Consider the following 72,089-nt stretch of genomic DNA (forward strand, 5'->3'; position numbering starts at 1 on the left):
AGAGAGAGTGGGGGAGGGGCACTGAGAGAGGGAGACACAGAATCCGAAGTAGGCTCCAGGCTCTGAGCTGTCAGCACAGAGCCCGACGCGGGGCTCTAACTTACAAACCATGAGATCAGGACCTGAGCTGATGTTGGATACCTAACCGACTGCGCCACCAGGTGCCCCAGTAATGTTCAATTTTTTAAGCTCTGTGGAGAAAGGTAGTCTTTATTTTACCATATTGGTGGCACCATATATTTATCTCTTATATTTTATAAGTGGATTTCAATATATATAAAAGAAGGAAAAATAGTTCTTATTTTCAAGAATTCAAACATTGACTAAAAAATTTCCAAGCAAGGGCAAAGATTGTGAAGAGTTAAAAGACCATGAACTTTTAACAATACCAATATCTTCTAAGTGTGGCTTTTTCTTTCGCTTTTCTCATGGAGGAGTCAGCATGACAAGTATAAGAATGGGCAAGACATCCCTCTGCATAGAGTTGGAGTTTTGCAGGCAAGTGAGGCTAGGGACATAGGGTGGAAGATGGGAAATGAATGATAAGATGAGAGTCCTTGAATATGAAATGACAAATCTAGGGAAATTAAGAGCAGAACATCAGAATGAGTCAGGTAGAAAGTAAGAGATAAATAAAGGTATGAGAAGACGTATAGTGGAAGGAATTAAACGAAAGGATTAAATAGACATTTGGTCAAAAGGTGATTTCATTAATATTTTAGAGGTTGAATAATATGTGAGATACTACTTCAAGAATTTATGTAGAGATGTGGGTGGCTTAAGTTGAATGAAAGAAAAGGTAATTAAAACGAAGGAATCAAATTCCTATGATGAAAGAATGGTCTTGTGCATATTTAATTTACATAGAATAATGGACACATTTGAACTAGAAAAGGTTATGACCAGCACTTGGTGCCTAAATCACCAGCATGTTAAAAAAAAAAAAAAAAAAAAAAAAGATTTGAGATTGCTAAATGAAAATGATGAAAGCAGTAAAACATGACCATGCTTGAAGACCTGAATAGTTATTGATTATATATTAGAGATTACAAATATGTTTAGAATAATGATAAACTTTTATAAAATATATCATTATGGCATAGCAGGCATTATTAATACATTTAGAAGTATCATAGTTGAGATTTAAAAACCTGTTTCAAAAGTGTTGTTTTTAATAATGCTCATAATAAAAATAGTTCTGATTATATATAAATTTTGCAAGTGTGTACAGGTACAGTTTTGCTTATTGCTAAAATCTTGTGGATTTACTATTAAAATATTTAAATATTTTCCCATCTATTAGTGAGGACTTGCTTTGTCCTCCACCCTCAAGGTCACTTCAATCCAACAACTAAAGTATAGATGCCTGCACTGCAGGTGGCCTTCAAGATCCTGTTCTGCCCTAGTGTAGCACCAGCTGTTAAATATTTTGACCATCACCCCTGTGTATATGGGCATTTACATATAAAAAGTCATATGCACATATCTTAACATCAAAGGCATATCCCTTTGACTACAGCCTCCTAACTTTCCTACAGCTACTTTCACCAGGGCCATTCTTCTTCAATCTAATTAGGAACTTGAAAGAACTTCCACTGTTTTATCTTTCTAACTTTGTGTATTCATGACCCCCTCTGGTCTTAGCTCCCACTTTACCCTGAGTGGAGTATATAGCCAAATTTTTAATACCTCCGTTGTCAGTACTTTTAATCTCTTGGTACCACCTCTGCCTGGCTTTTACATATTGGACATAAGACTCAGAGCTAGGACCTGATTGTGCTCCAACTTTCACTTAGATGATTTCATAATGCCCACACTTTATAGTTTTATGCATACATTTATGAACCCTAAATATATCTTACTGATTCTGCTCCAATGAACCTCATGCAGCTAAAGACAACTGCCTACTCAAAATCTTCATCCAGGACTATGATTAGCTGTTTATACTCAAAATTTCCAAAACTGAATCTATGACCCTCCTACCCTTGTAATATTTTGTCCTTGTTGAGTTTCCTTTTTTAATTTCTTTTTTTTTTTTTTGTAAGTGAAAGTTGACATGTGCTGAAATACAGTTTAGGAACAAGAATCTTTAGAGTCTTCTTTGAAGACTTCTTGTCTTCGTTCACCATTGCCAAAGAGGATATGTAATTCTCCTATCTACCATGATTAGCTCAGAAGTTACAGGTTTCCTAAGCCAGTTCAATAAAAATGAATCTTATTGTTATTGCCAGAACAACCACATGTGAAACAAATAAGGTTGCAGAACACAGAGAAAGTACACAAAAAGAAACTAGTTTGCTTAGCAGTGAATTTTTTATTATATAACTCTTTTGGGTAAATTTTGTCAATGGATTCTTCTTTATTTGATAAAATAAGTTATAAATTCTGACATAAAATCTGCCTCTAAAGTAGGTCAAGTCCTCCTCTTATACTCCTAGAGCATCCTGTACTTTTTTCAGGGGTGTTATGACAATTTGTAATTATATATCGGTTTAACCCTTGGGTAAATATCTGCCTCTTTCATTAGAATGTAGATTTCAGGTGGAAAAGAAAAATGTGGGTTTTTTGGTTTTTGTTTACCATTCAATCTCCAATGCTGTCACAATTCAAAAGCTCAAAACTGTTTCAAAATCATTATAGAGACTTAAACAAGATATACATGAGTAAAATACAAGTTCAGTGGATCAATGGATGGATGGACAGATGGATAGTTTTTTTAAAAAGAGCCTTGTTAAAAAAGATTTCTGTGGTCTCTAGAGACAAAGTTATCATGTTATCCTCCGAGCAGAATTATCTTCTTCATTATTAATTAAAATGGAAAGGTTGCTGAGAAATGTTTGTTTTACTAGAGATGATTTATGACTGTCTCTTCTCAGTGCACAAGGACATTATAATTTGACTAAGCGTTTCTCTAACAGGATGAATTTAGTTAAGCAAAGTATTTTTAAAGGCCATCATCAGTATAGCAATGTCAAAGCATCAGTGATAAATTGCATTCAGAGATTTAACATTTGGAGCATGTGGCATTTAGACAGAAAATACACAGGGAACCTCTTTCTCTGTTTTTGGTTATTTATTATTTTCTTTTTGCAACATTGATAAAGTTCAAAAAGTATTTTCTCAAGTTACAACTTTTGCCCTACATTTTCAGCAACATTTAGAGTACTGATTCTTTCAACTTTCTCAAATTAAGGGCTATTTGGAGAATGTAATAAACACAAATCACAACTGAAGACAAATACACATACGCACACATGATTTTGTGTATAATTTTAAAGTGTTCATGAACCAATGAAACCAAATGCCATTTTAAATGACCAATTTATTGGATAAAATATGAGAGTTGAAAAATGTGTGTGTATGTAGACAAATTAATTAAGACAATGTTTCAGCCAAAATTTACTATTACTTTGAATTTTGAATTATTAATTTGACTGTAAAATTTTCTCATATGTTAAAAAGCTATATAGCTTTGAAGATAATTAAAAACTGTCATCACACTAGACAAAATGTGCTAAAAAAAAAAAAAGACCCCTATCCTATGCAGGCGGTATTATGTGCTTCAATCTCTAACACCTCTTTTTCACAAAGAATTCTGAAGGACCAAAGTTTATAAGTCTCCAGAGCCTATACATAATATATAGCATCACAAATAAATTTTACAAAGCTTCTGCTATTATTATAAGTTGTTATTTTATAATTTACTAGGTAAAACATTAACCAAGTTAGTGTTAATTTTTTATTGAATATGAAGAGAAAAAGACAAATTCTGGTAATAATCTGACTAATGATAGGATCTCATGAGGAATTTTTATGTTACAGAGTGCTTGTTTATTTTCATCTTCTATTACCCTTGGGAGTTTCTTTGACATTGCACAGATTCCGTAAATTATCATTCAAAGCTCATATTTTCCATTTTTTAAATAATATTTTGTTATTATATATCAACATTTTTCTGCTTCTCTCTGATGTCTTGATACACAAAGGAAGTCTTTGCAAAGATTCATAAGCAGGCTATACATACTACTTTTGTGATTCTTGTCTAAGAACTGTATTCCCTTAGAGACTTTGAAGATAGGTTTGCCTTTGCCCTTGTCTAAAATGTTGAAGAATTAAGTGCCAAAACACTCAAAAAGTAGATCTTTGATGAAGATCAAAATCAAGGCCAAAGCTTTACTTTAATGTCTTGTTACATGTCACTACTCTTGACAAATACACAGAAAACAAAACTTGTCATTGAATATTGAAATGACATGTTCTTTTTTTTTAAGTTTATTTAGTGTGTGTGTGTGTGTGTGTGTGTGTGTGTGTGAGAGAGAGAGAGAGAGAGAGAGAGAGAGAGAGAAGGGAGGGAGGGAGGGAGGGAGGGAGAGAGAGAGAATCCCAAGCAGGCTCTGTGCTGTCAGTGCAAAGTCCAACAATGGGTTCAATCTCATGAACTGTGAAATCATGACCTGAACCAAAATCAAGAGTGGGATGCTTAACCGACTGAGCCACCCAGATACCCTGAAATAACATATTCTTAATTCAAAACATTTATCTCTATCCCTTATCAAATTCTAAGGATATGAGTCTGCCTTTTTTTCTAGACAAATTTCACTTCACTGACAACGTATATTTTCAAAACCTAAACTGTCGATATATATCATCTCTGTTTTCAGTTATAGCAACAATACTTTAAATTGCTGGAGCTCTCATATTTAGAAGTTATTAAGAACCAGATTTTTTACTAGCACTGCACCTATTACTGTGTGCAGTATGAGGTTCAATACCTGTCTGTAGTTCTAGGTTAGTATATCTTGATGAAATGGTACTTTCTTGCTTTGTTTTCTCCTCATAAACTTGGGAGTATTGCAGAAAAGACTTCTCTAATGAATTATACAATGGTTCTTCATTTTATATACCCTATGGGTTACATCTTGAACCTGAGTTTACCTTTTACTTTCTGTAATTTCTCTAAGTCCTCTAATACCTATATAGTTTATACATTCTGCTTTTGGTAACTAAGTCCTCCAGGGTCTCTCATCTTTACAGGTATGGGTACATCAACCTCCATGGGTTAAAATACCTTTATCGCCACATTATATCAGAGACTGTTTACTTTCCCTTCTAGACCATGAACTAACCAGCCTACAGCATCTCCATGGTCAGGTCTTCATTATGCTTTTACATATAAACTAGGTTTTGCTATCAATTTTGATTTACTTCTAGAGTTCTTTTGTTGGTAAGAACTGGCACTTCCCAAAGTATGTCAAATTTAATGAAATGTGTGGGCCCTTTCAGACCTGAAACAGTGTGAGTTGAAGTTGGAAGTAGGAAGTCCCCAGTAACTTAAGCAATGATTTATTTATTCTTTCCCTCTCTGCCATTCTCTTCCCCGCCCCAACCCTCAGCTTGTCATCTCTACTTAGCTTTGCATTACTACTTGTACTTGTGCTTCTTTTTAGCAAACAGTTTTCTTTGCGATAACCAGCTGATCTTGTCTTTAAGATGGCTTTTCTAGCTCCAGTTCAACATGAACTTCCTATTTAAGTACCTGGAACTTATTGGAAATTTTGTGCCTCTCAGTTAAAATTAAAAAAAAAAATCTATTTGTGTGTCCATTCTCTATAGATTAGGTCAGGGACTGATTCCTAACCAATGGCTCCTCGGGGCACAGTCATCAAGTAAAAATACCTCTGTGGCACTTCTTCAGCATGAGTTTTGGCTGGAGAGGTGTTTTCAGAAATTACACATGGAAGGACAGAAACTGCAAAATATGTCTATTCCAGACATATTTGTCTGGAATATATGTCTGTTCCAGACATTTTGAATCTAATCCCACTGATCCAATATTCAGTGTTAAACCCTGTCAGATTTTGACATTAATTTTGCCAATGCTCATGTTTTTGAAAACAAGATTACTAAGATATAATTCACTTGATTGAAAAGTGCATATCAGTCCTTTTTAGTATCTTCATACAGTTGTGAAGCCATCACCACGATCCTATTTGGATAGTTTTGCTCCCACCAAATGAAACTTAATACCAAAGTTTGGCAGTTTCTTAACAATTTAAATATAGAATTAATAGGTTTTCAGCTGCATCCATGTTGAATAATGTTTTATTCCTTCTTTTCATAACTGAATAATATTTCATTGTATGGATATACCACATTTTATTTACATCTTATTAATTTATCAGCTGATGAACATTTAAATTGTTTCCATTTTTGGCTAATATGAATGCTACTGCTCTGATCCATTTGTGTACGAGTTTTTGGATGGATGTGTCTTTTCACTTTGGAAGGTATATAGTTAGAAGTTGAGTTGCTGGGTCACATGGTAACTCTGGTCCCTGATCCTGCTCAGGGATTGTTGTTTTTCTTGTTTGCTTTGTCATTTGTTTGGTAAGTGACTTGATCAAATTAATTCTGTGAAGCCAACTCTGATTACAGTGTTGCAGTCTCTGAGGTTCCCTCTCCAGTTCCCCCACATCCTTTTTTATTAACTTTTATGCTATCATCATAATCCAGGCACTTTATTTAAATATTTCTTTTTGTTCCCATCTTTAGCCAAGGACTTTTAGCTTGGAAACTCTCTCTTAGGATCCAAAGAATACATCCTAGGTCATTGGAACAATCTTTCTGACTGCCAGGGCTCTGTATGATTTTATTCTTAAGCCTGCCTTCCAAGGAGTTTGCCCTGGGTCAGAGCGACTTAATATTCAGGCACTGTTTGCTCAAAAGTTATTTTAAGCCCTTGGTTCCAATGAGGCTTCTTGTCTGTCTTGTTGGCTTTCTTTGTGTGTTTTCAAGTCTCCCCTCCATCTTTTCCTGACTGCTCTTGAGTGAGTGCAACGTAGAACATTTGCAGAGCCTTCCAGATCCCTGGGGTTGACTGTGATCCCAAGAAGGTCTCTTGGCTATTCCTTTTCCTGGATATTTCTATTAAACTTCTATTTATTCTGCCATGTTTTTTATATCATGGAGCTATCAGCCTTCTCTCAACTGTTCTCACCAAGATCTCCGTTGTTTTAGATAATACAGTAAGGAAGAATTCCCCATTCTCTGTTTCAAAGTAGGCAGTTCCTACAGGCAGAGCTGAATAATTTGCATCTTTATGGCCTGCTTTCTTCCTGTGTGATATCCTGTGCCACTGCACTAAAGCTGCTTTCTTGGAGTGCCACTCTTGCTCAATGAGTGGCACCAAGTGGGGCTGATGCTGTGGTCTTCTTGGCTTCAAACCTCTGCTGTATGAATAAGTAGGTCCACAGGCAATCTGGTTACCACTACTCATGATTCTATTAAAAAGATTTGTTTTAGGTAAAGGGAAATCTGACCAACTTTACTTTGAAGAATAGCTATGCCTTTTGAAATTCTATAATTTTTCTATCTGATGATAGGACCTTTACAAATGATTTATAATTGTTTAATATCTTATGGTTTACAGCAAATTATCATAAAATAACTATCTCTTTGAATTCTCATAGACTATGAAGTAGATTAATACCCTCATCTGAAAAGTCAGAAGAATGAAAGAGATATATGAAGTAGTTTGCCTAAAATCATTTGACCAGAAACTGCCATGAATTAAAGTAGGAAATTTTCCATATTCATGGCCTGTCTTTTTTTTTCATATACTACAATTTTACTCATATTGAGAAATTATGGATATTATATTAGACAATAATGTACAATAAAAATAGGTGCTCAATAAATGTTATGACACATTGTCATCTTCTGATCAATAATGATTGCATAGGTCTCTTACTTTCTAATATGTCTGACTTTAACAAAGTAGGGCAGTCATATTTGATATGGCTGTGTGCCCATCTATTTAATATCAAATTCAAATAAAATGAGGAACTTACAGCATGAAATCAGTTGCTAGTTTTGAGGAAGACCTCTTTCACCTTTGAAAATGTTATCATATTTAAAAAGAGAGAGAGACCAGATTTAATACTTTGAAGTTGCATTTATTTCTTGACTCTGTGAATAATGTCATTGGAGAGATGTCTGAATGCTGATAGATTAAACACAGCAGCAGCTGAAGTATGACTTTATTCTTTCACAGATCATTTTAGATGCAAAGACTAAAAATGAGAAAGGAAGAACAGTGGAAAATGGAGAGTTTTAGAGCTCTGATTTTATAAACATTTAATTTTATAGTGTAAGGTTAGGAGGATAAGTCGAGAAAGGAATATAAGCCCTACCGGCATATACTGATGCAGAAGTTTCATTCTGAGGTCTATTGCTTCTGATGGTAGACATTTTTCATGACTGTATTCCTGGTTTTATGTATTTTTTCCAATATTGTTCCTTGTCATGTGTCTTGGCCAAGACAAAGAAAAATGTACCATTATACATTACAAAATGCTAGGCCTTCCACAAATTTTTGAAAATCAACATCATGTTTAAAATGAAATTCATATTTGTATTTCATTTGAAAGTAACATTTTCAAAGTGCTTTGATACATATCCTCAATTAAGTGAAATATTTCTTACTTTTCTTTATAATTTTGCTGTGCTATTTATGTCCATGAAAGAAGATATATCATTATATTTAGAAATATAAAGCAGCCCCTACCCACAGACTCACATGTCTATTTATTTTATTTTATTTTATTTTATTTTATTTTATTTTATTTATTTTACTAACTTTATTAAAAAGAGAGATAATCATCTATTGGCCACTGTAAGCATTAGTTCCACCTCAATGTTGACAACAAGGGCTTATACACTGTTTGTAAGTCTATCCTAGCTCTGTTTTCAAATGTAATTGTGATTTAGTAACATAAAAAAGTAAAACACATCATATTTGTCCCATTCTTATATCTGAGTTAGCGTTTGTGTTTTATTGTGCCAGTAGAGTGAGTATATTTTGTTCATTCTGTACTAATAGGAAGAGATGAGCAAAATAACTTTAATGTAAGAAGAAAGAAAATCACAAAAGCAAGTGATGTTATCTTATAATGTTGACCAGTAAAAAGAGGGGTGAATAAATTAATCAGCTACCCTTAGATCCTGAATAGTGACATGGCTCGTATGCCAGTTGCAAATTAGCTCCTTGGAATGGACCTGGCTTTGAAGATAGCATTTTTATTTACTTATTTTTGTTGTTGTTTGCTCACTTTATACAAGGTACTTTATAAAAGGTATGGTACAAATTAAAATGTTTGCTATAGGCTCTTTGTTGAGTAGATATATTTTGATTGGATGAGAATCAGCTAAATAGATCCAGTTGGTTTACAAGATGGGGCATGGGACATGTGATGCTTGCTTGCTTGCTTGCTTATTTATTTATTTATTTATTTATTTATTTATTTATTTAGATTTTGCATCCTGTGGTATCCAAATAATCTCAAAATGTCAAAAGTAATTCTGGAATCTCATACTGAAAGAATTTGATGATCAAAACATATTGATATAAAGCAATACAGCTGAATCCTTTGAATATCTAGTAAAGACATTGAGAGGCATTTGGCTTTGGAAGCTCTTTTCTCAGACTCTTCCAGAATATTAGACACTCATGAAAGGGTGGGCCAGTGAAACCACTCAGAACTTAAATCGTACAAGCTTCAGTGCTCATCAGTTTCTCATCATATCCTATCCTCATGTGTAATTCCAGACTACACTTTTGTATTACATTTGATATTCTCCCTGAACTTTGCTGTCACTCATATATGCTGTTCCTCTCGTTCTCTTCTTTATTCATCATAAAACCTAATTTCTCAATCCTGCTGGCAATATCTCAAGCCTTTTTTTTTTCTTCTTGAACTATCAACAATAGAACATAGTCCTGTTTTACCTGACATTCCCACGTAGTTATCCTACTTTGCTTCTACCAGGCCCCATCACATTGGACAATAGAATTAGAAATTTCAAGAGCAGGAGCGCCTGGGTGGCTCTGTTGGTTAAGTGTTCTACTCTTGATTTTGGCTCAGATCATGATCTCACAGTTGTGAGATTGAGTCCCATGTCTGGCTCTGCACTGAGCATGGAGCCTGCTTGGGATTCTCTCTCTCCCTCTCTCTTGTCTCTCCCCTACTCACACTGGCTCTCTCTCTCTCTCTAAATATTAATAAATAACATTTTAAAAAGAGATAAAATCATAAAGAAAAGAAATTTCAAGAGCAATAAAAATGCAAATATATTACTTTTGATTTGATCATTACATATGACTGTAGTTACTACCATCATTAATGATCTGGTGTAGATAACTGATAACACCAAAATAATGAATTAAGTTAGCTGTATATTTTCTCCTTCTGTTAAATTATGGATTATCTAGTTATAACTTTGTCATTTTAATTATTTGCTAATTTAGAATTCCTTAGCATCTGTGCAATTCAGAATACAATTCATCATGTAATTGTGAAAGAAAGAAAAACCTGGATTTGTTAAATGGATAAATAAGTACTCAAGATTAAAGAAAAATAATGCTTCATAGTTAGGATAGAAAATGTAATTACATTCTGACATATCTGATGGAACAGAAGGAAGGAGGATGGAAGTAGTGAAATGCTTCTAGTAAGTTTTTATTTTGTTCTGTTTTATATTTCAGAAATTATTGTACATAGCATGTATGCAGAGTAAAATACTTGAAAAACAAAACAACAAAAAAAGAATAATCAAATAGAATAAAATATATACTTTTTGGCAGAAGTAAAAGAAAATTCCAAAAATTCTTCTGCAGTAGTTAAGAAAACAGAGTTCATTTGCTCTTACCTGCTACAATTAGAAAAAAATATATCATATGCACGTCTATTTCTTTTTGAAAATACAGCTGGGTAAGCTTTAACTGTGTGTAAATGCTAGGGTAGTTTCCATGGACTAGTCATATAAGAAATGTGGATGACAGACTTCAAGACTTCCTGTAAATATATCAGCTATTTTGATCAGGTTACAATGAAAATAGCTGGATCACAATTCTGACTTACCACATGACAAATTGATGTCTAGGGAAATCTTTTATATATGTTAATAGCATTAGGTAATATTTTATTTTGATTATTTTTGTCCCTACTGCTTGGTTCATTAATTGTCTTCATCAAAAATCTGATGCTTTCAAAAAAGGACATTGGTTGATTGGAAACTCGAGGGAAGTACAAATTACTTTTTCATAACTTTTTTGGGCAATGTCTGAGAAACTCTAAGATCAATAGTTGAAGAAATAACCACCAAAAATAACTTATTAGGATTTTACTAAAACATATAATACATATGCATTGAGAGGTTTTACAATGGACCCTTTCAAAAACAGAATTCATGAGTTCATAGAGATCATGATGAAAAAAATCAAGTAATTTTAGTAGAAAAATGTCTCTTGGAAAAATGTACACAAATAGACCAACTTTGACCAAAAAAACATACAAGTATGGTCAAAAACTATCAAAGAAAACAGATACTGAACTTCCTAGCAAGACTAATAGCAACTAGAAAATATATAGACGAGCACAATGACACAAAAAAGAATTTATTAAGATTCAAAAATATGAACAATACAATGTAATAAGGTCACTTGCTTATAAAAGTTATACAATTCTGTATATTTAAAACACAAGCATTATTCTCATAGATATTTTATGTGATCTGTCAGTTTTATAATGTTTAATATTTTATTTTATTATTTCATGGGACATCACCTGTTTTCTCCAAGACAGAATTATTTACATTATGTTATAGTATCCTATTTGACATTATTCTAATTTTTTATGTCCTATAGATCACTACCAAGTAAAATTATACATTTTACCCTACTCAAGGTTTCTAATGAGGTATCATTTGATATGTAAAATAGAGACTGTATATTTATGAAGTTTTGCTTAAGGTTTTAAAAATGAGAAAAACATTATGATGTTAGGCCATACCTTAATTTATAATAATAAAGCTAAATTAAGGCGAATCAGTTATTGAAAACTAAATTTTCTCTCTATTTTTGCATACCAAAATGTTATGTTCGATTATGTACATAAAAACATTTTGTAACAGGTCTAGCCTATATTCTTTTTCCTTTCCTTATAAAGATAAATTTAAAAATTCCAAATGCAATCTATTGAATTTTTGTAATTTTTAAAATTTGGTTATAAAAGTTATAAGAATAAGAACTTGATATGTACACATTTATAAAGTATATCTTATAAACTTCTAAGGTAAATGAACTCATATTTGATGCTAGCTACAAAATATTGTAAATTAATTAAAGTTACCAACTATCTATGGAAATTTAATACTTGAAAAACTAAGGTATAAATAATATAAATAATATAAATATAAATTCTTATTTCCAATAAGGGCAGTTTTTCATATTCTGTTCTGGAATTTATAGCACTAATATATCAAGGTATGATTTAATTAATAATACATAATATAACATAATAATTTTGCCAATACAGTTGGCCCTTAAAAAATCTTGAGGAGTAGAGGCACAACCCCTACTGTTGTAAAAAAATCCATGTATAACTTTGACTCCCCCAAAACTTAACTACTGAAAGCCTACTGTTGATAAGAAAAGTTGTACCTATTACATAAACAGATTAACACATATTTTGCATGTTTATGTGTATTATATACTGTATTCTTACAATAAAATAAGCTAGAGAAAATGTTTTCAGTAAATCATAAGGAAGAGAAAGACATGTACAGTACTGTCTGTATCCAAAAAGAAAAAAAAAAATCCGTATATAAGTGGACCTACCCAGTTGATACTCATGTGTTCAAAGGTCAACTGTACTCATCAGGAAGTATAAATATTGAGGCACTATGATTTAGATTCAGGAATATATATTCAATGGGAAGCCATTTATCTCTTAATGCTGGATGATGGAGATACACTAACATGCCTAAAAGAACATTTAAAAAAAAACCCCAGAGTATTATGATCTGGTTACTCTTTGCCAAAATCTTCCCAAAACAGTAATAATTTTGTTTCAGAATTAAGTCTGAGATAATAACTTGGAAGATTTCCTGAGCGTGGGCATAATTTTGAAGACAAAAATAACTATATTTTAAGAAGCTACAAATAATTTCTAATGAGACAAAAATATATTAGCAGATAAAAGTCTCACTTGTGTAATATTCAGATATCATTGAACAAGTACCTCAAATAATCTGTCCATATTTTCCCTTAATCCAATAATTACAGAGCAGCTTGATGACTTTAGTTGTCACTCTGTATTCATTTATGAAGTTGTCTTCAATAACAGTTCACTTATGAAAGGAGATTTGTAAATCTTAATAGGCTGTCAAGAGTAACTTGAACTAAGGATGAGAAAGGAGTTGGAGGTGCAAGAAATTAGTAAAGATAATTATACATTCCTTTGCAACTCAAATCCTAGTTTAGCAATGAAAGTAAACATGTAGGAATAGTTAAAAGGTGAAATGTGTAGGTATAATTCACCAGTTTCCTGGTGCTAGGAGTACATTTTGCCCCTTACACAGATTTACATAAAGAAGATTTGATTTATTGACTATTTTCTAATTTTGAAAAATTCTTTAATAAGTTTTTTATTCTAACTTCAATATAGTTAACAGACAGTGTTATATTGGTTTCAGGTGTATGATACAGCGATTCAACAATTCTATACATGACTCAGTGCTCATCATACTAAGTGTACCCTTAATTCCAATCCCCTATTTCACTGTAGACTATTTTATAACTGAAACTGTTTAATGCTTGCTTGTATGCATCACCTCACTAGCCACCCCCCGCCGAAAGCCACTCAAGAACTCTATATCAGTAAAATAACAGAATTCTTTTTCATAAAAACAGAATTCTATTTTTCTGTTTCATAAAAACAGAAGCGCATAGCAACATATGTATTCATCTACATAAACATGTGGTAACTAATGAGGATTAAATGTAGCAGTCTTATCAGAATACTTCACTCTTTCAAAATTTGTCCGGTTGGACAGCAGATCTTCTAAACCTCTTTCAGATAGGGAAGTGCACTCACAACTTGTACATTTTGGTATATATTGTTTTCAGTTTTCTGTATACACACATATCACTTTAATAGGATCTGCATTTCCTACCGTAGCCTTTCCCACACACAAATTGTCATGTTTACAGCCGTTTAATATTCTAGTGCTGACTCTGTTTTAATTAACTGAAACATGAATTACAGAAATTTAAGATATTTAAGATGTCTCTTTATAATTTTGTTTAAGTAGTAGTTGCTCTGGGTATTAAAACGTGTATGGAATATACCACAATTTAAAAAATACTGACATTTTACTACTTCAGGTAGAATCTAAAAACCTGACCAACACCTAGATCCTTTATACTCATCCTTTCAATAATATCATTCTCAAAAAAAAGAAAAACACAGAACAAAAAATACACTGTCATACTTTCTCTACATATTATGAGATCTAGATGATATAATATTATAATTTTTACTTTTAATCATCAGATATAATATTAAAAACTCAAGAAGAGAAGTATAGTCTATTATTTTACCCAAGGATGTATCTTTTCTGCCCTCTTTCTCTATTGGTATTTTAAGTCTGTTTTGTTTTACTTTGTTTGAAGAGTGTCCTTTAGCAATTCCATTTTCCAGGTAACAAATACCTCAGTTTTCATTAATCTAGAAATGTCTTATTTCATCTTTTTTCCTTAAAATATAGTTTTTTAAATGTTTATTTATTTTTGAAAGAGAGAGAGAGAGACAGAGTGCAAGTGGGGGAGGGGTAGAGAGAGAGAGGGAGACACAGAATCTGAAGCAGGTTCCAGGCTCCGAGCTGTCAGCACAGAGCCTGATGCAGGAGCTCAAACTCATGAACCAGATGATGATCTGAACCAAAGTCGGACACAACCAACTAAGCCACCCAGGCACACCTCCTTAAGAATATTTTTAATAGAGGGGTACCTGGGTGGCTCAGTTGGTTAAGCATCTGACTCTTGGGATTTTCTCTCTCCCTGTCTTTCTTCCCCTCCCCTGCTCATGCGTTCTTTCTTTCTCTCTCTCTCTCAAAATAATAAATAAATTAAAAAAATAATTTTTAAAATAGGTATGCTATTTTTATATGGCAGGTTTTTTTTTTTTTTTTTTCTTTCATCACTTCAAAGATATTGTGCCATTTCTAACTGGCCTATTGGTATGTATGGATTAGTGGGAAATCCATTGTTATTTAAATCATTTTCTCCTAAGTGTAATGTTTCTGGCAGCTTTCAGGAATTTTTTCCCTTTATCTTTAATTTCAGATATCTAGTTATAATGTCTTAAACTGTTTTTTTTTTTTTTTTTTTGGATTTATCTTGTGTGGTTATAACCACTTCTTGAATCTACAGGTTTAAGTCTTTCACTGAAGTAAGAAAGATTTGACCATTATCATTTCCTTCATTTTCAGTACCATACTCTTACCTTTTCTCCTTCTTTGACCCCAATGGCATGAGTACTAGAACTTTATTCATTGCCTACAGATTCCACAGATTGATTGATACAATTTTTTTTTTTTTTATTAAGGGGAACTTGGGTGGCCCAGTAGGTTAAGTGTCTGACTCTTAATTTGGGTTCAGGTTATGATCTCACAGTAGTGGGAGCCCCTTGTCCAGCTCTGCGTTAAGCATGGAGTCTACTTTGGATTCTCTTTCCCTCTCTCTTTCTGCCCTCCCCTTCTCACACTCTCTCTCTCAAAATAAACAAATAAACATTTAAAAATATTTTTAAATTACAAACAGTTTACAGACTTCATTTTATTAAAAGTTTTAAATTTATAGCAAATTTGAGATATAGTGATGTCCCATATTCTTATTGTCCCTCCACATGCATAGCCTCCCCCATTCTCAATAGTCCCCTCATGCAAGTTTATTTTTTTTAAATCTATTTTCACTCTGTTGTTCAAACAGGATAATTGCTCTTGATCTGTCTCTAGTGTCACTGATTCTTGGCTTCATCATCTCCATTCTACTATTAAGTCCCTACAATTTGTATTTTATATTAGTTATTATATTTTTCAATTCTAAAATGTTCATCCTTCTTTACATTTTCTATTTGTTTTTTTTTTATTATTTTTTTTAACGTTTATTTATTTTTGAGACAGAGAGAGACAGAGCACGAACGGGGGAGGGTCAGAGAGAGAGGGAGACACAGAATCTGAAACAGGCTCCAGGCTCTGAGCAGTCAGCACAGAGCCCGACGCGGGGCTCAAACTCACATACCGCGAGATGGTGACCTGAGCCAAAGTCGGATGCTTAACCGACTGAGCCACCCAGGCGCCCCTACATTTTCTATTTGTTGAGTAAGACTTTATTTTTTCATTTGTTTCACAAATAGCCATAATTGCTTGTTGGATAATTTTTATCGTAACTTTTTTAAAAATTCTTGTCCGATTATCCCAACCTATGTATTACTTCAGGTGAGATTTTTCTGATACTTGATTAGAGAGAAAAATAAAAAAAAAGAATGACTCTGTACTAGTGTATAAACCAACGTGATAGCTGTGGTTGCTTCAGGAAACTGGGGAACCTAAAACAGTAATTATTTTATTCATCACTGTACCTTTCGAATGAATTAACTATTCAGAAAATAATTAAGATTTTTTAAAGTTAAAATGTTAGGTATTTTATCTTGTACTTTTTACTACAGTAAAATGTTATAACCTTTAATGAACTGATAAGTATTAAACCTTTAATAGGATTTAAAGGAGAATGAAATAGATAATATTTCTCAAACTTAATTGACATAGAACATTTATGTGCCATAATTTACAGAATTAGTGTGCATAAGAACATATTTTTTAAATGGTTAACATAATTAAAGTTGTATCTGGCCTAAAGTGTTCTGTTGAACACTTAACAAAAATTAATCTGTTTCCAGAGTTTCAAATTATTACGTGTACACCATAATTAGCATACCAATAAATTCTATCTTATTTCACCTTACATGAACTTCCCAGTTTAGTAATGTCAATATATAATGTCTTTGTATGTATATAGTTATATTTACTAATCCTTGGTGTGGCTTATCTTTTTTTGCAACAGTTTTTTTTTAACTTTTTAAAATATTTTATTTATTATTTTCTTAGAGAGAGAGGGAGAACATAAACAGGGAAGGGGTAAAGGGGGAGACACAGAGAGAAAGAGGGGGAGAGAGAGAGAATGAATTTTAAGCAGGCTTCATGTTCAGCACAGAGTCTGACTTGTGGCTTGATCCCAGGATCCTGGGATCATGAATTGACCTGAATTCAAGAGTCAGATGCTTAACTGACTGAGCCACCCAGGCACTCCCCCATAACTATTGATAGGCACTATTTTTTTTTTTTTGAAATCCATACTACCCAACAAAATTACAAACGTTATAAAGTTGATGAGTATTTTTAATGTTAATAATAATTTATTGCCACTATCAAGATTGCGTATCTACTTAAGCATTGCTTATTATGATGATTAAGAAATTTAGCAAAATAGGAGCACCTGGGTGGCTCAGTCCACTGAGCATCTGACTTCAGCTCAGATCATGATCTTGCGGTTTGTGAGTTCAAGCCCTACATCGGGCTCGCTGCTGCTGGCACAGAGCCCACTTAAGATCCTCGGTCGCCCTCTCTCTCTCTTTCTCTGCCCCTCCCCTGCTTGCACTTTCTTCCTCAAAAATAGATAAACATTATAAAAAAACAAAATTTAGCAAAATAAACCATTAAAATGGCTTCAGTATAATTCTAAAACTCTACATACTTCTTAGTCTAAGGAAGGTTGACTTTAAAATAATAAGTGATTCTTTAGGCCAATAAGCAAAGCAAAGATATTTCTCTTTACACTCTCTCTGTTCTGATCTACTTCTTTATCCGAATAAGTTATTTAAAGTTGTGTTGCATTTGTTATTTTTGTTATATACTTGGATTTTATGATTATATTTGGTTTCAGTGTTACCATTCCACCATATTTTTTTCTTCTTCCAATTCTATTGTATTCTCTTTCTTTTCAAAGAGAAGGCGTTTTAGCTACAAATAACAGATATTCCGTATTGGTCCAAGAGATCAACAGCGCTATCAGGAACCAAAATCTTTCTTGTCTCTGTTCTGTCATCTACAGTGTTGGCTCCAGCCTTTCACTAATTCCTTATGTGGTTATAGAAAGGCAACTAAAAAAGCAGGAGGGATATTAATACTCATCACTCACTTTAAGTACAAGAGAGGAAAGAGAGTTCGTTTTGTTTCTTGTTGCTTTCTCTTTAAATAGTACATGTTTCCTTATCGTGAGAAACTGGCTTGTTTCAGTCAGCCTCTGAATCAGTTAGCGTGGAGGAAAATGGAAACAGGATTGACTTTTACTCTTTTTCTCTACCCTGGGTGTCTGGAACGGTGGTCAATTTTCCAATTCAAGTTCTTGCAGGGAAGGGGGGGATGCCTGGAACTCCTATTGAGAACCCAATTGCAAGTGTCTATTTTACTTTCTTTCCTTTATCAAAACACACATTTTTTGTTTGCTTACTATGTTCCAATATTTTGGGAGGCACCAAAATTAATGTAATTAGTTCTGTAATTTTGTACTAGCATCTTGAGCTGCAAATTAAACCTTTTTCACTATCCTATGTGGCATTTAACTATAGAAAATGACTTCAAAGAAAAAAAAAAAAAAAAGAAAATGACTTCAAAGAAAATCTCCTCAAAATCCGAGATAAAGAAGTGTGTGTGTGTGTGTGTGTGTGTGTGTGTATACATATATATATACACACACACACATATATATAATTAATTATACTTTTTATTAACTTTATACTTAAATATATAAATAAGATAATTTGCTTAAAAGCTTACCTAAATCAAACTGGAAAATTAATTTTCATAATTATACAAATTTATTAGTACTGCCTATTCCTAGTTTCTAGAAAGAAAATACTTATTATAAATTATTGTTTTTATAAGAAATATTGCATTGAGGTATCTTTAATGGGAGGAAAAACATGAAGTTTTCAGATTAATACTAGAAAGAAATTGCTGGCTGAGGAGAGGGAGTTAGCAGAATGGTCTCATTAGAGATGAAGTAAATTTAATTAGTAGGTCTTATAGTGGAGCAAATATTAGAGAAAAGAAATAAAGTTTCTTCCTAGTTGAACTCTTGTTCTGCTCAAACTCTCCAAGGTTACATTAACCTAGAACTGTCAAAAAGTGCTGCTATTATAGCTTAAACAAGCTTAAAGAAGTTAGTTTTCAGGATTGGGCATTTTATAGAAAACCAAAGTATTCAGGAGACAGCTATTCCACTTGTTCTCTAAAGGGAGATAACAGAGAGTAAAATAAAATACCTTGAAATGACAAAAATAAAGTCATGTGAATAAGCAAATTTAATATCATTTTACCTGAATTAAAGAAGCTGGCTGGTATAATAATGGAATATCAATGAAGAAAAAAAATGGCAGTTAATATACAGGAAGAGTGCAATATAATGAAGAGGTAACTTAAGATATTAAACCAAGTTGGAGCACCTGGATGGCTCAGTCATTTAAGCTTTTGACATTGGTACAGGTCATGATCTCATAGTTCGTGAGTTCAGGTCCTGCATTGGGCACACTGCTGTCAGCTCAGAGTCCACTTAGGATCCTCTGTCCGCCTCTCTCTACCCACACCCCCCTCCTTTTTCTCTCAAAAATGAATAAACTTAAAAAAATATATATTGTCAAGTAAATGTTAATTAAAAAAGCAACAACTTTAATTTTAGAGTTTACATAGGAAATCTGGCTATATTTTTCCAGATTAAAATAAATAAAACTTAATATTGTGAAAGATATACACACACACACACACACACACACACACACTAACAAGAGTATAAATAACACTGGGCATTTACAAATGACAGTTAATTTTTAAATACAGCAAATTTATGCATAATTGTTTGCTGTATATTTGTTATTACCCTAGGAAACTCATAAAACTGGTCAACAAATGTTTTATACCACTATGGTTTTTTAGCTTATTGCAACTTTTCTGCAAAATGTATAGTTTATAATCATGTGAATATAATTTTATTTAATTTCCTAGAATTATGCTCTAAACATATTTAAATGACATAAAGATTTTCATTGTCTACAAACATACGTTAGACATAAACTTGGCACAGCTTATATTTACATTTTAATTATATAGGCTATTTTTCATATTTACATTGTACAATGTTTTTCTTGCCTTTCCTATTTTTGTTATTGTTTAATTAACGTGTGTTTTTTTAAATAAGCATGCATGATTACATAATAAGTTAAAATAAGATGTTTTTGGAACCAATATCAACATAGAACCTATTATCATATTAATTTTTCCTGAATACTTGGGAGGAAAAAAAATCCTAATGTCTCTTTTTAACTTTTTATATATTATTCAAAATTAGATAATCAAACAAAACTTTTAAAAAAATCTGTATGTTTCTAATTTGGGGGATAGTTAGACTCCCTCACATAATATTCTAGGTAACCATTACCATTATGTTTAATTCCCCAGTTAGTTAAAAGCTAGTTATAATTCTTGATGAATATTATTCATCTGGAAGTAGTCCGGCCTTAGCTTATAAATGTTTGTATTTTAAATGTGTTCTACCTAGACAAAGAAATTGAAGGTAATTACTTTGTTATATACTAGCATACTGTTTTGCCTCAGATGAGATCATAAGCCCGAATAACACTTAGATTTCAGCCTGATGGAATGCTGAACAGAGGACCTAACTAGCCTATGTTTGGACTTCTCTTCTATGGAAACAAGAGATAATACATTATACATAGCAATAGAAAACTAACACAGTTGACCATAACAAAAAGAACACCTGGGTTACAATGCTTTCTTTCTTTCCAGAAGGCATGCTAGAGTCTGGTTCATTAAGTGTGGCATACCTAGACTTGGAGAATTCAGTATATACTTTTGTCCTTTTCCCAAAGAGTATATTTTAAGTTGAACTTTTACCAGTCTACTGATTTTGTTGATATGACTCTGGATCCATTCTAACTTAAAAATTTGCTTATATTTGATATTCTACAGCTTATTTATATACATTGGGAAAAGAAATCATAAATTGAGCAGTAAAATTGCATATATATGTGTATATACACATGCATATATTTATAAATCTATGTATACACATATAATAACCAGATATACACCCATACGCATACATACACTAACCAATATATAAATATGTGTATACTTTGTATCTATATATGTATGTATATATTTAATTGTTGAATTTGAATGAATATTATTTTCTGGAGTGCTATGTCGTTTCATTCTCTTTAAAGGTGCCATATCATTAGTAGTTTTTCAGTCTCCTACCTGATATAAAGGCTGAAATTCTAAAAAATTATCATGGTTATGAAAGTTTATGCATAATTTGACCATGTTGATTATTATTTTTTGGCAAAAGAATAATAGAAATTAAAAAAATGATTATACACAGCCTTAGTCCTGGAGAGAAATATTCTTTTGTTTTCTAAATACAGATTAAAATAAGGGTGTAAAAATAAGTTTTGGTGTATGTTTCAGTTGGCATTTTTTATTTTTTATTTTTTTATTTTTTAATTTTTTTTTATTTTTTATTTTTTATTTTTTAATATATGAAATTTACTGTCAAATTGGTATCCATACAACACCCAGTGCTCATCCCAAAAGGTGCCCTCCTCAATACCCATCACCCACCCTGCCCTCCCTCCCACCCCCCATCAACCCTCAGTTTGTTCTCAGTTTTTAACAGTCTCTTATGCTTTGGCTCTCTCCCACTCTAACCTCTTTTTTTTTTTTTTTCCTTCCCCTCCCCCATGGGTTTCTGTTAAGTTTCTCAGGATCCACATAAGAGTGAAACCATATGGTATCTGTCTTTCTCTGTATGGCTTATTTCACTTAGCATAACACTCTCCAGTTCCATCCACGTTGCTACAAAAGGCCATAGTTCATTTTTTCTCATTGCCACGTAGTATTCCATTGTGTATATAAACCACAATTTCTTTATCCATTCATCAGTTGATGGACATTTAGGCTCTTTCCATAATTTGGCTATTGTTGAGAGTGCTGCTATAAACATTGGGGTACAAGTGCCCCTATGCATCAGTACTCCTGTATCCCTTGGATAAATTCCTAGCAGTGCTATTGCTGGGTCATAGGGTAGATCTATTTTTAATTTTCTGAGGAACCTCCACACTGCTTTCCAAAGCGGCTGCACCAATTTGCATTCCCACCATCAGTTGGCATTTTTTAAAAAAATATTCAAGTCTGGTTGGCATACAATGTTATATTAGTTTCAGATACACAACATAGTGATTTGACAGTTCTATACATCACCTAACATTAGTCATGATAAATGTAGTTATAATCTGTCATCATACAATGTTATTACAATATTATTGACTATATTCCCTTTTCTGTGCTTTTTATTTCCATGACTTGCTTATTTCATAAATGTAATCTCCCTCATGTAACCCCCTTTTAATCTCCCTCACCTATTTTGCCATCCTCTTACCCTCTAGCAACCACCATTTTTTTCTCTGTATTTATGAGTCTGTTTCTGTTTTGTTTGCTTTGTTTTTTGATTCCACGTATAAGTGAATTCATGTTATTTGTTTTTCTCTGATTGATGTATTTCACTTTACATAATCCCGTCTAGGTCCATCTCTGTTGTCACAAATGGTGATCTCATTCTTTTTTGTGGCTGAGTAATATTCCCAATCCGTTGTGTACGTGTGTGTGTGTGTGTGTGTGTGTGTGTGTGTGTGTGTGTATGTATGTGTGTGTGTGTACATGTGTGTGACATTTTCTTTATCCATTTATTTATGGATGGGCATTTGGGCTGCTTCCGTAACTTGTCTATTGCAAATAATCCTGCAATAAACATAGGGGTGTGTATGTATATCTTTTCTGATTAGCTTTTGTTTTCTTTGGGTAATACACAGTAGTGAAGATACTGGATCATATGGTAATTCTTTTTTTAATTTTTTGAGGATTCTTCATACTGTTTTCCACAGTTGTTGCACCAATTTACATTCCCACTATCAATGTACAAGGGTTCTCTTTTTTCCACCTCCTCACCACCACTTTTTATTTCATGTCTTTTTGATACTAGCCGTTTTGACAGGTGTGAAGTGATACCTCATTTTTTTCCATTGGATTTTGATTTGCATTTCTCTGATGGTTAGTGATGTTAAACATCTTTTGATATATTTGTTAATCATCTGTATGTAGTCTTTAAAAAAACTATTCAAGTCCTCTGCCCATTTACGATGGGATTAATTTTTTGTGGGTGTTGACATGTATGAATTATTGATGTATTTTGCATATTAACCCCTTCCCACTTAGTACCTTGCCCTTTTGTTTGTTGATGGTTTCCTTTGATGTATAAAAGCTTTTCATTTTGGTGTAGTCCAGAAACTTTACTTTTGCTTTTGTTTTCCTTGCCCAAGAGACATATCCATAAATACGTTGCTAGGGCTGATGCCTCTGTTTTTTCTAGAAGTTTTATGGTTTCATTTCTCATTCATGTATTTAATCTATTTGAGTTTATTTTTGTGTATAGTATAAGAAAGTGCTCTAGTTTCATTCTTTTGCATTTAGTTGTCCAGTTTTCCAAACACCATTATCCCAAAGATAGTGTCTTTTCTCCATTGTATATTCTTGCCTTTTTTGTCATAGATTGATTCACCATCAGTTTACTCTTACTAGATTCCAAAGGTATCTAATCACATCCAGGGCCTCATTATATAGGTAGGCCAGTATCAGCATAACATTCTTACTAACAATGAATAATGATTCTTAAGTCAAAATGTAATTTGTTTTATTCATGTAGTTATTTAAAAAGTTAAGGAGAAAATAAATCTTTTTTTCAAATTACAAATTTTATTTTTTTACTTTAATTTTAATTTTTTTATTTTTTTAATATATGAAATTTATTGTCAAACTGGTTTCCATGCAACACCCAGTGCTTATCCCAAAAGATACCCTCTTCAATGCCCATCACCTACCCTTCCCTCGCTCCCAACCCCCATCAAGCCTCAGTTTGTTCTCAGTTTTTAAGAGTCTCTTATGCTTTGGCTCTCTCCCACTCTAACCTCATTTTTTTTCCTTCCCCTCCCCCATGGATTCCTGTTAAGTTTCTCAGGATACACATAAGAGTCAAAATATATGGTATCTGTCTTTCTCTGTATGGCTTATTTCACTTAGCATCACTCTCCAGTTCCATCCACGTTGCTAAAAGAGACCATATTTCATTCTTTCTCATTGCCATGTAGTACTCCATTGTCTATATAAACCACAATTTCTCTATCCATTCATCAGTTGATGGACACCTAGGCTTTTCCACAATTTGGCTATTGTTCAGTGTGCTACTATAAACATTGGGGTACAAGTGCCCCTATGCATCAGTACTCCTGTGTCCCTTGGGTAAATTCCTAGCAGTGCTACTGCTGGGTCATAGGGTAGGTCTATTTTTAATTTTTTGAGGAACCTCCACACTGTTTTCCAGAGTGGCTGCACCAGTTTGCATTCCCACCAACAGTGCAAGAGTGTTCCCGTTTCTCCACATCATCTCCAGCATCTATAGTCTCCTGATTTGTTCATTTTGGCCACTCTGACTGGCGTGAGGTGATATCTGAGTGTGGTTTTGATTTGTTTTTCCCTGATGAGGAGCGACGTTGAGCATCTTTTCATGTGCCTCTTGGCCATCTGGATGTCTTCTTTAGAAAAGTGTCTATTCATGTTTTCTGCCCATTTCTTCACTGGATTATTTGTTTTTTGGGTGTGGAGTTTGGTGAGCTCTTTATAGATTTTGGATACTAGCCCTTTGTCCGATGTGTCATTTGCAAATATCTTTTCCCATTCCGTTGGTTGCCTTTTAGTTGTGTTGATCGTTTCCTTTGCTGTGCAGAAGCTTTTTATCTTCATAAGGTCCCAGTAATTCATTTTTGCTTTTAATTCCCTTGCCTTTGGGGATGTGTCAAGTAGGAAATTGCTGCAGCTGAGGTCAGAGAGGTCTTTTCCTGCTTTCTCCTCTAGGGTTTGGATGGTTTCCTGTCTCACATTCAGGTCCTTTATCCATTTTGAGTTTATTTTTGTGAATGGTGTAGGAAAGTGGTCTAGTTTCATTCTTCTGCATGTTGCTGTCCAGTTCTCCCAGCACCATTTGTTAAAGAGACTGTCTTTTTTCCATTGGATGTTCTTTCCTGCTTTGTCAAAGATTAGTTGGCCATACGTTTGTGGGTCTAGTTCTGGGGTTTCTATTCTATTCCATTGGTCTATGTGTCTGTTTTTATGCCAATACCATGCTGTCTTGATGATTATAGCTTTGTAGTACAGGCTAAAGTCTGGGATTGTGAAGCCTCCTGCTTTTGTCTTCTCCTTCGAAATTACTTTGGCTATTCGGGGCCTTTCGTGGTTCCATATGAATTTTAGGATTGCTTGTTCTAGTTTCGAGAAGAATGCTGGTGCAATTTTGATTGGGATTGCATTGAATGTGTAGATTGCTTAGGGTAGTATTGACATTTTAACAATATTTATTCTTCCAATCCATGAGCAGGGAATGTCTTTCCATTTCTTTATATCTTCTTCAGTTTCCTTCATAAGCTTTCTATAGTTTTCAGCATACATATCTGTTACATCTTTGGTTAGGTTTATTCCTAGTTATTTTATTCTTCTTGGTGCAATTGTGAATGGGATCAGTTTCTTTATTTGTCTTTCTGTTGCTTCATTATTAGTGTATAAGAATGCAACTGACTTCTGTACATTGATTTTGTATTCTGCAACTTTGCTGAATTTATGTATCAGTTCTAGCAGACTTTTGGTGTAGTCTATCAGATTTTCCATGTATAGTATCATGTCATCTGCCAAAAGCGAAAGCTTGACTTCATCTTTGCCAATTTTGATGCCTTTGATTTCCTTTTGTTGTCTGATTGCTGATGCTAGCACTTCCAACACTATGTTAAACAACAGCGGTGAGAATGGACATCCCTGTCGTGTTCCTGATCTCAGGGAAAAAGCTCTCAGATTTTCCTCATTGAGGATGATGTTAGCTGTGGGCTTTTCATAAATGACTTTTATGATGTTTAAGTATGTTCCTTCTATCCTGACTTTCTCAAGGGTTTTTATTAAGAAAGGGTGATGAATTTTGTCAAATCCTTTTTCTGCATCAATTGACAGGATCCTATGGTTCTTATCTTTTCTTTTATTAATATGATGTATCATGTTGATTGACTTGCGAATGTTGAACCAGCCCTGCATCCCAGGAATGAATCCCACTTGATCATGGTGAATAATTCTTTTTATATGCTGTTGAATTCGATTTGCTAGTATCTTACTGAGGATTTTTGCATCCATATTCATGAGGGATATTGGCCTGTAGTTCTCTTTTTTTAATGGGTCTCTGTCTGGTTTAGGGTTAGGGGAGATGACTAACATAGATAAAATCATGAATGAAAATGGAATTATCACAACCAATGCCTCAGAGATAGAAACAATTATCAGGGAATATTATGAAAAATTATATGCCAACAAATTGGACAACCTGGAAGAAATGGACAAATTTGTAAACACCCACACTCTTCCAAAACTCAATCAGGAGGAAATAGAAAGCTTGAACAGACCCGTAACCAGCGAAGAAATTGAATCGGTTATCAAAAATCTCCCAACAAGTAAGAGTCCAGGACCAGATGGCTTCCCAGAGGAGTTCTACCAGACGTTTAAAGCAGAGATAATACGTATCCTTCTCAAGCTATTCCAAGAAATAGAAAGGGAAGGAAAACTTCCAGACTCATTCTATGAAGCCAGTATTACTTTGATTCCTAATGGATGATGTTCTTTAACATCCATGCTTTTGGAGGTTTTCCAGACTTTTTCCTGTGGTTGATTTCAAGCTTCATTGCATTGTGGTCCAAAAGTATGCGTGGTATGATCTCAATTCTTGTATATTTATGAAGGGCTGTTTTGTGACCCAGTATATGATCTATCTTGGAGAATGTTCCATGTGCCCTCGAGAAGAAAGTATATTCTGTTGCTTTGGGATGCAGAGTTCTAAATATATCTGTCAAGTCCATCTGGTCCAATGTATCATTCAGGGCCCTTGTTTCTTTATTGACCATGTGTCTAGATGATTATCCATTTCTGTAAGTGGGGTATTAAAGTCCCCTGCAATTACCACATCGTTGTCAATAAGGTTGCTTATGTTTGTGAGTAATCGTTTTGTATATTCGGGGGCTCCCGTATTCGGTGCATAGACATTTATAATTGTTAGTTCTTCTTGATGGATAGACCCTGTAAATATTATATAATGCCCTTCTTTATCTCTTGTTACAGTCTTTAATTTAAAGTCTAGTTTGTCTGATATAAGTGTGGCTACTCCAGCTCTCTTTTGACTTCCAGTAACATAATAAATAGTTCTCCATCACCTCACTTTCAATCTGCAGGTGTCCTCAGTTCTAAAATGAGTCTCTTGTAGACAGCAAATAGATGGGTCTTGTTTCTTTATCCATTCTTATACCCTGTGTCTTTTGGTTGGCACATTTCATCCATTTACACTCAGTGTTATTATAGAAAGATATGGGTTTAGAGTCATTGTGATGTCCGTAGGTTTCATGCTTGTAGAGATGTCTCTGGTACTTTGTCTCACAGGATCCCCCTTAGGATCTCTTGGAGGGCTGGTTTAGTGGTGACAAGTTCCTTCAGTTTTTGTTTGTTTGGGAAGACCTTTATCTCTCCTTCTATTCTACATGACAGACTTGCTGGATAAAGGATTTTCGGCTGCATATTTTTCTGTTCATTACATTGAAGATCTCCTGCAATTCCTTTCTGGCCTGCCACGTTTCAGTAGAGAGATCAGTCACATAGTCTTATAGGTCTCCCTTTATATGTTAGAGCACATTTATCTCTAGCTGCTTTCAGAATTTTCTCTTTATCCTTGTATTTTCCATTTTCACTATGATATGTCGTGCAGAAGATTGATTCAAGTTACCTCTGAAGGGAGTTCTCTGTGCTTCTTGGATTTCAATGCCTTTTTCCTTCCCCAGATTAGGGAAGTTCTCAGCTATTATTTTTCAAGTACCCCTTCAGCACCTTTCCCTCTCTCTTCCTACTCTAGAATACCAATTTTACATAGATTATTTCTCTTTAGTGCATCACTTAGTTCTCTAATTTTCCCCTCATACTCCTGGATTTTTTTATCTCTCTTTTTCTCAGCTTCTTCTTGTTCCATAATTTTATCTTCTAGTTCACCTATTCTCTCTTCTGCCTCTTCAATCCGAGCTGTGGTCATCTCTATTTTATTTTGCAGCTCATTAATAGCATTTTTTAGCTCCTCCTGGCTGTTCCTTAGTCCCTTGATTTCTGTAGCAAGAGATTCTCTGCTGTCCTTTATACTGTTTTCAAGCCCAGCGATTAATTTTATGACTATTATTCTAAATTCACTTTCTGTTATATTGTTTAAATCGTTTTTGATCAGTTCATTAGCCGTCGTTATTTCCTGGAGGTTTTTTTGAGGGGAATTCTTCCGTTTCGTCATTTTGGATGAGGAACCACCATTTGGATTTCCGCACCACCTGGAGTGGTGCAGAACTGCAGGGCACTTCCCCTGTGCTGTCTTGAATAACTTGTGTTGGTGGGCGGGGTCTCAGTCAGACCTGATGTCTGCCCCCAGCCCACAGCTGGGGCCACAGTCAGACTGGTGTGTACCTTCTCTTCCCCTCTCCTAGGGGCAGGATTCACTGTGGGGTGGTGTGGCCCGTCTGGGCTACTTGCACACTGCCAGGCTTGTGGTGCGGGGATCTGACGTATTAGCTGGGGTGAATCGGCAAGGTGCACAGGGGTGGGAGGGGCAGGCTCAGCTTGCTTTTCCTTCAGAGATCCGCTTCGGGAGGGGCCCTGTGGCACTGGGAGGGAGTCAGACCCGCTGGAGGGGTGGATCAACAGAAGCACAGCTTTGGGTGTTTGCGTAGTGCAAGCAAGTTCCCTGGCAGGAACTGGTTCCCTTTGGGATTTTGGCTGGGGGATGGGTGAGGAAGATGGCGCTGGCGAGTGCCTTTGTTCCCTGCCAAGCTGAGCTCTGTTGTCCGGGGCTCAACAACTCTCCCTCCCGTTGTCCTCCAGCCTTCCCGCTCTCCCAGCAGAGGTGTTAACTTATAACCTTCCAGATGTTAAGTCCTGCTTCTTGTCAGAACACACTCCGTCCAGCCCCTCAGCTTTTGCAAGCCAGACTTGGGGCTCTGCTTTGCCAGAGGGCTGCCCCTCTGTCCCAGCTCCCTCCCGCCAGTCTGTGCAGTGCGCACCGCCTCTCTGCCCTTCCTACCCTCTTCCATGGGCCTCTCGTCTGTGCTTGGCTCCGGCGACTCCTTTCTGCTAGTCTTCTGGCGGTTTTCTGGGTTATTTAGGCAGGTGTAGGTGGAATCTAAGTGATCAGCAGGACTTGCAGTGAGCCCAGTGTCCTCCTATGCCACCATCTTCCCAGAAGCTCTAAATTACAAATTTTAAAGAAGAGTGATTTATAATCATTTGTAATAAGAGGATATGATTAATCAAATACTTTGTAATAAGAAATATCTGTTGAATTTGTGACTTCACAATCTGTACAGTTAAAACTTAAGATAGAACAGAAAAATATAATATTTCACCTTTTAAAATTGGACTTTTGTTAACATATAAAAACACAAATGAACACTAGCATGCTTGATACACTTCCTTCACCGTTTTGCCATATGAATCAAACTTTATTTTTTAGTTTAACTTACTATTTGTAGGTATAACAGACTTGTGAAAATTAACTGGAATAATTCAAGCATTCATTCACTCCAAGGTTTAGGTTTATATTTTTTTGCTGTCTGGTATGTTCTAGCTGAATTGCTTACACTCACCTACTTAGAGAAATATTTTCTGAACATTCTACCTGAATGGGTCCCTCATCATTTCATCACCTTCTCCACTTTTCCTTTTTTACATGTATCCCTACCTGCCTTTATAGCCTTTCCTTTTATGTTTCTATGTTTTTGTCTCTTTCCTCCAATACAAAACCATGGGTATTATAAAACCTAGGCCAAAATACTCCAACTGAATGTTTAGTTATTCCACAGTATAAACATATCACATAGTTTTTTAACATAGTTATTCATTGAGTAAGCTTATATCTTCAAAGTACTGAAAAGGAAAAAAAATGTATTAATTTGCAGAAAGTATCAGACAGTAAATTAGGATTCTATACCAAGAGAAAATGTCTTTTACATAAGACAAAATATAGACTTAGTTTTTTTGGCATTAAAAGTAGAGAGAATTGGGGCGCCTGGTTGGCTTGGTCGGTTAAGCGTCTGACTTCGGCTCAGGTCATGATCTCATGGTCCGTGAGTTTGAGCCCCGCGTCGGGCTCTGTGCTGACAGCTCAGAGCCTGGAGCCTGTTTCAGATTCTGTGTCTCCCTCTCTCTCTGCTCCTCCCCTGTTCATGCTCTGTCTCTCTCTGTCTCAAAAATAAATAAACGTTAAAAAAATTAAAAAAAAAAGTGGAGAGAATCTATTGTTAGCAGATTAGCACTACAAAAATGTTGAAGTCCGTCAGGGAGAAGGAAATGATGCTAATGAGATATTTGGGTCTATAAAAGTGAATAGTCAACACTGGAAATAGTAAATGCTTGATTAAATAGAATTAAATAAATTTGATTAAATAAATGTGTTTTCTTATTGATTGACACTTCAAACTAGGACCGGTGGACAAATAGCAATAATGCATTTTAGGGTTTATGACATACATAGAAGTAAAATGTATGAGAACAGTGGCACAAAGACTGGAAAAGGGGAGATGTAAGACATACCGCTATCAGCTTCTCATAATGCACAGATATAGGAATAATATGTGAAGTAATGTGACCAGTTTAGGTTAATAACGTGAATCTTTGAATACTGGAGCAACCTCCAGATAGATAGATAGATAGATAGATAGATAGATAGATAGATAGAGTGAGCTACTAAGTCAATAAAGTGAGACAAAATAGAATCACCCAAAATACTGAACAATACCAAAAGTGGCAGGAAAAAAAATGAGATAGAATACACCTCATAACATTGATAAAACTTTTTTCTAAAACAAGATGTAAAAAATAGGGAACTAATTCAAGTTCCTGTTGGCATTTCCACCAATCAAATATGTTGCACTGTAATACATTTTTGAGGTAATAGTTCAATTTATATGTTCTCTTTTTTAATGTTTAACTTAAAAGCAAAAACTGATATATTTGAAAATCAGGTAGTTATTTTACATCCATATTATTTTTTTTTTATTTCTTCTTCCGTGAATATAGTGCTAGGTTGTTAAACAATTGGACATTATAAAGATGTACATAATATGTTTTTCTTTTACATAAGAGCCAGACAATGTTGGATAATATGCCTATAAGCATAAATTAAAATGTAGTAAAGTATTTCAGGAGTGCCTGGATGGCTCAGCAGGTTACGTGTCCAACTCTTAACTTCAACTCAGCTCATGATCTCCTGTTTGTGAGTTCGAGCCCTGCATCCACTCTGTGTTGATGGCCCAGAGCCTGCTTGGCATTCTCCCTCCCTCTCTGTCCCTCCCCCACTTGCTCTATCTCTCTGTCAAAATAAATGAAAATAAAAGAAGTTAAAAATGCAGTAGGGGTGCCTGGGTGTCTCAGTCTGTTAAGCATCCAACTTCAGCTCAGGTCGTGATCTCATGGTTTGTGAGTTCAGGCCCAGCATTGGGCTCTGTGCTGGCAGCTCAGAGCTTGGAACCTGTTTTGAAGAGAGAGCCTGTGTCCCCCTCTCTTTTTGTCCCTCCCCCACTCGCACTGTCTCTGTCTCTGTCTCTCTCTCGAAAATAAACATTAAAAATAAATTTTAATGTAGTAAAGTACTTCAAAAAATAGAACTTAACACTTGTAAATATTTTTATGAAAACAGTTATACAAATTATAAAAAGCCATTTATCGCTTCTCGGCCTTTTGGCTAAGATCAAGTATAAAAAGCCATTTATGTGTGTGGCTCATTTAGAGAAACAAACGAAAAAAGGATTGATTAACCAGCACCTTGTGTTATAAAATGTAACCCTTCCTTTTTCTCCAAAGCAACGCTGCTGCTCTGAGGGCACATATCTGACATGATGTCTTTGGCAGCTGGAAGAAGTAGGAGGAATACAGGAAACATCAAAATATCCAAGTAATGCTTAGAAGTATTGTCTGCTTGATTTTGAAATAAACAAAAATGGAATTTTACTATTCTTACTGTTTTATTTCCACAATAAATAATACTTCTCCCAACAGCAGAGAGAGAAAAAAAGGTTGTCAAATGCAGAATTGATTTTTTTTTCTAGTGAAGAAATTTTTTAACCGTAAAAAACGTTGTCTACTCAAAGAGTGATCAAATGCATTTAAAAAATTGTAGTCTGAGTAAGAGTTTTAAGAGATGAATTATTTTAAGCAATGAGTTAGCATTTTAATTAAATTCCTATTTGTGTGAATTTCATGTAATTTCAAAAAAAAAAGACAAATAATACAAATGTTTAGAGCAAATCTTTTAAGATTTGTTGATTCCTTGGATATAAAAATTTTAAAAATAAATATTTTTAAGTGAACTTTGGTCTTAAGTTAGATTTTGACAAATGGGCAAACATTGAAACATATTCAACATTGTTATTAAGTTAAAAAATTAAAGCATGAATAACATGCGTTTTATTTATATTGTCAAAGATTAAACAACTTCAGTGTTCACATTTTCAAAGCTATAAAGAATTGAGAATTCTTCTATGTTGTCGTTAAGATTGAAAATTTTTATTATACATATTTTTCAATTTGATTAAATACATGAGACTCCTTAAATATGTATAATTTTGGCACATAAATCTCACTGATAAGACTTTATGCTAAGTTTTCACAAATCCATGTTTAGCTTCATCTAGGTAACTGAGTTATTTTAAGCATCATATAGGATAGTAAGTTGGAAACAATATAAAATAGCAAGAAATTGGACTTATTTAAATAAGACAGGCATATTATTACAGCCTTAGGAAGTAGTTTTGTAGAATAATATGTAATGATGTGATAAAATGTCCATTTTATGATATAATATGAAAAAATAATTTCTAAAGAAAATTATGCTTGTAAGTTTTGTTTTTTTTTTTTCTGTTAGAGAGTTAAGCCTATTTGCCCTAATCATGTGCTAGATATGCTTGATTTTATTCCTGTGATATTTTATGGTATATTAACCATTTGTGTGTATATATCTTAAAATACTTTTTCTTTTTTTATGCTGGTTTTTATGCTTAAGGAAACATTCTTCTATTTCTTCTAATAGCCATCTTTATATGTATGCCATTTTGTAATACCTTTATCCTAACCCTTCTATCATTGCCATCAATATTATCATTTCTAATCTTTACCTCTGTGTTTTTAAAATAATTTCAACTAATTGATTTGTCAGCGCTTAATTCCCAGCTATTACACATGAGAACATTAAGGAGCTCAATCCACTTCTACTTTTTCTTATCCTTTCCCCATTTTTGTGATTTTTTCCTTATTTTTACCAATTACATTCTATGATTATGAAACACTTACCCTTCCTTTGTTTTACTCTTAATGTTACAGTTAAATGTTCTCAGCGTTCACCTCAGACATTTTACGCATTTTCCCAATCATCAATTGTTTGAATGAAATTTGTTCCCTAGAGTATTTGTGAGTAATCTATCTAGACTTCTCAACTCAAGTTCTAATGTTCTAAACTCAAAGATTTGTCTTTGTTCTTTTACTCAAAGGAAAACTTGGCTAGATAAAATATTCTTGCCTCCCATGACCTTTCCTTAAGTATCTTGTCAATGTAGCAACTGCTAATAAGGAATACTGCCCTCCAGAAGTATGATGTCAACCTGATTTAGTATACCTATCTTCTATCTATCTATCTATCTATCTATCTAATGTAGAGAGAGAGAGCACACTCAAGCAGGGGAGAGGGGCAGAGGAAGAGGGAGAATGAGAGAGAGAATAACAAGCAGGCTCCCTGTTCAGTGTGGAGCCCAATGTGGGGTTTGATCCCATGATCCTGGGATCATCACCTGAGTCACAATCAAGAGTTGGATGCTCAACTGACTGAGCCACCCTGATGCCCCATGATGTAGTATTATTTTTAATAGATACCCAGACTATCATTTATCTTTACTGGAGTTATTTACACTTAAAAATTATTTCATAATTTTATCATTTCCTTTGCAAATTATTTGATTTTCTGCCATCTTTTATTATTTGTCTTTTTCTAATGGTGTGTGTATGTGTGTGTATTTAAAAAAATTAATGTTTATTTTTGAGAGAGAGAGAGAGACAGTGTGCAAAAGGGGGAGAGGTAGAGAGAGAGAGAGAGAGGGAGGGAGGGAGACACAGAATCCAAAGGTGTGTTCATTCTTTATGTTGTTCTTTCAAGGCTACACTTTGCTTCACTAGCTTTTTATTAGTTTATCTAGAAATATCAGGTAATTTTTAAAATATAAAAAGGCCTTGTAAAAAATTCTTTGTGTTTTATTGTTGCTTTAACAAAGGACTTAAAAATAAGACCTTCGTGTTTTCTTGAGCTTTGGCCGGTCCTGACTTCTATTCATTTTTATGACTTGTATCTCATTGGTGATCTATGAGATCTCCAGCCTTTGATATCCCAAATTATTTCAAAGCAACTTTCCCTGCCTCTACCAGCAATTCTGCTTTGGTCAATTATTCTTGCTTACAGCAGTTGCCTCTCAACAAATAACGTGGAAGATTTATGAGATGGCCTGCAATGGTCACCTCAAAATTTCTAATTTTCCCTGTAACACTTTCATGGCTTCCTATGTGGCTTGTCTTAGAAAGCTCTCACATCAACTTCATGGTCCTAAAAGGAAAGTATGGCACACTCAAATTAAGAAATTTCATTGTGTAATTTTTACAATAAGAATATGTACAAGGTGTAAGGATGGCTAAAACCACAAAGAATAGTGCAGGAATCCACAATAAGTAGCAGCAGAGGTGCTTTTATTCACCCGAAAACAGAGCAACTCTCAGTATCTCAGGAATGAAGAGACCTGGGGATCAAGTGGCCCACAGAACCTGGAAAGTGAGAGGTAAGTAAAGAAAGTTGCCTTAAATGAAGTAGTGACTTTCATCCAAGGGATACAGACAGACCGAATAGCCCCCAGGGACAAATATACTGGAGTAAATAGATTTATATCAATATAATTCCTCCCTATGATTTCTGGCAAGGACTCTGCATTGGCTGTATGGAATTAGAAGCCAATGAGCTGACTTCCCAGGGCAGAGGGCAGGTGAAGGAGGAGAAAGAGCGGATTTAGAACCACAAATGGAAGATCTGGCAAAGTCCATCACTTTGTCCCCTAAGTTTTTCACTCTTATCCTTCATTTGGGTAAAAGTTTGTGTCTCTGTCTCAGGCATACACAAAGCATAATCATCTGCTAGTAAATGTATCATCATGGGTGCTATCAATTTGTATCCACTGACATTCTTCATATAAAGTGGTGGGAATGTGGAGGAAAAAATACATAATATAAAATATATAGCTGCTATTGTCCTGGACTTGCTAGCTAGCCCATGAAGTATAAGTTAGTAAAAATAGACACCTTTATGTGTCTAAATAATGATAGGCACTAATCATTCCATATATATTTTACCCTCTTCTACATCACAGATAAATTGAATTCTTGACCTGGGGAAATAACTCAAAGTGTTATTCCTGTACAATATAAGCTACCGCTGCCTATTTTTTTTTTTTTTTGTTAGAAATCAGCTTTCCACTGACCAAAGTTTTAAGGAAAGATAGTTCTAAGAAGAATTATGCTGAATTCATTCTGATTTCCAGTCAGTCCTCCTGTTCTGTGCTAGGTATCAACAACATAATTTTCACGAGTAATCAGGAGAAAAATGAACATTGCAGGTTCCATATTGATTTGTTATTTAATCTGAATGAGAAATGCCAAATGATGGGGGGCAATTTTAATTTCCAATTCATTGGAATCATTGGTAGGTTCTCTGAAGGAAGCAGACTTCCCTTGGATACTGTGGGAACAAGTTATAGGAACAGAAACAAACATCCTTCAGATTATTAGGTGTAGTAAAAAGAGAAACCACTCCTATCTCTACTCTTGGTTTCAGGATTTATATTTCTGGCTATGGGGGAGACTGCCTCATATGTTGGTTGCTGATTTTAGAAAAATGCCTCATCTTATAAGCCAACTTCCCAATGCAACATGTTCATATTGGCCATCTATTCCCTTAACTGAGCCCTCTGAAAGTCACTATGGAGCTCTCCCAAGTAGGATAGTTCTGGTTGATGGAATGTGTGAGAAGACCAGAAAATTCCACACAGATGAGTATACTGCCACATTTACCTTGCCATAACTTTCCTGGTAGGAAGTGTTTTATGGAATACCTTGGTAAGCATCACAATAGTCTATAAACCTGTGAGTGACAGTACTGGCAGAAGTGTTATAGACAGAGAAGGCAAATCTACTCCCCAAATATAAGTCTATCACTGTCAGGGTAATTGCTGCCATAATAGACAAGGTCTAAGATCATCAATCTGGTGCTATGACACCAGATTATACCCTATGGGGCATAGTGCCATTCTGAGAATTTATTTGTAATTTTTACAGAGATAACATGCACTCATTTAGAAATCAAGAAACCTGTGATTGAATGCATCTTAAGTCCTGCATCCTTTTTCCGAATGTTTTTCTGTTTTCATTCCATAGATTAATCAATGGTGTTTCAATCTACTTATTTACTTGGACTAGAAATCTTAGAAACGTTCTCCACTCATTTCTGTATTTTACTCTCCATGTTCTTTTTAAACAATTTTTTTTCAATATATGAAATTTATTGTCAAGTTGGTTTCCATACAACACCCAGTGCTCATCCCAAAAGGTGCCCTCCTCAATACCCATCACCCACCCTCCCCTCTCCATGTTCTATCAGTAACCAGGTTGTAAAAATTATATTCAAAACACTACAAAATCTGTTCCCTCTCCTTCATTCTCTATTATATTGTCTCTCCCAGAGACATATAATAATAATATTAGGAAATATTCTTTGTACCTAATATTCTTTGTACCACAGCAATAGTCTTCCTCAGTACTTCCTCTTTCCAGTCCCTTTCATTGTATACACTGCACACAAACATATTTATAAAACAAAATACAAGTAGAGCATTTAATTTTCTTCTTACTTAATTAAATCGTCCTTAGGGGCCATCATGGCATACAAGACTCACTAAAATCTGCTCTCACTGTATCTTCCCTTCACTACTTGTCATCTGTTTTCCCTCTCCGCAAAGGTTTTATGCTCTAACCAATGCACAGCAATATTTAGTATGTTCGACTGTAAAGATAATGTAGAATAAGTGTCATGATCTTCAATTTGAAAGAAGTAGTGTTATCTCAGCCATTTTCCTACCTGAATATATACTTTCTCATTTAGTCAATTGCTATTTATACTTTAAATGTTTGAATATATATGTCCTCACAAAGAAAAAAAAGGAAATATTATAAGCAGAAGAGTTAAATTTCACCTAACATTTATGGACATTTGTTTTTTTAAAAAACCATTTGATGCAGCAACAGTTTTTATAGTCTCTGTACCAGTTGGTCTTTTAGGAAGCACATAACAATGGCAATTAACAAGGTATATATGTCCACTATTTATTTTCACACCTAGCACACACACTACATGACATTTAGTATCCAGTCACCTTGTATAAAGGGTTTTGTTTTGTCTGGTCTTGCTTTACTTTCCATTGATTAGATGGGTATGGAAGCAGAACTTCTTTGTCACTTCACTGGAAACTGTCTGGATAGCAACGGAGTGTATCATAAATCAATTCTACCAGGAGAACAGCTCACAACCAAAGTCAATATCATGGTATAAAGCATCTATAACAAGAATCAAAATGAAATAAGCCTCAACACTTTGCTTCTTCAGAGAACTTCAAAGTTTTAAAAATGTATACAACAATATAATAAGACCATGTGTTTATTATTTTTTAATATATATTTAACAGAAAATATAAATCTAAACATTTATGGAAGAGGGAAATACTGAATAATTGATTGCAGTATTAAAAGTTTTGTTATAGTATAAGATGTATAAGCATGCCCAAACAGAAATTCTACTAGATCAATCTGAATTATTCAGGACTCCATGCTCCACTAATAGGTCCTACTTACTTTTTTTAAATTTCATAACCTACTCTGAATTCTGTTTCATAGATATTGAACAAATTTATGTGTTTTACACATAAATGTGTGTATATATGACTTTGCATATATATTAATTTTCCCACATATGCCTCATTTTATTTGCATCACTGAAATATTTGATTTCTCTACAAAATCATACATTAAAACATAATTGTCATTTTACTTCATTGCAATTATTTACATTTTAAAAACGTCTTACAAATATTGCAAAGAGAAATATTGACCATACAAGAAAAATAAAATTGAAATAATCTAGTAATAAATTTTTAACTTGAAAAAAAGTTCCCATTTGTAAAGCACTGTAACTGCTATTTATTTGGTGATTGTCATATTTTAGGCACACTGAAGAAGAGTAAAGGAAGATCATAATCGTTAAGAGAAAATTTTGGTCATTGTAATTGCTATAATGAGTAATACATGTGTTTGGAGTGCAGTAGAATATGGCCAAAGATTTAACCACAAATATTATTGAGAAGTTAATAGAGACTTTCTATTTTCTTTTGCATATACTTTTCTGATAAAATAATTTAATTACTCTTTGCTTATATTTCAGTAGATGTTCAGCAACCCATTTTGGTCTTTAATAATCCTTAAGGTTCCTGCTGCACTAGAATAGCACTGATTGCCAAGAGCTTGCAATAACTAATGATATACTTATTTACATTCAGAAAGAGTTTTATGTTACTGGTGATACTTCTGTCACTCCTGCTCCTTCTGCTTCTAATACTATTGTTGCTACTTATTATTACTGTCATTATTGATATCATTATTGTCATTATTATAAACAGGTATCCTTGAATGTTTGTGAACAAAGGGTTAAATTTTAACTCAAAATGAAGCTAATAATATATAAAACTGCTGTTTCATAATAAAGTAAAAGAGCAGCATGGTGTAAGACTCACAAAATAGCCTTCAGATGCTATTTCTTATGGCCATTGTCCTTTATATACTGCTAATATAAAAGTAACTTGGTGTATTTTTTGCTAGTCTTGAGCTCATTTGGCAATATATTTTTATGTGTATGCATATCAAAATAAGAAAAAGTGCGTGAACTTTACCCAAAAATTCTACCTCTAATACATATGTTTTAGTAAATAAATAAATAGGGAATTTGTATAAATTGCTCATATATATATTTTAAAACTTTGTTTAAAATTCTATCAAGGTGGTAATTACCAATGTTCGAGGAGAAACTAAATAAAATACAGCTAATTCATTTAGTTAAATATATTATTATTAAAAATATGTGGGCATATCTTAATACAGAAATATATCTAAAATTTGTAATTAACAGTTTACAAAAAGGGTATTGCTTCAGTCAGCATTTACCGAGTGAAAGTATATCAGTAAACAATAAACATACAATATACGACAATGTATTTAAGAAGTTAGTGAGAACGAAGACCCTAAAATAAGTTATATCAAGTGTATTAATTATTAGAGAGAATTACAGAGTGTAACTTGTCTGTGAGATTAAGAGCCTGCTTCAGACTCTGTGTCTGTCTTTCTCTCTGCTGCTCCCCATTCACACACTGTCTCTCTCTCTCTCTCTTCCTCCCTCCCTCCCTCAGAAATAAACAAGTCAAGGAAAATGAAAATTAAGATGAAATACACATAATAAGAAGGTGTTAGGTTAGTAAAAGTTGGGATGTTGCAAGAACATATCAAGCACATCTACTACCGACCTCAATGCTGGGTCACTGTGAGGAGTTTGTCTGGGCTGTTGTCCGGGTTAGGAAAGGGAAAACCAAGTTTAAGAGGCTAGAGAAGGACTTGGAGCCTGTTAAGGATTTTATATTTGATCAAAAGTAAAAGGTCATAACAATAAAAAGTTTTAAAAAGTAATTCACAGTAGTAAAAGCAAGCAGCATATCTAAATTTGTATTATATGAATGGAATAATTTTGAACAGATATACATAAAACAGAGCTATCAGTGGTAGATATAATGGAAGATGACTTGGGTTTTACTCTTTATACTGTTACTTATTATATGACATTTTTCAAATAACACTTATGACTTTTCTGATCAAAATAATCAATGTAGTTAAAGCAGGCAACCCAAACCACACCATATCCCATACCTAATGTTTTTGATTGGTGAATTCCGGCTATAGTGCATGTATTTATGACTTCCCTGAGACCTCATTAGACCATCTCAAGTTTCTCCGCTCTGACTGTAGAGTTGAGTATGGGTTGGAGTGGGACCAGTGTATATACTCAAGATAAAAGAATATAGACTTGATCTTGGCATTAACTGATTCTAAGTTTATAAGCATATGGACTAAGGTCCATATTTTTTTTATTTATTATTTTTATCCTCAGGATAGAACATATTGCTTTGCAGTTAGAAGAAAGACAATATGTTTTGAATAAGACTGACTAAACCATTCCTTTTTTGCTATCAATTCTACTCTTTGAAAGTTTTCTCAATATCTGCCCTACTTTTACAAGCCTTAAACTGGCATAATAACTTTGTGTCATTTTTGGGACCATTTTTATTAATGCCTTACATGAACTGTTTCCATAAGTCTGCTCAGGATTCCTGAAGCATAGGTCTTCCTGATATTTCAAGTCAACCTTGGACTTCTCCTTCTTGCTAACTTGATTCATAATTTTCCATCAGTTCACTTCACACCTGGGCCATGCTCCACTTCCTTCTCAAATGACAAATTGCATGCTAGAAGCAGTTGCCTGAGATTGACAAAAAGAACTTTGCCAACCATGGAACTCTATTCAGTCCAAAGACTAAGATTATTTAAATGAAAAGAGAGGAGTTCTTGATTATGTAACCCTAAGATAATAAATAATTTCAAAACTCTGGAAATGTTTTTTTTAAATACATATGGAAATATTATAAATATTATGGAGAAGTTAGCTATTTCTAAAATTAGCATAATTTTAGGGATATTAAAAAGAGGGTTTAAGGGGGAATTTACATGTTTTAACACTAACTCTAAAATAGTTGTTATTTTCTATGATTAGATACAGAATCTATCCATCTAATAAATTATGTATACATAAAACTTATGACATGGTATTGTCCAACCGTTGCACAGTATTAGGACCAAAATGTAGAAATATGGAAGAAATAGAATCGACACCTAAAATCTGTAAGCTGTTTTTATTTAGTATGGGGAAATACTTTCACACATAAATGATAGTTGAAATACAAGTAATGTATAAGTCAAGTAAAAAAGATATTGAAATATAATTCAAGAGGCAAATTAATGACTAAACAACATTTTCTTATTATAACAGAACATTGGTTCTATATATCCCAGGGAAGATTTTTTTTTCCATTTGGCATCTAATAAGAAAAATGGGGGCACCTGGGTGCCTCAGACGGTTGAGTGTCCGACTTTGGCTCAGGTCATGATGTCACAGTCCATGGGTTTGAGCCCCATGTTGGGCTCTGTGCTGACAAGCTCAGAGCCTGGAGCCTGCTTCAGACTCTGTGTCTGTCTTTCTCTCTGCTCCTCCCCATTCACACACTGTCTCTCTCTCTCTCTCTCTTCCTCCCTCCCTCCCTCCCTCCCTCAGAAATAAACATTTAAAAAAATGTAAAGAAAAGAAAATTGGTTCTAGGATTTCTTACATCAAAGGTTAAATGTGATATTTGCCAGATGCTTAAAAAAATACTAACACATCCACCTTCAAAATCTCAAACTCACTCCTCTGTTATTACTCTCAAGTAAAGACTATGTAGGTTTAAATCAAAGACCTTCCATACATTAAAGGAAATGTTTTTTTTTTCAGCATAGGGAAACTTGTAGGTAAGATTTTAAATATTACAAAAACAAACAATATTTCTCAACCAAGAGAAAGTTAGATACATTCAATAATAATTCTAAATATATTCAGTAGAAAATATGCATCATGTATCACTCTGTTCTATGACAAATTGACATATTTATCACGTTTCAAGGAAAGGTAAAGAGACAGAATAAATTGATGTTGGATATTAGACATCAAAATTTAAAAACCCAACATCTAAAATAAAAAAGAAATAAAGGATACCAAAAAATAAAAAGAAAATAAAAATACAAATAAAAATGCAACATCTAAAATGGATGAAATAAAATAAATTTTCATTTGATATACAGGAAAATTGAAATTTCATTGTGTGGTGAAACAGATATTTTCACGATTGTTTATAGATCCCCTAGGAAGAAATTGGGAGGATATTTAGAAGAAAAAAATCTTAGTTATATGTAAAGAAAAACTACAGTGTAATAAAATAAGTAAAAATACGATTTTCTAAATAAGTAGTAAGTGTTCAGTCTTGGGGTACCTGCGTGGCTCAGTCAGTTAAGTGTCTAATTCTTGGTTTTGGCTCAGGTCATGATCTTGCAGTTTTGTGAGTTCAAGCCTCACTTCCTGCTGTGCTCTGTGCTGGCAGAATGGAGCTTGCTTGGGTTTTTCTCTTTCTCCCTGTCTCTCTGCCCAAATAAATAAATAAACTTTGAAAAAAATAAAAAAAATCAATCTCAAGATGAAATTTCACTTATATTCATTTTGCAATGAAAGTAAGAACAGTTGAAGATATCAAAGGATATTGATATAGTGACAGCAGAGATTTAGAAAAAATGAAGGTAAGCAATAATTCTAATAGTTTAAGCACAAATTTAAATGATTTATTTTAAAGAAAAAATACAAACTTATTAATCCAATTAAAATAAAAAAAAAGAAATTTACAGTTTCCATTGCTGATACTAAAAAAGAAGAAAGATCTCAAATGAATTACCTTGTTGAACATCTGAAGAAGCTGGAAAAAGAAGAGAAAAATAAACTCAAAAGAAGCAGATACATATATATGTGTGTACATATATATATATATATATATATATGTACATATATATATATATGTATGTATGATAAAAGTTAGAATGTGAATAAATGAAATTTTAAAAAGTAGAAATAGAGAAAATTAATGGAGCCATAGTTGGTTCTTAAGATCAACAAATTTGACAAATCTTTAATCTTACCATGCTAATATTTTTTATCTAAATTAGCTAGATAATAGAGTTACTGAACAATTTATACTTTGCTATGAAAAACAAATTCTGTTTGTATTTGCTTAATGTTTAATATTCATTAAAAATATTCAGAAATGGGGTGCTGGGTAGCTCAGTCAGTTAAGTGCCAGACTATTGATTTTGGCTCAGGTCATGATCCCAGGGTTGTGAGATCAGCCCTGCAATGGGCTCCATGCTAGGCGTAGAGCCTGCTTAAGATTCTTAATCTTTCCCCTGATCATGCACTTGCACAGGCATGCAAGCACTATCTCTTTCTCCCCCCCCCCAAAAAAAAAAAAAAAGAAGAAGAAGATTTTAGACAATCCAAACCATCAGAGGAATGAAAAGACTTTAAAAGGAAAATTTTAATCAGTAGATATTGGGAAAAGACAAAATTAAATTCAACAAATAAACACACAGAAAAAAATGAAATTAAAAAAGAAAATAGAAGTAAAAGAAAGAATTGAAATATGTCCATAAGCATAGTACTTTTAAACACATTATAATAATCTATTAAAAGACAATGTATTGTAAAATGATCAAGTAATTCCTTTTTTTCTCTTTTCTTCTTTTTTTAAAAAAATCTATATCCAAGTTACCATGTAGTGCAACAATGATTTCAGGAGTAGATTCCATAATGACCCTTACCCATTTAGCCCATCCCCCCTCCCACAACCCTTCCAGTAACCTTCTGTTTGTTCTCTATAAGAGTCTCTTATGTTTTGTCCCCCTCCCTGTTTTTATCTTATTTTTGCTTCCCTTCCCTTATGTCCATCTGTTTTGTATCTTAAAGTCCTCATATGAGTGAAGTCATATGATATTTGTCTTTCTCTGACTAACTTCACACAGCATAATGCCCTCAAGTTCCATCCACATAGTTGCAAATGGCAAGATTTCATTCTGTTTGATTGCCGAATAATACTCCATTGTGTATATATACCACATCTTCTTTATCCATTCATCCATCGATGGACATTTGGGCTCTTTCCATACGTTGGCTATTGTTGATAGTGCTGCTATAAACATTGGGGTACATGTGTCCCTTCGAACCAGCATATCTGTATCCCTTGGATAAATAACTGGTTGTGCAATTGTTGGGTTGTAGGGTTCTAATTTTAATTTTTTTGAGAAACCTCCATACTGTTTTCCAGAGTGGCTGCACCAGTTTGCATTCCCACCAGCAGTGCAAAGGAGATCCTCTTTCTCCGCATCCTTGTCAACACTTGTTTTTGGCTGAGTTGTTAATGTTAGCCATTTTGACAGGTGTGAGGTCGTATCTCATTGTGGTTTTGATTTGTATTTCCCTGGTGTGAGTGATGTTGAGCATTTTTTTTCATGTGTCAGTTGGCCAACTGCATGTCTTTTTGGATAAGTGTCTATTCATGTCTTTTACCCATTTCTTCACTGGATTATTATTTTGGGTGTTGAGTTTGATAAGTTCTTTATAGATCTTGGATACTAACACTTTATCTGATATGTCACTTGCAAATATCTTCTCCCATTCCATCAGTTGCCTTTTAGTTTTGCTGATTGTTTCCTTTGCTGTGCAGAAGGTTTTTATTTTGATGAGGTCCCAATAGTTCATTTGTGCTTTTGTTTCTCTTGCCTCTGGAGACGTGTTGAGTAAATCAAGTAACTGCGGCCAAGGTCAAAAAGGTTTTTGCCTGCTTTCTCCTTGAGGATTTTTATGTCTTCCTGTCTTACATTTAGGTCTTTCAGAATTTTGAGTTTATTTTTGTGTGTGATGTAAGAAAGTGGTCCAGGTTCATTTTTCTTCCTGTTGCTGTCCAGTTTTCCCAGCAAAACTTACTGACACTGTCTTTATTCCCTTGGATATTCTTTCCTGCTTTGTCAAATATTAGTTGGCTATATGTTTGTGGGTCCTTTTCTGGGTTCTCTATTCTGTTCCATTGATCTGAGTGTCTATTTTTGTGCCAGTACCATACTGTCTTGGTGATTACAGCTTTGTAATACAGCTTGAAGTCCAGGATTGTGATGCCTCCTGCTTTGGTTTTCTTTTTCAAGGTTGCTTTGGCTATTTGGGGTCTTTTCTGGTTCCATACAAATTCTAGGATTGTTTGTTCTAGCTCTGTGAAGAATGCTGGTGTTATTTTAATAGGTATTGCATTGAATATGTAGATTGCCTTGGACAGTATAGACATCTTAACAATATTTGTTCTTGCTATCCAGGAGCATAGGATATTTTTCCATTTTTTTTCTTCCTCAATTTCTTTCATTAGCTGTCCATAGTTTTCAGTATATGTATTTTTTACCTCTTTGGTTAGATTTATTCCTAGGTATTTTATAGTTTTTTGTGTAATTGTAAATGGGATTGATTCCTTGATTTCCCTTTCTGTTACTTCATTAACTGTGTATGGGAATGAAACCAATTTCTGTGCATTGATTTTATATCCTGCAACTTTGCTGAATTCATGGATCAGTTCTAGCAGTCTTTTGGTGGAATCTTTTGGGTTTTCCATATAGAGTATCATGTCATCTGTGAAGAGTGAAAGTTTGATCTCCTCCTAGCCGATTTGGATGCCTTTTATTTCTTTGTGTTGTCTGATTGCTGAGGCTAGGACTTCCAATACTGTGTTGAATAACAGTGGCAAGAGTGGACATCCCTGTCTTGTTCCTGACCTTAGGGGGAAAGCTCTCAGTGTTTCCCCATTGAGGATGATATTAGTGGTGGGTTCATATATGGCTTTTATGATCTCGAGGTATGATCCTTCTATCCCTACTTTCTTGAGAGTTTTTACCAAGAAAGGATGTTATATTTTATCAAATGCTTTCTCTGCATTTATTGAGAGGATTATGTGGTTCTTGTCCTTTCTTTTATTGACGTGATGAATCACATTGATTGTTTTGTAGATACTGAACCAGGACTGCATCCCAGGTATAAATCCCCCTTGGTTGTGGTGAATAATTTTTTTTAATGTATTGTTGGATCCAGTTGGTTAATATCTTAATGAAGATTTTTGCATCCATGTTTATCAGGGAAATTGGTCTATAATTCTCCTTTTTAGTGGGGTCTTTGTCTAGTTTTGGAATCAAGGTAATGCTAGCTTCATAGAAAGAGTTTGGAAGTTTTGGTTCCATTTCTATTGTTTGGAACAGCTTCAAGAAAACAGGTGTTAACTCTTCCTTAAATGTTTGGTACAATTCCCCTGCAAAGCCATCTGGCCCTGGGCTCTAGTTTTTTGGGAGATTTTTGATTACTAATTCGATTTCCTTACTGGTTATGGGTCTGTTCAAATTATCTCTTTCTTCCTGTTTCAGATTTGGTATTTTATATGGTATTTTATACATTTCTTCTAAATTGCCCATTTTATTGGTGTATAATTGCTCATAATATTCTTTTATTGTTGTTTGTATTTCTGGTGCATTGGTTGTGATCTCCCCTCTTTCATTCTTGATTTTATTTATTTGGGTCATTTCCTTTTTCTTTTTGATCAAAATGGCTAGTGGTTTATCAATTTTGTTAATTCTTTCAAAGAAACAGCTTCTGGTTTCACTGTTCTGTTCTACTGTTTTGTTTTGTTTTTTGGTTTTGATAGCATTGATTTTTTCTCTAATCTTTATTATTTCCTGTTTTTTGCTGGTTTTGGGTTTTATTTGCTGTTCTATTTCCAGATCTTTAATGTGTAATGTTAGGTTGCATATCTGAGACCTTTCTTCCTTCTTTAGGAAGGCCTGGATTGCTATATACTTCCCTCTTATGACCACCTTTGTTGCATCCCAGAGGTTCTGGGCTGTGGTGTTATCATTTTATTGGCTTTTGTGTACTTTTAATTTCCTCTTTAACTTCTTGGTTAGCCTGTTAATTCTTTAGTAGGATATTCTTTAGTCTCCAAGAATTTGTTATCTTTCAACATTTTTTTTCTTGTGGTTGATTTCAAGTTTCATAGAGTTGTGGTCTGAAAATATTCAGGTATGATCTTGATCTATATGTACTTGTTTAGGGCTGGTTTGTGTTACAGTATGTGATCTATTCTGGAGAATGTTCCATGTGCACTGGAGAAGAATGTATATTCTTCTGCTTTAGGATGAAATGTTCTGAATGTATCTATTAAGTCCATCTGGTCCAATGTGTCACTCAAAGCCATTGTTTCCTTGTTGATTTTCTATTTAGATGATCTGTCCATTGTTGTAAGTGGGGTATTGAAGTCCACTAATAATATGGTATTATTATCAATGAGTTTCTTTATGTTTGTGATTAACTGATTTATATATTTGGGTGCTCTCATATTTGAAGCATAAATGTTTACAATTGTTAGGTCTTCTTGGTGGATAGACCCCTTAATTATGACATAATGCCCTTCTTCATCTCTTGCTACATTCTTTAGTTTAAAATCTAGATTGTCTGATATAAGCATGGCTCCTCCAGCTTTCTTTTGTCGACCATTAGCATGATAGATGGTTCTCCATCCCCTTACTTTCAATATGAAGTTGTCTTTAAGTCTAAAATGGGTCTCTTATAAATAGCATAGAGATGGATTTTGTTTTCTTATCCATTCTGTTACCCTATATCTTTTGATTGGAGCATTTAATCCATTGACGTTTAGAGTGAGTACTGAAAGATTTGAATTATTGCCATTATGTTTCTTGTAGAGTTGGAGTTTCTGGTGGTGTTCTCTGGTCCTTTCTAGTCTTTGTTGCTTTTGGTCTTTTTTTTTTTTTTTTTTTTTTTTGTCTTCTCTCCCCTTAGAGAGTCCCCCTTAAAATTTCTTGCAGGGCTGGTTTAGTTGTCATGAACTCCTTTAAGTTTTGTCTGGGAAACTTTTTATCTCTCCGTCTATTTTGAATGATGGCTTTGCTGGATAAAGAATTCTTGGCTGCATATTTTTCTGATTCAGCATATTGAATATATCCTGTGACTCCTTTCTGGCCTGCCAAGTTTCTATGGATAGGTCTGCTGCAAACCTGATCTGTCTTCCCTTGTAGGTTAAGGACATTTTTCCCCTTACTGCTTTCATCATTCTTTCCTTGCCTGAGTATTTTGTGAATTTGACTATGATATGCCTTGTTGATGGTTGGTTTTTGTTGAATCTAATGGGAGTCCTCTGAGCTTCCTGGATTTTGATGTTTGTGTCTTTCCCCAGGTTAGGATAGTTTTCCACTATGATTTGCTCACCTAACCCTTCTACCCCTTTTTCTCTCTCTTCATCCCTGGGATCCGTATGATTTTGATGTTCCTTTTTAATGAGTCACTGATTTCTCTAATTCTTAAATCGTTCTCTTTTGCCTTAGTATCTCTCTTTTTTTCTGCTTCATTTTTCTCCATAAGTTTGTCCTCTGTATCGCTGATTCACTGCTCAGACTCATCCATCCTTGCCACTGTGGCATCATGTTGAGATTGCAGCTCAGTTACAACATTTTTTATTTCATTCTGACTAGCTTTTACTTCTTTTATGTCCACAGAAAGGGATTCTAATCTATTTAGACCCCAGCTAATATTCTTATTATTGTGATTCTAAATTCTGTTTCTGACATCTTGCTTGTATCTGTGTTGATCAAGTACCTGGCTGTCGTTTCTTCCTGTTCTTTCTTTTGGGATGAATTCATTCATTTTGTCATTTTGAAGGAAGAAAAGGAATTAATAAGGTAAAAAAAATTAAAATTAAAAACAAGACATAAACACACACACACACACACACACACACACACACACACACACACAAATGAAATAAATGATGCTGGATCCTAGGTGTGTTTTGTTCTGGTTGTTGAAAGGAGCTTGACAGATTAGAGAAAAAAGGGGGAAGAAAAAAGAAAAAAAAATGAAAAAAAGGAAAATGAAAATTTGAAAAATGAATATAATGAAATAGAATACAATGAAATGATGGAAGTAAAATAGAATTTGAGAAATTTACAAAAAAGTAAAAAATATAGTAGAAAAAAATAAAAATACTTTTAATAAAATTTGAAAATAAAAATAATTTTTTTTCTTTCTGTATCAAGAAAAAGAAAAGAAATGAAAAAAAAAAAGAAAATTGAATAGATGGACCAGGGAACAAACCAAAATATGATTCAAATTACATAGTTTTCTCCTAGAAGTCAAACTATGAAGCAACTTATAGTCTGTAAACTAAGTAGGTGGAGAGACTTGTGGTGTTTCTGAAGAGCAAGATTGGCCCAGTTGGGTGGGGTTAGTGTAACAGCTCCATTCCCCACTAGATGGTGCTGCTTAGCTTATTGGTGTGGATAGTTGTGGTGCTTATAGGTGTGTATGTGTATGTGCATGCTTGGGAAGGGTGAAAATGGCGTCACCCAGCAACCCATTCTCTAGCATCAGAACTCTGTTCTCCCTGATTAGCTGTTGCGCAACTGTCCTTTGTTTCTGGCTTGCGTCCACTCCCCGATTTAACACTGTCTGTGATCAAGCTGTCAGGTTGCCAGGTGGCACCTCCCTCCTGAGTTTTATATCAGATGCGGCTGTTTCCCAACCCCTCACTTCTGAGGGACTGTGGCTTTGACCCACTCAGACCTTCTGGCGCAGGGTCTCACCGATCAATAGGTGGGTGCTAGCTGCACCCAAGAGCATTCATGGGACCACACTGCTGCCAATGCCCAGAGACTGTGGCTGGGTGCCAGTCCACTCCAGAAAAAGTTCATGCGATCATGTAGCAGCACCGTTTCAGGGACTATGGAAAAATCACAGCACACATCTGGTGCCAGGCTTCACCCTTAATGACCTTGTTCCAGCACCAGCAAATGTGGTTGTTCTTTGGGGTCTCCTGGGACCTTTGCCTGTGGGGTGGCCACACAGCCTCTACCATATGTCCTCCCAGCAGGGGAATCATCTCTTCCCGTGTGGCTCGAGGACCCCCGGACCTCCATCTGCTCCTGGGATTTGCCCCTCTCACCAGAGCACCACTAGGTATTGAGCTGCAGAGTTTCAGACTCTGTGCTACCCCTGTTAGTAGAGTCTTAATGGAATTTAACCCCTCTCCTTTCTCCCTTTGTATTTCAGTCCCTGCAGCTGTTTCCACTTTTCTACTTTCTCTCCAGGTGCTTTTGGGGAGGTGCTTTTCCCATACTCTCCCCTCCCCCCCCCCCCCACCATCTCCATCCTCTCTCTGCAAGCAAAAGCAGCTCCCTGTCCTCTGCGGCTTCTCATTCCTTCAGTTCACCTCTCTACTCCACGTACCTGCTGAGTTCTGTGGTTTAGGTTGTCAGATTGTTATATCAATCCTCAAATCAGTTTTCCAGGTGTGCAGGATGGTTTAGTGTTGATCTAGCTGTATTTCATGGATGCGAGATGCAAAAAAAAAAAAAAAAACCTTCCATCTCAAATGATCAAGTAATTTCTAAGCAACAGTGTGGCTGTGAGTCTTGTACACTGGCACTACAAATCCATATTGGTATAAATTATTCTTATCTCCTATGGGAAGACTGGGGATTATTTCAGAGTGGGCCCAAGTGGATCTCTATCACAGCTGATGAACCCCAGGCATTGGAAAATCCTAATCTTATAAAGGGCTGTTGTCACATCTGCCCACCTCTTTCTCCCAAGTAGATATTATATCTATTGCCCTGTATATAAGCAAACTGCCTCTGTGAAGAGGGAGACTTTACTATTCTAGAATGTAAATAAGTCTACCCTCTGACTTAGAGGGAGACACCATAATTTTGTAGACTATCTACTGTGCTGCTGTGCAAATACCCTTGAAGAGACTCTGAATTGAATGGACACATCATGGATAATTGCCTCCCCAAAGGTATCAGATTAACTAAGATAATACTGCTGTATATTATTTACAAAAGGCGTTAGTTTTTAAATGTCATTCAGTAAAATTAATTAAATAAAATTAAAAATATGTAAAAGTAAATACCAAGAGCTATGGATGGAATGTCTTCCCCCCAAAATTCATGTTGAAGTCTAACCCCCGATATGATGGTTTTTAGAAGTGGGACCTTTGGGAGATAATTAGGCCATGAGGTTAATAGTTTCCTTATAGAAAGAGACAGCAGAAAGATGATTTTTCTCAGCCATCTGAGGATATAGTGAGAAGACCATCTTCAATCCAGGAAGTGGTCCTCAATGGACATGGAATCTGCAGGTGCCTTGATTTGGACTTTTTAACCTTCACAACTGTGATATATAGTGTTGCTGGTGAAGCTACTCAGTCTATGCTATTTTTGTTATAGTAGCCTGAACTAAGACATCAAGTAAATATCAAAATAAAATAAATAAAAAAAAAAAACCGCCTTGGATAGTAATATATAGTTTCAAATTAATATCAAAACAATCTATGGCCAAAATCTTCACTAGAGTTTACAGGTCTCTGTGCTGATGAACTGAACAATTCTACTTAGAGAATATAACAATTATTAACTGGAATAAGGCTAGAAATATAGCCTTAAAATGTAACTAAAAATGGCAGAATCAATAGAATGTATTGTCAAAACCACAAATATAAGGTATGTTGTACAACATCTCCATAAGAAATCTATAGACCAAAGGAAGAAAAAATTTGGTAGAGAAAATATGACCAACAGGCTTTTCTTGTAGGACTATGGTCTATTAGTGTTACTATAAAATTATACTCTTTTTCCCAAATATTTGCTACCTTTCTTTGTAATAGGTGAATTCGTACACACAGAGTGACATCAGTCTTGACCATGCAACTTGCTTTGTTCAAAGAATCTTAAGTCTACGTGCAATAGGCAATATTCAAGCATGAAATTTGACAGCCTTTGCATGGACCCAACATTGCTATCTTCTATCACAGTACTGGCAATGGTGTGTTTCAGAGGTTGTTTCTATAGCTTGGTTACTAAAATGAAGAAGATGTGAGCAGAAAAATATTTGACTTGTATAACATGAAGATATAGATAAGCTTTTCTTGTAAACAACTAAGATATTTTATTTATTTATTTCCACTGCATACTGTAATGCCCCTGATTTCAAATCTGAGAGACCACCAAGAAGCCGATACCGATGCAAACACACGAGGGTTTATTTGCAACCTCGAGCTTGGGCCCAAGTATCCCCGACATAGCAGAGCAGGGACTTGGACCCCTAGGTTAAGAGGCATAGCAGTTTTATAGGGCCAGTGGCCAATGAGATTGTAACACACACAGGAAGTTGCATAGTCATGTCAGTCCACATGCAGGTGGCCAATTGAATTACAATTTACCCTATAGTAACTGTTTGAACTAGCCTATCACTCTGGTCAGAATTGGCGCACAAGTTTGGCAGGCAACAGGCGGGGTTTAAGAATTGGTGCACAAGTTTGGCTGACAAAAGGTGGGGTTTACATTCTTTGGCGGTTAGGGGTTCTGCATTCCTATATGAGCTGGTTTCCAGTAAGGGTGTGCTCAACGGCTTGACTAGGGTGGGGGAGTGTCTTAAGCAATAAGTAGGTCATGTGGGGGTTATACATGAGATGGTGGGTATAGCACAAAATGGAGTTAGTCTTGCTCTGCTTGTCCAGGGGCAGGGGATTTTTGTTAAATTCCTTGAGCCCTATACATACTATATCACAGGCTGACACAGAAATAGGTATACAGAGCTTTTCCAGCAAGGCAGCAATATGTATTAATTTTAAGCACAAAAAGAAAATTTCTTAAGATCACAGTATCATAGACCATTTTATTAAGCCATAATTCTACTAAACTAGAAATATATAATAAAATATGCTTTAATATATTTGAAAACTAAATATGCTATGTCAAGTAACTCTCGTTAAATAATAAATCACAATGGAAATTATACCACAGTTAGAATGAAACTATGAACAATGAAACTATTATATTTTAAAAGTTATGTGATATGACCAAAGAAGGTTTATCAGCTTTAAAAAGATACAATAGGACTCAGTGAGTACAATGTAAGAAAGAAAAAAAAGTGTATTTATCATCTTATATTACCGGCCCATGTAATTTTCTCCTGATTGTGAATCAGGAATCCCAGGTGCTCCTTTTTTTTTGCAAATCCAACATCTTAGGGTCCTTTGCTTCCAATAGCCAGTTGGGGAAGGTGGTGGGTGTGTGCAGTGAGAAAGGAAAATATACACAGAGACAAGGAGATGGCAGGGCAGAGGGAAGAGAAGAAGAGAAAGAGGAAGACAAAGGAAAGGCTAGTCTCTTAACAGCTTCAAGCTGGAAACTGCATATTATTTCTGCCTATCTTTCATTTATAAGAATTAATCTCCTGCCCCCCTCTAATGCTCAGGCTCTCAGAACTGTTGCGAAGTACATAGATCTTCACAGTCCACTAAGTCTCCTCTGTACCATTGTAAATAGGAAATGGCAGTCTCCGTGATTCCTTTATTTGCGAGGCCAAAAACAAAGAAGCCAGAGATTTCACACTCTTGTGAAGAAAGGAAGCAAAGAGGCCTGCAGGCTTTCTGCAAGTGGAATGATTCAGGGGTCTCAATGGAGTAAAAGGCTTAACAAACCACAGATAAGTCAGGATGGTTGTAGGAAGTTGGGATGTTTGGATTTGTGACTTCAGCAGTAGAATAGATCTAAAGTGTAGTTTCGTTTTAGTCAGGAATCCTTGTTTGGATTAGGACAATATAAACAAAGTATCAAAGCTAACTTTCTGTAATGTATGCTAGTTGGAAGCAAATATGGAATGAGTAACGAGATTGGAATTCAACATCACAGAATTGTCCATGTTGTTCATTTTCTGGCGTGTTTCAATAAAAACCAAAGGCCTGACGATCATCAATTGTGTTGACCACAATGATGATCTTGGGAGAATTTTTGCATTATAGTTTCTTGGATTTCTGTAACCTTCAAATCATTTTCAGGTGTATATTTGGTTAACCACTATCTAGTCATGCCCGTTTTGAATAGGATGGCTCATCTACTCTTGCAATCTACATTTTCTTTACATCTAAATTCAAACTGTTTGACTGAAAGAACTCTAGTGTCTGTATTGAGAATAATCCCAAAGCACTTTTCTCTAACATTGTCACCAGAGGGGAAAATCATTTCATATTACAAAAAAAAAAAAAAAAAAAAAAAAAAAAAAAAAGATACTTCTGAACCACTAAAGCTCATAGTAATGAAATAAAGACCTTAAAGGGGACAACTGAAACAAGAAAGAAAAGAAAAATCCCAGTCTCTATTGCCAAGAAGATTACATCCTAGAACTAGATCTAAAGGAAAAAACTTTTAAACAATTGCATTCTGACTTGATTTAAAAATTTTCGCTCAATTTTTGTTTTATTTTTTAAATAATGCTTAACTCTACACATAATTCCTTCAAATATTTGAAGGATATAGGTACATTCTTAATATTTGTCATATGATGCACAATGTTTTACTCCATTGTCACAGTCATTTGGTATATATTTATTTTTGATATATATATTTTTAACTTTCTGGAAACTCTAGTAATCTACCTTTCTGTAAGAAAATGTGTTGAATGTTAAGAGCATTAATCAAACTGGTCAGAAAATCTAGTCATAGGAATTATTTAAACATCCTTAGACTATGAAGTGGCACCCAATAGGAGGTGAGAGACACAATTTTAACCATAATAGATAGGAAGCTGAGGTTATTTCACATTTCCTATTTTATTTTATTTTTTGTTACTTTATTTTATTTTATTTTATTTTATTTTACTTTATTTTATTTTATTATTTTATTTATGTTAAAATGAGAGAAAAGGGGTGAGATGTTAAAATTGGGGGAGGGTAACCATGGGTACAGCTATGAGGAATTAGCGGTAATAGAGGCTGAGAAAATGAAACAAGAGTTTATAGTTTTTGAAACAGGACTATGAAAGATTATTGTCAAGGGTTCAAAATATTTAAGAATTGACAGGAAAAGTCTAAATTTTAGAGCACACTACACAAAAAGGATGAGAGTCGTGAAATTCTTTCATCATATATATAATCTCATTTAGTTTTGATGACAGAGTCTAGTGTATCTGTAGTTAAGAGCACAACTGCTAGAAGTAGACGTCTTCACTACACATTTTGATTCTGACATTTAAGAAGTGCATGCATGTCCAAAGTGTATGACTTATATAATTTAATTTTCTCTGCCTCAATATCTTCATCCATAAAATGGGGATGACAATAATATCTATATCAAAAGAAATTTTAATACTAAACACACTTTTTTTTAAGTTGATTTGAGAGAGACAGAAAGAAAGGGAACTTGAGCAGGGAGGGGCAGAGAGAGAGAGAGAGAGAGAGAGAGAGAGAGAATTCCAAGCAGGTTCCACATGATGTGAATGCCCAGCTGGAGCCAGGACTCAATCTCGTAACTGTGAGATCATGACCTGAGCTGAAACCAAGAGTCCAAAGCTCAACCGATTGAGCCACCCAGGTGCCCATAAACACACTTTTAAACATCATATCGTGTGATTATTAGCTATTAACATAACATCCTTATGCAATATAATAGCATTATCCTCAATTTATAAATAAAGAGACTCCACAGTGTATTAGTCTTTATTTTTTTTAAATTTTTTTATGTTTGTTTATTTTTGTGAGAGAGAGAGAGAGAGAGTGTGTGGGTGGGAGGAGCAGAAGGAGAGGGAGACACAGAATCTGAAGCAGGCTCCAGGCTCTGAGCTGTCAGCCCAGAGCCCTATGCAGGGCTCGAACTTAAGAACTGCGAGGTAACGACCTGAGGGGAAGTCAGATCCTCAACCTACTGAGCCACAAGGCACCCAGATTAGTCTTTAAAATGAAATCTAAACTACTTACTAGGACTAGAACTTTCAAAACTCTGCGTATGTTTTCAACCTCTCTTTCCATTACCCTCTTCGTTGCGATTTTTTAACAACTAACTTTTTGTGTTCTTCACAGAGGCTAACTTCTCCTGCCCTGGTTCCTCCGACCAGAATGCTTTCTCACCAGCTCTTCTGATATTTTCCTTCTTCTCACCCACCAGTGCTCAGTTCATGCTGAACCCTCTGTTCCAAGTAGTCTCCACTTATCTCTTCAGTACCAAGCCCTTGCTCTTCAACACGACCCCAGAGCCCCTCCATACCAGCATTGCTTGAGTCTTACTAGAAGAAAAAGCAAAGCAGTACCTGTGTCCTGGTCCCTAAGCCAACCCTTCAATATTATCAGATCATAATCTGTGAAATGCTGGAGAAAAGCTGGTTCCAACATTTAAAATGTTTCAAAGCTGCCGTTTGTCTCTCTACTATTCATCATTTTTTCTGTAGTCTTTAACTGAAATGTAGTGAGATTTCACATATATATCTCTTATACATCTTATTTTGCATAAAATGAGTCATAAAATATCTTAGGTTTGTAAATGATGAATTTTTAATACTTCGTAGTACAAAGAAGGTAGAAAATTCTCTTGTAAATGACAACAGAATTCTGTTGCATAAAAGAGCAAGAATTATAATCAATGATTTAGTATAAGAAATATTTTGCCTCAGTCCATACAAATCCACCTGGCATCTTGAAAATAACGTACATTGCATTGTCCCAAATGAGACTGAAATTATTTTTACACATCTCTACTCATCTAACTAAAACCATAATCCACCTGAAAAAGTCCTTATCTTTTCCAGCACTTTATTTTGTTGGGATTAATTAGAATACCAGATACAGACATGAGCAACTCACTTTCAGTCTTATTCAAAGCAATCATTAGGGTCAATTTAGAGAGGAAAGACATATCCATATTTCTGTAAATATAAAAACAATAAAATAACTTCCCTAAGCTTAATAAAGGAAAGGTATTCTAATGACAAAATGCAATAAGATTTATATGGTAGAATTACATTATATATGTATTCAACTTGACTATATTTAATATTCTTGATCATCCATATTGGGACTTACAAAAAAAAGACAAAACAAAGTGGGATTTTTTCAAAGATAGAAAATAACAGATTAAATAGCCTGGGCAATTCTTATTATCAATCTGCTTACTGAACTTATACCCAACAGTGAGCTTGAAATAATTAGATTTACCTGTTCCCTTAGGTTCAGAACCCCCTGGCCCAGAATTAGATAGATCTCTCCTAATGCTGAATGTGATTCTAGATATGTAAGGGAGCTTTTAAATTTAATATAGAGCCCCCCAGTGTAAGTCAACGGCTTCAGCTGTTACAAAACAAAAGAGTTATTTCTTTCAAATGCTAGAGGAAAACTTTGGTGAGTTATAGCCAAGCATACGAGAAAAAAAGGAGTGTAGGTCTTCAACATGGCAACTTTCTAAAGAACTTTGAAGGGTAATTTGAGTTTAAGTGATTTCTACCTTGGTTTTTAGATTAGGATTGCCAAAGACAATTTTGCTTCTGTATGATTGTCAAGAGAAATTTTGGCTTTAGGTCCTGACTCTTCCAAAATAATCAGCTCCACAACAGTTAGAAAGAAGAGCAATTTTATTCACTTTTGACAACCATCATCATTATATTTCATTTTAATGAATATTTGCTAAACAAGTTTACAGGGTAGGTGCTGTAATTCTGCTCAGAACTCTGAGATGTTGAAAGAAAATTAAAGCACATTTCATTTCACTTTATTACCTTCATTTGTTTGTTTTACTTGAGCCTATATATCTGGTGAAATTTTTACAGTCATGCTATATTACCTTCCTTTCTTTTATATTCCACTTTCCATAATGTTTGACTTTGCTCATTGCCCAAACCTTTTCCCTTATTCTTTCATGTGTTTATATTTCACATTTTCGTATGTCCACATCCTCTAAGGAAAACTTAAACAACATATTTCAAATGTATTTAGTTCAGTATTTAGTTCACAGCTCTGCTAACACAATCTTCTGTAGCATGTGCAATTCTTAGAATAGGGTTCACCTTGGCTATTTGCCATTATCATTATTTCTGCATGAAATTGATTAGTGATATATTTATAGCCCTTATGATATTTTAGCATTACTACATAAATATATTCTAAAGCTACCATGATTATTAAAAAGGGGAGGTGTTCCCTCAAGCCCCCAGAGGATCAGGTTGATCTGTGGGTCATACAGATTTGAACGAACTAGAAATGTGTGACATTGCTAAAATTAGTATCTACTTTACTATTTCTTATAGTAGTTTTCATTTTGGCATGTTCAGGAATATCAATGATATCAATATAATGATAAAATCCTTTAGCAACTTGACACTATACTATGTTGTCATATTTATAGAATATATATATATATATACACATATGTATATATGTATATATATATATATATATATATATATATATATATATATGAAAGCAGCATGTGATATCAAATACTTGATAGTGTATTCTTTTATTAAGCACACTTTCTATGGTAGGAAAAATTCAGATAAGAAATACAGTTTTATATAATAAACAAGAAAACATGGGGTGCCTGGGTGGCTCAGTTGGTTGGTTAGGCATCTGACTTGAGCTCAGGTCATGATCTCGCATTTCGTGGGTTCAGGCCCTGCATTAGGCTCTGTGCTGACAGCTCAGAGCCTGAAGCCTGTTTTGGTCTGGGTCACCCTCTTCCTCTGCCCCTCCTCCACTCACACTCTGTCTCTTTTTCTCTCAAAAACAAAGAAATATTAAAAAAGAATGAAAAAGAACATAAACAACCTTGCATTTTCAGCAGAGTATTAAATTGTGCCATCACAATTTAAATACATACTTTTATTTACTGTATTCATTACTCTAATGGCTAAAAACGTTAATAAAAGTGAATACACTTTTGTCTCCGTTATATTTTATCCCTTATTATCTATAAAATGAAAAGATACCTCATTATAAAATTAAACTCTTAATGTTAATAATTTTAAATGAATGCAATTTACCATATGATGAACAATTCATAAAAATGACCTCAACGTTTTAAAGTGAAATGGCATACATTTTTTCTTTACTTAAAGCAATTAGAGGGATGCCTGGGTGGCTCAGTCGGTTAAGTGTCCAACTTCAGCTTAGGTCATGATCTCATGGTTTGTGGGTTCGAGTCCTGCATTGGGCTCTGTGCTGATAGCTTGGAGCATGGAACCTGCCTCAGATTCTGTGTCTCTTTCTCTCTCTGCCTCTCCCCTGCTCATACTCTCTCTCTCTCTCAAAAATAAATAAACATTAAAACAAACTAGAATCTGTTTTTACCAAACTCTCAAGATTCAGGTGGAGGCAAATATTTGATGAGTCTTTAATTATATTAATGTTTAAACCACATTTATGAATAGGCGTTTTCATATTTCTTCTTCACAACTGTGTAACAATAATTCTGACAAGCATTTCATTTAGAAATCTTATAAAATAAATATCTTATTAAGATTCCATGTGAAATATTTCCAGCAGCATCCTGGAGTTCCTTGTATGAACATATCAACATTGAACCACTTTTGAGTTGAATTCATTTCTTGAGAACAGCTAAGCTGCTTCACAAGGATACAAAGAAAGCTGTGGGGAATCAGAAGACTTAGAAGCCCAGCATTTTTCTAGTTTTGACTTCTAAGTATAGAATCTAAATCCTGAGGCAGGCCTCATTGTGCTCTGTCTGATAACATCCTAGTCACTGCGTCCGTTATTTTTGTTATGAGTCCCTACATTTATTAAAATGCACTTCATCAAATACAGTAAACTTTTCTAGTTCTTTTTGGCAAAAACATATTTTTCAAATCTGATTAAGATAACACACTTCGGAGTGTCATCATTACGTGTGACTACTAAAGCAATAAAGCAAATGAACTTGGGAAAAATAAACTGGGAGAAAATTTTAGATGTCATTATCTTCAGACTTTGATAGGTCTATTTGACACTTCAAAAAAATTGATGCTAAGGATTTAATGCTTTATAAACAGAGTTTTTCGTTCTAAAGGGTTTAATTACTCTGGGTGGTAAATTACGTTACCTCTGTAAATAATGCGGAGTTGAAAGCTTCAGTAATAGGCTGTCCTTATGTCTTAGACATAGAATGATAGTAATGATATAACCTGGAGATGCTTTAAGGCTATTTTTGTCGATTCCACTTGAAGATTGGCCCATTACTTCTGGCATGCATTTCAACATTCTACCATTGTCCTACAATTTTCTGGTGTTCATTTGTCACACTGACAGAAACCAGTTTAAAATTTAAATCCATGTCCCTCCTGAATCCCGTAAAAGAGTTTGTAGGCCAAAGCTTGTGCAGTGACTGATGATGCTTCTGTCAGGTGCCAGAAGATCCGGCAGAATCGCTCAACAAGTTTCTTAACAAGATAAACAATAAGGAAGATTACAGAAAAACAAATGACTTATCATAAGGTTGCTTCCCTGGCATTCTTCATATTAGTCCCCTAAAGTCATTTCCCCAAATAAACCACTTCAAAAGTGGGAAGTATTCCTACTTGTATATTGATATTTAATTCTCTCCTAGCTTATTCAGTTTATCATTTGTAGAGAAAGAGCACATGGTTGAAATATATGGTAAAAGATTCCTTAAAAATATACCTTAATTTAATCAAGCACTTTTTTGTATCTCAAGGATATAGGTTGGTCTGATCGTGCACTAATTCTATGAGTTTACACATCATTATGACACAGTTCTCTTTCTTTGCCGATTTCCAACATCAAGACTATGTCCTTTAAAATGCTTTTCCTTTAAACTAGCATCTATCAAAATCTGAGCCATGGAAGTTTATGGTTGCATATTTTCATCTCAATACAAGCCATACTAAATGGGTGTTATCCTGAGAGAATTTTTTTCCAACTGCATATTTAAATCTACCAAAAAAAGCCACAAAAGTAGATCATTAAGACAGAGGTATATGAGTGATTTTATCTGGATACATGGAGTTATTGTGTTCACCCCCTTCCACTTATGGCAGAATATGTGCGTGCCCAGGTTAAATCATTTGTAACATGCATTTTATCTTGTATAAGTGGTCTGTAGTTTGAAAATACGGTAATTTGTTTATTTTATCTGCTTAGCCGTTGCATTACTCTCTTTGAAAAATTAAATTTACTACATATCACTTATGTGTTCATCTTTGTTACATTTGTTTATTCAGTAAAATAGAGCAGCTAGACAAGAAATTAAGGGCTGTGTTCCTGCGTAAAGCTATAGACATAACACGCAGATATGCACCACAGCTTACCTTAACGTACCAGGAGAGTTCTAACGATAGGTTGATGTGTTGACCTAAGTAAATTGCTTTAATTTTTGCAAAACAAATCAGATAATATCTAATTAGATAATTAGTTTTGTGTATTTTTGTTCTTGAATTATAACCACTTATTAGTTATATCAGTTTAGATCATTTGAAAACTTTTAAAAAGTTCTAGTGCTGATAATTCACATGAAATAGTATCAAAAGGAGGTAAAATCTAGAAAGATCTTTGTTGTCATCATGTTGTGACCCATGTGTTACAGAAAAGAAAAACAGAGAATGATTACTGAAAACATTTTTGGGAATAGTACTTAAAAAGAACAAGTGGTCGTTAATGAATATTAGAAGCACATTTTCTATTCATTCATAAAATACATTAATATTGCACAGCAAAAGAGAAATCATTAGAAGTACAATTCTGTTGATTCACCTTCACTTGAATACACAACAAAGTCACAGAGGTAGGAAACACCCATAATGTAATATCCCTAATGAAGTGAAATGGAATTGTGTGCAGCTTAGTTTCTAAACAGAAAGAGATATCCACTCACAACATATTACGAAGATTTCAGAGGACAAAATGTTCTAAGGTTTTGATATCACCTGTGACAGTTAATGTTCCTGAAAATAATGACACGGCTAGAAATGTGTAGACTTCATAAAAAGAGCACGTCATGCTTGTCCATGAGACTAAGTTTCCACCAGAAACAATAGCTTCATTAAGTGGATAAGACCAGGGGTAAACTAGCTGTTCTAATGGAAATAACACAAATATAATTGTATTTGCCATACCCATGATCAATACAGCCCAGTATTCTGGTAGTGACACTCTGGAGTATTAAGCCTTTCTACTTGGCTAATCTAGCATTTCAAACATAAAATTTCTAAAAGCTCTCTATTCCCACCAGATCTCACATTCTCTTTTGTCTTTAATTATAACCAAAGACACTTTCATTTTCCTGACCACTTATGTGTGGTGATTTTAAATTTTCACTATACCCAGACTTCCAAATTCAGGTATCAGTTCTTTCCTTTGAATGTCTCCTGCTTTAAATGCCTCCTTGTCATTACTTTCATTGCTGCTCTTGTTCATGAATACATCATCTTATACCTGGATTGCTGTAGAGATTTTCTAATGTATTTTCCCAGTCTCCCGTTTCTCCACATTTATATTTCAAACGAAATACTACTGAAATAATCATCATGACACTATGGACAGACTCCTGCTGAAAAATATTGATGGCCTCCCTTAATGAGAGAATAGGTTTTAAACACCTTGACCAGCATTTAAGGATCTCCATATCAGAACTTGTGCAGGCTGTGTAATGCACAAATACTGTTCTTCAGTAATAAAAACCATGGGTTAAAAATATTTAACATTACTGAAAAAATTATCCTAGGTATCCCGGATGATAGGAGGAAAGAGAATGCTATAAATTTAGGGGCACTAGTTAGGAAGAAGGGAGTGATCTCTTGGACTTTAGATCCCATGATTACTAAATATCTATGGAAGCACTCTATGTTGGTGTTTGCAAACAATGCTCCATGAATAATTTTATATGTCCACCCGGTCAGAGCTTTCAGAACAAAGAACACTGGTATTGGATTTAAAGAGGATTAGATGGTAAACATGACTTTGAAGTTAGACGTTGTACTGCTCCAAGGGAATGTAAAATAAAATAGCCTTTCTCCTGGATCCGTTTGCTTAGCTTCTAAGTACAATAAATTCTGAATCATTTCTTTACATTTCAGACTAGAGAAAGAGATCTAGAGATCCTCTCTCTACTGCCCCCATCAATCCGCAGAGAAGATTTGTCTGTATTCCAGAACAAAGGTCTTTTTTATTCTATCTGCAGAGGGAGAGTGGTCAGATGTACCAGCTGCCCTACACAAGCTCCAGGTTTCAGAATTCCATCTGCTCTGGTGCAACCACTGCATGTAGTGACATTCGGCTCTCATTGCATTGCCCTGTGGGGGATTGGGGTACGGGGAATCAGAGCTGCTCAGATTGCTCTGTGAATAAATAAAAAGTCTGTTTTCTGATCCAGAAATACAGCATTTCTGTTCATATACATAGATATTGGTATGAATGATAATAGATTATTATATAGACATACATGTACTCTGTATTTATGTACATATATAAATACATATCATATATTAATACATATATGTTTATATGCACATATATGTATACATATATATGCATATTGTGTAGATGCATATATATGTGTGTATACATATGTACATACAGGATTGTCCTTTCTGAGAGTAGAGCTTGTATGAAAACTTCTGGAAGCTGAAATAGGTTAAGTGAAGAAACAATTATCATTAATTCATATACATTTTTTTTCAAACATTTCCAGACCCCCAAAACAACTTCTTTTAGGCTTTTCTGAAAACGTAGGGCACATCTTGCTAAGGATACACAAAATAAATGAGATAAAGTCGATGTTCACACACACAGTTGAAACGTTATGGTGGCTTGGGATACTGAGATGCTGCGTGTCATTCCTGCAAAAGGGGCTTGGCTGGGGGGAGGCGGGGGAGAGGGGGCAGGGGCACTGTCACTGCTAGGGGTGAGTACTGACTCTATAATGGTTTGTGGCAAAACAAATGCTGAATGCTATTTTTGCTTTTTACCTCTTTCCTGTAAAAGTGAAAAAATCCTTTTTGCTTTTTTTTTTTTTTTTTTTAGTTAGCAAAAACACATATGAATGTAGATCTTTCATAAAAACATGTGTCCTAATGTGCACTTTTGAAAAGTGGGGTATACCTGCATGAGTGTATATGTGTGTGTGTGTGTGTGTGTGTGTGTGTGTGCGCGCGCGCGCGCGTTGTGTGTGTGTGTGTAAAACTGCAGCAGGCTATCATATTAACAGTGTAATACCTAAAATCCTGTGTCGTTTCAGACCTGCCTGTTAGTAGGTAATCTAGTCAGTAAACTAATCTAGTCAATTATCTAGTCAGATTAGTCGTCACTGTAAGTAAGGTTGGACTAGGATTCTGAAATAGGATTTTTGAAGCAATGATCTATTTCATAAATAAAACGACGCAGCTTAAGTAAGGATCATGTAGCTTCAGTATTAATGATTTTAAGCTACTGAGAAAGCCTGAGGAAAGAAAACAAATGCAGGCCCTGAAATGTAGAAGGAATACCATATTGCCAACTGGAAGACGCAGGGAAATAAATATGAGTTTTTGACCCATAACAATAGGAAAATACCCATTATCTGGCACCAATTAATGCCCTCTGGCTATTGGAGTTGCTAATTTTGAAAACCATGAAATTTCAAATTGTGCTGAGATGGTTGGGATTAAGGTTGAGAGTGCTCTAAAAGAAATTGAATTTTTCACAGTTATGTTTGTATACTCATACCTCCCATAGCTGTTTTCTGGTCTCTGTGCCACTTCTGAAGGTGGTGGTTTATACCCCATTTATGGTGACTAAATGAGCGGAGTGAATAAATGTTAGAAGAGGGAGGGCGGAGGACAAGGAAGGGAAGCAAGCCAAAGACTTTTAAGTGTCCTTGTTCCAAAGAAAGTGGGTAATCTACGTTCTTATGCCAATTCTAAAACATAATACTCCTGTATTTTAAGTGGTAGTTCTGCTGAACTGTACATCCATGCTTCCTGTTGTGGTTCTGTTCCTGACGTTAGTAAACACAAAATTAGATACTTTATTAGAACCATAGAGAGAAAGCACTTGAGGAGTGGATGTAACAAAGGGAGCAATGGACGAGATATGAGCAGTGGATGTCATTTGCCCTGATATTTTAAACGTAACGACACTGTATAAAGATTTAGTCCCCATTATGTTCTGGAACAGAATTTTGCAGGATCCCTTTGGCTAACCTCGGAGAAGATGTTAAGTATCGCTGATAGAAAATTGAACAGTGTCGTCCACCTTTTACAGGTGGCTGGATAGCTTGAACCACTGGCAGCCTGAGCTCGTTTGGAGAAAATTGTGTGACACCACATATGGCTTTCATGTACCTAACGGGGAAAATGAAATAATTTAAAATGAACATGAACTGAATAACCTCCGCATGCCACTTCCAGCAACCATCCATGTTCGCTCACCGCATATACCATGGCTGCAAACCCTGCTGTGTATACTCTTTACTCCATGCTGCCACAGGCATCTTTAAGAGAACTGCATGATCAGCAAATTCAGGATCCCTAAATGTGCATAATTAATATCAGTGGAGGTTAATTATAGCTACCCGTAAAGCTTCATTACAATCTAGCAGAGAATAAAACCAATCCGAACATTTTAATTATAATATAAATTATAATTATCTAGTCAGAGTGCTAGTCACTGTAAACAGGGTTAGACTACTCTTCTGAAACAGGATTTTTGAAACAATCATCTGTTTCATAAATAAAACAGTGCAGCTTAAGCAAGGATCCTGCAGCTTCAATATTAATGATTTTAGCTGCAACTCTAGCTACTATTCTCAATATCATGGAATATAGGTAAAAAGGAAAAGTATACGCCTTGTCTTGTCTTATGGACCTTGGTAGACAAATCTAAATTGATCTTAATCTTTGTTTTTTAACATGCTAATAGAAGTAGTCCAGGGGTACCTGGGTGGCTCAGTGGGTTAAGCGTCTGACTTTGGCTCAGGTCATGATCTCACACTTCATGCGTTCAAGTCCCACGTCGGGCTCTATGCTATCAGTACAGAGCCTGGAGCCTGCTTCAGATTCTGTGTCTCCTTCTATCTCTGCCCCTCCCCCACTTGTGCTCGCTCTCTCTCTCTCTCTCTCTCTCTCAAAAATAAACATTAAAAAAAATTTGAAAAAAGTAATCCATACATGCCCCTTTATATATTTATTTGCTTTTAAAACCAAAGGAACTCTCACAAACATGCAATAATTAGAATATTATCTATAAAACACACCAATCTATGTGCCCCTCAAAAGGCAGACTTTGTAAATATTTCAGATCGTTGTTAAATGTTCAACTGAAAAAGGATGAGCACTAAGATTTAATTAGAAGCAACTGAAAAAGATAAAGATAAAATATTTCCATTGAGGACTGTCTCAGAAATATTCCTTAGAGAAAGCAACAGACATTGCTTTATTGACACTTTTTTCCAGTAATAGTACAGTTTGAAGTATAACAGGAAGAGCCAGAATCTAGGTGGCAGAAAATAATTGAATATACTTTTATACCTATACCATATAAATTTTTCACATCCAAGTACAGCTTTGCATTAGCCCAGTGAAACTGCTTTAAGATTTCTGAACTCCAGAAGTGTAAGAGAGCACATTTACGTTGCATGGTAATTTCTAATTTATTTTTTTTAATGTTTTTATTTATTTTTGAGACAAAGAGAGACAGAGCATGAGCAGGGGAGGGGCAGAGAGGGAGGGAGACACAGAATCTGAAGCAGGCTCCAGGCTCTGTGCTAACAGCACAGAGCCAGACGTGGGACTTGAATGCATGAACTGTGAGATCATGACCTGAGCCAGAGTTGGACGCTCAACCGACTGAGCCACCCAGGCACCCCTGAGTTGCATGGTAATTTCTAATAGCAGCAAAAGAAACAAGGAACTTTTAAACTCTTTTGTTTATTTCCTTTTCAAGGCAAAATTAACATATAACTTTATATTAGTTTCAAGGGCACAACACAATAATTTGATATTTGCATACATTATATACAAAGTGTCACCACAATAAATCATTACCATTTGGCACCATATAATTGACCCTTTACCTTTTTCACAGCCCTCAAAACCCTTCCCTTCTGATAACCACTGACCTGTTCTCTAGATCTATGAGTTTTGTTTCGTTTGTTTGTCTTGTTTTTTATATTCCACACATAAGTGAAATCACAGATATTTATATTTCTCTGTCCTAATTATTTCACTTAGGTGATACTCTCATGATCTAACCACATTGCCACAAATGGTGAGATTTCCCTTGTGTATGGCTGAGTATTATTTCATCGTGTGTGGATATATCTTTATCCATTAATCCAGCCATGGACACTTAGGTTGTTTCCATAATGCTTCAATAAACATAGGGCTGCATATATCTTTTTGAATTAGTGTGTGTGTGTGTGTGTGTGTGTGTGTGTGCATGACACTGGTTAATAGCCAGTAGTGAGATTACTGGATTCTATGGCAATTATATTTTTAATTTTTTGAGGAATCTCCACCAAGAATAAATGAAATTTACTGCTCCACATCTTTACCAACATTTGTTATTTCTTTTACTTTTGATTTTAGCCATTCTGACAGGTGTGGTGATATCTCATTGTGGTTTTGATTTGTATTTCCTTGATGACTAGTGATATTGGGCATCTTTTCAGGTGTTATGTTGGCCATCTGTATGTCTTCTCAGGAAAAAAAAAATATCTATTTGGGTCCTCTGCCCTTTTTTAATCAGATTGTTTGGTTTTGGTGTTGACTTGCATAACTTCTTTATATATTTTGGATATTAACTTAGTTTTATCATTTGCAAATATATTCTCCCATCCAATCGGTTGCTTTTTTGTTTTCTTGATGGTCTTCTTTCCTGTGCAAAAGTTTTTTGCTTTGGTGTAGTCCCAGTACTTTAATTTTTCTTTTATTTCTCTTGCCTGAGAAGATGTATTTAAAAAAAATATTTTTATTGCCGATGTCAAGGAAATGCCTATGTTTTATTTCAGGAGTTTTACTGTTTTAGGTTTCACATGTAGGTATTTAATTAATTTTGAGTTTATTTTTGTGTATGGTGTAAGAAGTGGTCTGGGTTCATTCTTTTGCATGTAGCTGTCCAGTGTTCCCAGAACCATTTGTTGAAGACATCTTTTCCCCATTGTATAAGTTCTTTTCTCATGTATGAACTTAAGCAGTTCACTTAACTAGCTATACGTGTTTTATTGCTGTTTGATTTTTAAACTCTTACGGAGCTCAATTGTAATTTGTAATATTTATTCTACATCTAATTTTATCTACCACACTTAACATCCAGGTATGCTTCAATTTCAACATCTTTAAAATGGAAATTGTGTATCAAGGAAGTCCCATGGTGTATTTTCACTTAGTCCAGATTTCCTCAATGGGACAGCATTACGAAAGAATGTCCAATATGAGTCAATAATATCTCCCCAGTAGCAGAAATGATCAATAAACTAGTGTCTATAAACTCATATTTTTAGATGCGAGAAACTGCGTTTAGGATCTTGCATGCCTGCCGGAAATATTACTGAAAGTCAGTGCAAATCAGACTGGTTGCTTCTGCAGTAGCGATTACTTAAAGGGGCTTTATAGATGGAGGAAAATACTTCTTCTGTACAACAGAGTTTCTGGTAGAGAATATACCTGAGGCACAAGCTTACTGCCTGAGTTTATGCCTGAGATAATTAATGAGTACAATAACGTAAATTACTACACAGATTATAAAATCCTGAAAGCAAGAAATATGCCATTTATTCAACTCACTGGTGGAATATGCTGTTTAGCCAGAGGTCACTAGGATAGTAAATAAGGAGTCTCAAAACACTGCGTCAAGTATTGGGGATTTATGTTTCTCTTAACTGTTTCCAGTTCTTTTCTAGGAAAATAAAAGTAATAGCAGAGGTCTTCCTGAAAAAACTCGCTGTTGCAGAAAACAGATATTAAAATTAGTACTCATGAAATACTCAGAACTTTAATGCCCTGATTAGAAAAGCCTTCAAAATTATTCTTGAAAATTATTGAATCCGTAACATTTCATTCTGAATTTTTACTCTGATATTTTCTCCAATGCTATATTCCAATTCTGAGTATTCAACAAATACAGAGTGAAAACCATTTGGTACGTGTTCCTTCCAGATGAAGAAATGTTGCAGTAATCCATGCGAGCTCTTTGCCCAGAGAAGAGTAAGCCTTCCCTTTCCACATTCTTGTGTTTTAACTCTACCCCTCAGCGTTTCTCTGTTCAACAAGTATTAATTACCATATGTAAACACTAAAAGATGTTCCCAATAACAGTAACCATAAGAGGAGATGGAACAACTAGGAGGTGGACGGATAAATTGCAAAATAATGTGTCACATATTTTAATAAAATGTTGACCCATGCACTGGCAAACCCAAATGCCGTTTATTCCAGTGATCCTGTGCTCTATGGGAAAACTGGTTTTACTCATATATGTCCTTTACATCTGGAATAGTCTATAAATTAATGACTTTTGATACTGACTTACAAAAACAAATTAGTAAATCAGTATTTCAACAAACATTCACTAATTTTCTCCAAAGTAGCAAATAATCTCCTGGCACTGGGAAACCTAAATATGAAAGGGAAAATGTTTTCATAAACAGTATTTGTCTTTTAAATAGTACAGCCTATTTAGAATATAATTTAAACAAGACTTTCAGCCATATTCTTCTGTCATGAACTCATTCTTTAAATTTTTATCAACTGCTTAATGTCCCTTGATGTTAGTGTCAGGCAGGGATGTGGTAAAACACTTTCCAAAAAGGGAGTTCATATTAACTAATGGGCTATGGGGGATATACATTTAAATTTGGGGACTATTCAAATATCATTATAAGATTTAATTAGTGTGTGTTAATGCAATATAATTATGCTCAAAGAGGTGGCTTTGTTTATGCCTACCTTAAGGTACGAAGATTACTAATTATTTGAAGTGTTTTATCCGACAATTATCCACCGCTCTCATAACTCACTGCTTGGGATAATCCCGTGCCAACAGTGGAGATACACTGTTCAGATTTCATTTGACTTTCAGCTGTGACAAGTACAGTTAGCTGAGAGCCTCAGACAACAGGCTCCAACTTCAGGATCTGCTGTAGTATTCCCACTAAAGCCCTGCCCGAGGTTATAGAATTCAATGAAACTACAACAAAGCATAAAACTATTTCTGCTGCTTTATGTCATTGTAGCAATCTACTTTCCTAAATGGTTTTCTAAAAACAAACAAACAAACAGGAGGTTTCATTTGGTGGCAAGAATTTCTGAGCCACTTTAACCAAGCCAATATAACAGTGCCCAGTGTTAGTGTAACTAATAGAAACTTAGAAAACTTATCAGTTATTAAAGCATAACATTTACGTACAAAGGGCATCGAACCTAAATATGTAGTTGGAACTTGAACTTGCAGACATTTTGCAATTGGCTTTTGACAGGCATCAAAACAAATGGACTATAAAGTTTGGCTTCAGAGAACTTTAATTTTATAAGTACATCAATAATGCTCATGTTATTTTTTCTTACATCTACCTTTTAGTCACGGACTACATGTCTAAAGCCTAAAGGTTACCAGTAGACACACATTGGTATCTACATATCGAAGGAGAGTTTCCTAGTGTAACAAGGTAACTAAGGTCCCCCTCCTTTCCATGATTTCACTTTCTCAGGTTTCTTTTAGCCACAGCCAGCTGCAGTCTAGAAGTATATGATCCTTCTGACATATCATCAGAAGTCCAACAATAGCTTCAACACCTATGACATTCACTTCATTTCATCTGATCACATAGGCATTTTCCTCTCATTTTACATAAGAACAGTGAGTACAGTGCAAGAAGATTATCCTGAGAGGGGGAGAGACCACATTCACATCATTTATCACAGCATATTCTTTTAATTGTCCTATTTTGTTATGACTTATTGTTAATCTTTTACTGTGCCTGACTTATAAATTAAACTTTATCATAGGTATATATGTATAAGAAAGACATAGTATATACAGAGTTCAGTACTATCTGTGACTTCAGCCATCCGCTGGGGGTCCTGCAAAGTATTCTTACAGGCAAAAGGGAAATACTATATTTAAAATATACTATTATTAAAATATACATTAGGAAGGCAATAATGGTAAGGAACACTTTCTATGGATGAGCTCACTTATTTGAACTTTGCATTTTTTATCTTAATTGTTAGAACATAATTGAAGATTGTTTAGTATACACATTTTATATAGGAGGAGGAATTGCAGGGTATTTAAATATTTCAGGTAAATTCAATCACCTCTTCAATGGCAAAATCAAGGTTCAAATCCAGTTAGATCTAACATGATAACCTTCCCCCCCTTCATTATGCCACATTGATTCTCAACACATTTTTTAAATATAATCTATAAAGTTTTACACATGGTAACTCAGTGGTATTCTGATATTGGCCTTATATTTTCATTAAAAGGTTACTTTCTACCTAACACGAAATCATATTTCGTGATTAAATCATTCTGTTTTATCAGATGGATTAGTCCTGTTGGCTGGTTTGGGATCAAAGCCTCTGCTGGCCACATTCTACCCATCATCCATCATATATTCAACCACCTTGTAACAACTATGAATCTTTTAATCACTTGAGAACAAAACTTTCACAATTAAGTAAAAACAAACAATAAAAAAAATTGCCACTCACCTTGTGCTCTTGGTTGTAAAAAATAATAAGAAGAAGAATAACATGCTCAGTGCTTGAGTTTACTCAACATGCATTTTATTTAGCACTGGTTTATTCCCCTCTTCCCACAAAAACTTAATGTTTTCCAACAGAGGTAAAAAGTAATTCATCCCAGAAAACAGTCACTTAATATACATTTTCGGAATTTTGATATGAGAAGAGATATGAGAGAAAGGGCTCACAAAGCAAAACATTTGTGTCAGAAATTATCTTGCTACAGTTCTGAGAAACAAATGAGAAACTGGGTAAGCAAATAGAAGCAAAATATTTTATTTAGTTTTGATATTAATAGGCTATTATCTCAGAGACTGACTTTGCAGAAAGAGTATGTATCTTTTATGTTTAATTTTGTATATTAATGTAGTCACACTCCCAGTAGATACATGGAGCATAGCATATCTAGAAATATATAATTTTTGTTTTCCCAAGCCTTTGTATTATATATTTTCTTACAGGCAAATGCATATTGAAAACACCCTTTAAAATTATTAATTAT

General features: G+C 34.7%; 1 long non-coding RNA gene across 1 annotated transcript; it reads left to right on the forward strand.

Moving 5' to 3' along the window:
• Nucleotides 1-13,808: 13,808 nt before the first annotated feature.
• Nucleotides 13,809-32,139, forward strand: LOC144617049 (uncharacterized). Its single transcript, XR_013557040.2, has 2 exons — nt 13,809-13,949; nt 31,993-32,139. It is a non-coding gene; the product is annotated as an uncharacterized LOC144617049 (long non-coding RNA).
• The last annotated feature ends 39,950 nt before the right edge of the window (nt 32,140-72,089 follow it).

This window comes from Panthera onca, chromosome C1, assembly GCF_046562875.1.
Source record: "Panthera onca isolate mPanOnc1 chromosome C1, mPanOnc1 haplotype 2, whole genome shotgun sequence".
Lineage (NCBI taxonomy): Eukaryota > Metazoa > Chordata > Mammalia > Carnivora > Felidae > Panthera > Panthera onca.